The 51,828-nt window shown below is 43.0% G+C and overlaps 1 protein-coding gene across 1 annotated transcript; it reads right to left on the bottom strand.

Moving 5' to 3' along the window:
* Positions 1 to 14,293: 14,293 nt before the first annotated feature.
* Positions 14,294 to 44,924, bottom strand: LOC147417335 (uncharacterized). The gene is made up of 7 exons (XM_086507707.1): positions 44,744 to 44,924; positions 19,319 to 19,433; positions 18,051 to 18,648; positions 17,577 to 17,660; positions 16,304 to 16,474; positions 15,956 to 16,221; positions 14,294 to 14,933 (listed from the first exon to the last, which is right to left on the bottom strand). Exons 1-7 carry the CDS (start codon positions 44,787 to 44,789, stop codon positions 14,714 to 14,716), a joined length of 1,500 nt encoding a protein of 499 aa, XP_086363833.1. The 5' UTR covers positions 44,790 to 44,924; the 3' UTR covers positions 14,294 to 14,713.
* Positions 44,925 to 51,828: the final 6,904 nt, after the last annotated feature.

Genomic DNA, 51,828 nt, shown 5'->3' with positions numbered 1-51,828 from the left:
AAAGCTAACTTATAGAGCATATTACTTCTCTCTACTTTAGGAAATAGTGGAGGCTACTATGGCTTAAGTCAAAGTGGGTAGTAGTTATAACATTTGGGATCCTCGATGGCCTAGCATAATGAAGTTCTTCCTTTCAAAGTTGCTATGGGGGAACAAATACCACCAGAGGGATAGTCATAGACCTATGTTCGGGATGTAAAGGCGATTGAAAACCCCCTACATCAATTTAAAGACTACCCGCCTACCCACTCGGCATGAACCAACCATACACCCAACATGATCAAGAACTCAGCTAGACAGGGAGCCACCCACAACAAAGAGGGAAACGTAAGTCCACAAAAGGGGAGAGTCAAACACTATCACCCACTTGAGGCACAAGGCGTGCTATTGTCGAGAGAGAATCGGCAAGGGGATTCCACCATGTGGGGTAAGCTGCCACCTCCACTCCGCATGTCCACTGTATTGTTGTCGAATAAGGCCGAAGATAGCCAAGAAACAATCCATCAAAAGATCCATTTACCCAACAAACGCACATGACAAGCATCAACACCACCACCAGACGACACCAATCTCTACAACTCTTAATTGAGAGTTTGGGAAAAAAGAAAGAATGCAAGTGAGACTCTTCAACCCTAGGGCCTTCACGAGTGCTTGAAAAAAATATTTTTCCAAAACTTGGCAAACCTACTTATAAGAAATTATAGAGGTAAATTGACTAAATTTAAGGTTTTTACACCAAAATACACAAAAAAAACTCTAATTTTTTAGTTTTCTCACCTTCAAATTTAAAATTGAGAGGTAGATCTCCAAAGTTGTAGGTGGGATTACACTAAACCTAGGTTTTTTTCGAGCATTGAGCTGCGCATGCCAGATATAGATGACTAGCATCTTGCTTAGGAACTTTGTGTTGTAGGAATCTTTGTGTATGACATACTGAAGTGGAAGAACGATGATGATTTAGTAAGGCACCCACATTTGGCTATCAGCCAAAGCTATCGAGATAGGAGCAAAGACAAAGTCTTCTCATTTACAAGTTGAAAAATACAATGGATAGTGCAGTCCATGAGTACCAGCTTTTTAGTTTGTGATTGGAGAAACTAGTTTAGGGAAAACAGCATAGGTTACACAATATCTAGCAGACACATGGTTCACAACAGAAGGAAAGATTAACTACCCACAACCATGAAGAGTGGTAGCAATATTTGTAGCCAAGAGGGTTGCTAATTGAATTTGGTTGTAGGCTTGGTGAAAAGGTTGGTCAAGCAATTAGGTTTGAGGATTTCACAGGCCACAGATAGTAGCCAAGTATATGAAAAGTGGAATGCTTTTCAGAGAATTGTGGATAGCCAATTCTCAACGTATTCTGTTATCACGCTTGATGAAGCACATGGAAAAAAACACTCGATGAACTTATTGGGCTGCTGAAGGACCTAGGAAGGTGGAAAAAAGATTTGTGCCTTATAATAGTCACCTCGGCTACACTTGATGTTCAAAGTTTTATGTCAGAGCAATGGTCGTGATGAGAGACAAAGGCCTCATGGACAAATGGTTGCCTGGGCACGTGGCCTAGGGGATGACCCTGTCATGCAGACGACATGCATAGTTAAGGGGGACTTGGAGAGAAGACTACAGTTGGATGGGTGGAGTTTAGCATGTCTTGTACCAGGCCCTCACATGGGTATATAGCTTTGGCGTGGACACCGAGAATAGCATGTTTGCATGCATGCAATTGAGGCTCATGAGGCTGTGGTGAAGGAGCAAGGGTAGCCCCCTTACATGTACTTGGAGGCAAGGGGATCACTTGCACAAGGAGGGCAACAAGTGAGTTGCCGGGTTTTGAGGGAACGAGAAGGAAAACCCGCTCCTAAAATATCTACAAAGGACGACCATAGACGACACCATCTCAAAATTCCTCCCTCGATTTTCTTATGCTCTATGTCTGCCATGGAGGAGCTTGATTTCATATTGACTCAAGTTGTGGGCGTCAAAATTGATTGATTAAGAGGCTCTTCCCTTGTAGAAAACCCTTATTTGATCCTCGAGGCATACAATGCCAAAGTTTGCGAGAACCAAGGCTTGCAACATTTCAAACGCAAATAATTGACGTGTTTTGCAACTTGGTAAAAAATAGAAAAAATTGTAACTTGAGGGTTCCACATCAAAATTGGACACATAGTAGTAATATATGACTCAATCAATAGTAGGAAACGTTCAATTAATGGCTTGTTAGCAGGCAAAGTTGAGCAAAAGTTGGTACCAAAGTAGAGTTCAAATTAATGCATTGGTCGCATTGACTAACAAAGTGGAGTTTATTCAATGGATTGGTAGCTTCAAATCATACCAAAGGGGGCTACATTGCCAATTCATGCAACACATGTAACCAACCTAAATGCTGAATTTCTCGACGACGACTCCAATGACACTTTTTCTCTACATACATACTTTGTTCAAGGGTATTCGGCTAGACTAAAGGTATTTTCTTGCTTCTACTACTTTGTACATGTCCAATATGTCACATGATCTTCTTGTAGAACATGCTTTTGATGTCAAACATCACGCGCTGGATCACCCACCATCATCCCATGATCCTCCAGATGTTTCTATCATCATGCGTCGGATCACCTGCCCCACCAGCCCATGATCCTTTAGACGTTTCTATGGGGCACGTTGAGGAGGAGTTGGCTAGTGATCATGGGCTTGTTGATCAACACAAATTCAATCACCTCCATGCTTGCCAGATTGCGCTAGAAAATAATTTTGCAATGTTAAATGCCAACGTCACTGTATTATCTACATAATTAAATCAATTTATAGCTAGTATGGTGGCATAAGGTGCACCTAGACATGGGGGGTTAGGGGTCTAGGGCCAAGGGCTAGAGTTCTCATGGTATGCCTTTTGCTCTTACGGGTGATACACAATGTGATGGCATACTTCCCTCTTCTCAATTGGATGCTCGCAACTTAAAAATATGATGCCACCTGTAACCACAGGGGAAGAGCAAGAGCGAAACAAGGATTTTGTGGATACCTTTCTACGTAAATAGAGTAATATCCATAGGCTCAAACTAATAATATTTATAGGCTCAAACACACACCAAATGAAGAGAAAGGGGTAGAGACTAGTCTATTGCTAAAGAGCAAGGCCTATAAGTTGTGAATGAGTCTCATGCCACCCCATAAGCCCACCACGTGGGTAGCCTTTGAAACCACCTTCCACAAGGAGTTTCTTCCACAAAATAAACATGATATAAATTGGGATTTATGGGATGAGTGTGTGATGGACAATCTCACACTCACTCACTATATTGCCAATTATAGGGAAATCATTTTGAAATTGGAGGGTACAAATGAGTTTCATAAAGTGCATGGGTTTATCCGTGGGCTAGACCCTGATTATTAAGCCAAAATGAAAACCCATCACCCAAAGTTGTTAATTGAAGCTATATGTGGGCTAGACCCTGAGTATCAAGCCAAAGTGAAAACCCATCACCCAAATCTATTCATCATGTACAAATACATGATGATATTGTGCATAAGAAATGTGCAAAAAATAAGAATAAAGCACCTTTATTTGTATTTGCACATGAGCATATCATATATGCATTGAGTAAGAAAGGAAATTTATTTAGTGCACCAACCAAGTCCTCGAAAAAAGGTCAAAGGGACCTAGGTGACCACTGTCCCAACGAAGATTTTAAGAGAGGCAAGAAAGAGTAGCTCTGCTTCAATTATCTTGGAAAACATGAAAAGAAATATTTTCCGCAAGGGAAATCCCAAGACATCAAAGACAAAGAGAAGGGAAAAAACAAGGCCTTGAATATGGTGCAACTACTACCCTTAGACGCCTCTTCTAAGTAATCACAAGTGGAGGTTTCTCCTTTGAAAGACCTCCATGAAAGAGTGTTGCTTAACTACTACTTTGTGGCACCCGTCTTTTGGACCTCCCAAGCTTGTGCGCATGCATGGAACTATTTAGGGCATTCGTATATGCATTTTGATTGATGATGAATCCACACAAACTTTCTTGAATTATAAGTTGGTTAAAAATCTTAACCTACCACATGCACCAAGTTCACACCACTATGTAGTGTCTCTTATGAATGGACCTAATAAACAGGGGTGGGATATAGAGGTTAAGATTTCTCTGTGGATATTCAAGGACATCTCATGCAATCAAAGTTCCAAGTAATGAATATGAGTCGTGTTGATGTGGTCCTCACAGTAGAGCATGGTTACATAGTTTAGGTCCTTCTTTATGTAGGAGCCATAAACATAATTCTCTGCAATTATTTGCCAATAGAAGACATGTTATTGCTAGGAAAAAGGATGTGTCTCATTCTTTGCTGATTTGTTATGTAGAATTTTCACAGTTGTACAATAACGATGAAATAAAATAAGTCTTCTTGTGTTATTTGTTGCCTCGTGTTTTGTTTCTTTCTGTATTAATGACAACATGGTTATTAATGAAGTAAATTCCTCAACCCAACATCCTTATTCTTTTTTTATGGCTAATCTTGATCACACTAAGAATATTGTCTCTGAGCACATCACATAGTAACTCCAGCAATTGTTACATGAATAGTATGGATGTGTTGCCTCCAGGCCTACCACCAGAATGGTCAATGCAACATTGCATTGATCGGGTCCCTGGTAGCAAACCTATAAGTAAACTACCTTATAGGCTTAGTCATGATGAAGACATGGAAGTAGAGCGGTAATTACCTGACTACTTAAGCCATGGTTTCATTCGGCAAAGCGCCTCACCATGGACAACACCAATTTTATTGGTGTTAAGCAAAAGGACAAGTCTATGCATATGTGCGTAGATTATTGTGCCTTGAATAATGTTATCGTTAAAAAAAAGTCTCTCCCCCAAGCTATTTTCACAAACTTGAGAAAACCATCTATACAAATATCCAAGAGTAATAAAACAAAGGAGAAAAGCCTATTTTACCAAATCTATGGGATACAATTTTTTGTGTATCTTTGTCACTTTGAGTCTCTTACACTTCTCATTGCCTTTTGAATTTTCTCATCTCTATGCCACTTGATAGACATGAAAAAGATAAAGATTGGCATCTATGCAAAATAACAAAATAGATTGAAAGGGTTATCTAGCTAGTTGTGATGACTATTGTGGTCACAAAAGGCATAGTTATTAGTTACTTTATTAATAACTATACATCATCTAGGGTCACATAGGCACTAGTTAACACCATATGTAGCTATGTAGAAAGATTTTACAACTATGCCAATCTAACAGATTAAACCAAATCTTTAATGGCCTTGTTGTAAACATACCTACTCATTGGATTCCTTGACATTGCCTATGCTACTATAGCACTATTACAAAATTATTTTTAAAAGGTAAAAAAAGCAATGTAGAACATAGATTTAAAAGATTGAAGTTATATGCTCCCTACATTGCTTGCCAAATTAGCTGACAAAAGCAATTAGATGACAAAGCTTGTAAGGGTATATGCATGAATAGGTGGACTTACTACCTATGTCCCAAACATCAATATCAAGGTCTTAGCTACCTCCTAGATCTAAAGTTGGAGGGAAACAAAGGTAAAAAAGTGATGTAGAACATAGATTTAAAAGATTAAAATTATATTCTCCCTACATTGCTTGCCAAATTAGCTAACAAAATCAATTAGATGACAAAGCTTGTAAGGGTATATGCATGAATAGGTGGACTTACTACCTATGTCCCAAACATCAATAGAACTACCTCCTACATCTAAAGCTGGAGGGAAACTTTTGTGTGAACTCAATAATAGAATTTTCAAAAAAGAGAGAGAGGTGCCGACCACGATCCAAGGTTATTAGAAGCCCTTTTGGTTCTCTCTCTCTCTCTCTCTCTCTCTCTCTCTCTCTCTCTCTCTCTCTCTCTCACACACACACACACACACACATTCACGTGCACGTGATCTCTCTCCTTTTTGTTGAAGCATGTGTCTATACACCATGCCTCCACAGCTACCCCCTCTCTCTACAATTACTATCTTGAAGCTATACTGGTTTTCTCTCTCTCTCTCTCTCTCTCTCTCTCTCTCTCTCTCTCTCTCTCTCTCTCTCTCTCTCTCTCTCTCACACACACACACACACACACACACACACACACACACACACAAATCACTAGGTGTTTCTAGGAAACTTTGTGGCCCTCTTTCTATTTATTAAAGACTCTCAAGATGTTGGCAATAAGTTGCAGACGAGGATGTTATAAATTCAAACGTTAGCTCATGTAAACAAAGTTTAATCAAGGAGTATGAAGCAAACAAAAAGCATGCACATCATGGGAGTCAAAGAAAGAGGAGATAAAATTAAACGGGATAGTTTTAATGATTTTAAGTGCTACAAAAGTACTATATAGGTGATCAAGTGTTTCATGTATTGCACAGAGGGTCTTGACAGCAAGTCAAATGGGAAAAGCATCAATAGCATTTTGAAGCATTGAGAGGCCTAAAGGTTCAATCTACGGGAGATGAGGTTTTCAATGATGTGCATAAGATTTTGATAAGTGGAATGTGCACACTCTCAAGGCAATGAAGACACCAAAAATCTTGAAAGAGGTTGTTTATTAAATGGGTAAGTATCATGATGGTTATGAATTTCACAAGCATGGAACCAAATATAGCAGCTGCATCAAGGCTTCTTGGTATGCATTGATGAAGGAACCTCTATGTGGCTAGATCTCAATTGAAACATAATCAAACACAATTGCCATATCATTTTTGTGAGTGACAATCATACACAAACAATGTAATTACAGAGTAAGTGAGGCCATAGTGGTGACCTTTTGGACTCACGATATCACCCAACAAAAAGGATACATGTCAAAAATGTATCACAGGGAAAGTGAGAAACATCCAATACATCTTCTTGAGCAATCTCAAGTTTGTTTTGACTTCTTGAGCAACAAAAAGTATATTTTCTTTGTTATGGAATCACTTTGGTTGTCCTTCAATTGACTCTGGTAGCTAAATAATACTTTGCTGCACATTGCTTCAGACTTGGTAACTACCACTACAAGATAGGTATCTAACTCTACATGCTCCCTCTCTTAGGGATTTGTACCAAGATTGGTAGCTACCATTGTGATCCTTATAATTACCATTTTAAAACATTGGTAGCTTCCATGCTATCCTTGGTAAAGGTAGCCACTAGTCTAATAGTACTTGATACTATTTTTCCATGGTGTTCCTGGTAGATTAGTGGCTACCACTATCAACCTATTAGTTACTAGTCTCATAGTGCTAGCTACCATGGTAGTCTTGGTAAAGGTAGCTACCACTATGATAGTGGTAGCTAGCAGTATAATATTCTTATAATGGTAGCTACAAGTCTTCCATGGTAGTGCTAGTAGACTAGTAGCTAACATTGTCAGCCTGGTACCAACCACTAGTGTTCAAGAAGCCATCAATCTTCTCGTACTAGTCTTGGTAGCTACCAATCTGATAGTGGTAGCTACCAATTTGATAGTGACAGCTACCAATCTGCCATGGTGGCCTTAGTGGATTGGTAGCTACCACTATCAACATCCTGCTTGCCATGCTAGCCTTGATAAAGGTATCCATCACTTTGATATTTGTAGCTACCAATTTTCCATAGTAGTCTTGGTGGACTGGTAGCTACCACTGTCAACCTAGTAGCTATTAGTCTCATAGTTCTAGCTACCATGCTAGTCCTAGGAAAGGTAGCTACCACTCTAAGAGTGGTATCTACTAGTATAATAGTGGTATAATGGTAGCTATCAGTCTTCCATGGTAGTACTAGTAGGTACCACTAGTATTTTGGAAGGCATCAGTCTTACAGTAGTCTTGGTAGCTACCAATTTGACAATGGTAGCTACCTATCTAGAACGGAGATAACACTATCAACCTAGTAGCTACCTAGCCTCACATTACTAGTTTTGGTAGCCACTAGTCTTACAGTGCTTGTTACTATTAGACTCTAGTTCTTGTTATTTTTCTCCTTTCGTCAAACGCAAAAGTGTTACTAGCCTTATATTAATTCCAACTAGATCGATCTCAGCTTTGCATGTTGACAATATTTTTAGATTTTGCCAATAAATGTATTGATTATCATTATTAAATGCAAGTAGAATTATTTCTTGCTTTCAAACAGTCACCTACAGTTACAAATTCACTAGAGGACATTTGAATAGTTGAAGCCTTATTTTGTATGCAAGCTTCAAGATTAACACAACTGTTGTTGCATCACACACGTTCAAATGTCATTCTTGAGGAATACCTTGAACCATATAAGGCAAGTTTCTTATGGTGTGCATGGGAAAGTGTAAGGGTCTTTTCCTACCCCTTACACAACGCCAACACATCTAAGCCACCAAATTAAAAAGATGAAAAAGAAAAAGAAAATAATGGAAAGAAAAAGTGTTCGAGAAAATTCGGGCTCAATTTAAGTACCAGAGTATACTCTTGAGACACTTCCGAATTATGCCATGGGAACATGGACATAACTAATGCATAGGAAATTAGCTTTTCATTTTGAGGAAAATTAGCATAAAGAAAAAGATAAGATAAGGGAAAAAGAAAAAGTAAAAGATAAAGAAGGAAGAGAGAAGATAAGGATAAGGTGAGTAAGTAACTTGTTGAGAAAGTTTTGATAAGTATGATAAGTTATCAAGATAAGGACGACAAGCTATCAAGATAAGTGAAAGAACTTATAACAAATGTGCATAAAAAGAGGGATTCCTCTTCTCATTTTTCACTTTCCTCCTCCATTTTTAGGATGCAACTAGAGAGTAAGTTGTAGAGAAGCTTGAGGAATCCATAGCCAAAGCCTCTTGAAACACACACACACACCCACACCTCCTACACACACCTCCTCTCCAAGAGAAGCCATGGCCAAAAACCATAACCATGCTTCCTATGACTTGATCTTCTTCTTCCCATTACACTCTCTCATAACCCCTACGCTTTCCATAGCTTGAATCTCTCTTGCCTCTCTCCATTCTCTCCTTCCATTAGTGCAATTGGTGGTCTTGAAGAGGAGGAGAGTCGACTACATCAACAAGCTTCTTCAATCACCCAAAGCAAGGAGAAGACTTTTCCCATACACACACCAAGGTAATGTTTTCTTGTCATCTTCATGCCATTGCACACCTTAAACATTGGGTTACTCTTCATTCTACATTAATTTATGCTTAAGCTCTCACGTTTACATAAGCAAACTTTCTTTTTTCTTAGGAGGACTAATTACTAATTTTCTCATGTTAACTAACAATGTTGTAACCACTAACTATGATGTTATTTCAAGTTCCATTATTTCAAGTTCCTTTATTTCAAGTTCTTTAGAGTGCCAAGCTAATGTGGCCTAGAGAGAGTAGAAAGCACTCTCTTTATCCATAGGTGCCTGGAGATCATACTTAACTCAATAGTATGCATGATGAATGGTGATCAATATGTATAATTACCCCTCAAACATTTTTTTGGTCGACTTTTAAGTTATTCTCTTACTCTTGTTCTTTAAATTTACTATTATTTAAATGACTTAATAGAGATAAAATGCCATAAATCAAAGGAAACTAAATAAAATGCCATAAATCAAAGGAAATTAAATATTGGAATTTATTTTTGGGGCTAACTTTAGTTTCACAAAAGAGGAATTATAATTTCTCCAAAAAAATGCTCTCATAAAAAGGCTCACCACTTTTCCTTTATGCATTCAATTTAAATTAAGAAAGAATCTTTTTTTTCTCTTTATAAAATATGTGTGTAAGCTTTTTTGTGACATAATTAAGCTAATAACTAATTATCTCAAGAAGAAGCTGAGTCTAGAAGGATAATTCTATCATAAACAAGGGAGTTTCTTTCGTAAGAGGATTCTCATTCCAAGTAAGGTTATCCCCCTCTTGCCAATTGGAAAACCCCAAACCCTTAAACCTCTCCTAGAGCTACATAATTAATCCTCTCCACGGTAGCAAAGGTATGCCTAAATCCCTTCTTAAAGAAGAGTTTATTAATCATCCATACAATATTACATGAGTATTTTTCACTACGCTAGCATATCCACTCTTAGGAACTTCACAATTTTTTAACAAGGGTTTCACTCTTGCATAGGCACTCAAACGCAGTTTCTTGATTATTGTCTCAAGCTTGCAAGTTGGTGCATTTTGAAGTTGTGTGTTTACCACGCATATATCACACCAGAGTAAAACTCACAGTAGAAAACATATGCATTGTTAATTTCAAGTTTGTCTACTTCCAAGTTTGTTTTGCAAATTTGAAGGGGGGAGTAAGGGGAGAGCTTCATGGAAGTGATGTCCGTGTTGCTTGAACATAAAATTCTCATCGCTTTCATGGAGATGCAAGTGATGCAAAGAAAACATATGGGATTTGTTTATGACGGGGTTAACTTGAAACTTATGTCGAGACAAAACCTTAAACTTCCAAGAGACTCGTTATTTTCTTAAGTTCTTGTTTGAGTAGACATTAAAAAAGAAATAGGAACTAAAGGATGATAACTCAGGGAGCTCACTCTAAATCTCAACTAGAATTAAAACTTTACCGAGAATATTTGACGTGGATAGCCCTAGCATAACATAGAATATTTAAGTGTGAACTTTGTATGTTTGGAAAAAGGCCAGTGCAAATGTTTTCCTGTGGGATGCAGTGGGAGATGGTCTTTTTTGGCTAGGATTGATAACCGTTGGATTATGTTTTGAGTTCATACATCGTTTCCACGCCGTGTGTTGGGTTCATACAAGAGATTGACAACCTCTTGGTGTGCCTCCATGCCTTAGTCGAGTCACTTGCTCCCTTGGATTGACATTTTAGTCTTGGGACCATCTCTTTGTGAGATATGACAAAGCTGTACAAATCCCCCCTCAGACAGTGACAATTTTCTACAAGGATTTGTAAGCCTTGAATCTTATTCCTATACTATCACGTACCTCCATCATCTGCTGAGGTGACATAATGTTCTTCAATTCATTGAAATACTTCTGACACAAAATTTTGGCAATGCAAGCATTGGATGGATCATCCAATAGCTCCACCGTCTCCTTTGGCTTGATGATATCTGCAGTAGATTATGTCATGTTGCTTGAGTATAGAAATTAATTTCCATCATCATTCAAGTCAAATTCCTATAGATTGAAAGAATGTTACAATAGCTTCTGGAAAATGTAGCAAATCAAAAGCATGCATGCTTGCCCTTACCTAGTTTGATGGAATTTTTTTTTTTTCAAGCTCCACCACTTGAAGATTGCATAGACGTTGATTCTCTTGCATTTGCAAATGTAGAAGCCAAGGGGAATGTATGTGAGATAATCAATTTGATGGTGCATATTACATGCAATGTGTTGTAGTTGAGCGTAATTGTCCAACTGATGCCTTTGCTCGTGCTTTTGCTACTCTAAGTTTTGTTTGAGCGTCTTCATTTCATTGTTGAGCTGCTAGGTCTTCACCTTCAATTACTCTTTGACTTGATAAATGTCCTTAATATACTTCTCTTGCAACAAAGAATATGCATCAAAGAGTTTCTTTCTTGCTTCCATTTCATTGAAGAAAGCTGAATACAATCTCCTACAATTTGCCAAATAAGCCGTCTCTTCCATCACCTACAAAATGCAGCAGCTCAACGACATTCCAAAATGGTGGTGATCCATTGGTTAGAGGATCGCTCGGATAAATATGACCATCAACCCATAAATTGATTTCTTTGCACCCAATGATCTGTAACGGATGTGCAACGTTGGGATTGGATTCTCAATGGCCTAGCATAATGAAGTTCTTCCTTTCAAAGTTTCTATGGGGAAACAAATACCAACTGAGATCAAGGTAGAAACCAGAGGGATAGTCATAGACCTATGTTCGGGATGTAAAGGCAATTGAAAACCCCCTACATCAATTTAAAGACTACACGCCAACCACGGGAGGTCTTGCGAGTAAAATATGGGAATGTGTGTAAAAAACTTGAAAGATCCTCTTTTTTAAAAATGATATGATTCTAGGAGGAAAGGTTTTAAAAACCAAGCCATTTTGGTTTGCATAGAATTTGTCCACTTTTGCTATCTCAAATAATCTTGGAAATAAGAAAACTTTTGAGTATTCAAAAGAAACCCTCCAACTACCAAAATTGAAGAAATCATTCAAGAAAGTAGGAAATGGATTCTCTCTGCTGGAAAAACAAGGACTTTGGTGAGTGGAAACAAACACTCTTCGACATCAGATACTCAAAAAGTGTTAATTGTGGGCTACCAGTTACCAATCAAAACACATCTTGAATTAGTACTATGTAAATGTCTATGAAAAGGAAAAGGTATACATCCTTTTGTATCTTTTGTCTCCTCAAGGTAGAGACTATGCTTGAGGCTTACTGTACATTCATTTTAGAGATCATTTAACCCCACAACTCTTCTTTTTTTTTCAAAACTCACAATAGTGAGCGGTATTATATTAATCCTAAAAAAGAATACAAAGAGATCCTGCACAAACCGTGCCAGGGCACCAAGGGATCACATCAACCTACCATGTGACGAGAGACAAAGGCATCATGGACGCATGGTTGCCTGGGCACGTGGCCTAGGGGACGACCCTCTCATGCATACGACGTGCATAATTAAGGGGGCTTGGATAGAAGACTATATTTGGCTGGGTGGAGTTTAGCATGTCTCTCACCAGGCCCTCACATGGGTATATAGCTTTGGCGTGGACAACGAGAATAGCATGTTTGCATGCATGTAATTGAGGCTCATGAGGCTGTGGTGAAGGAGCAAGGGGAGCCACCTTACATGCACTTGGAGGCAAGGGGAGCACTTGCACAAGAAGGGCAACACGTGAGTTGCCGGGTTTTGAGGGGACGAGAAGGAAAACCCGCTCCTAAAATGTCTACAAAGGACGACCATAGACGACACCATCTCAAAATTCCTCCCTCCCTTTCTTGTGCTCTATGTCTGCCATGGAGGAGCTTGATTTCATATTGCATCAAGTTGTAGAAAACCCTTATTTGATCCTCGAGGCATACAATGCCAATGTTTGCGAGAACCAAGGCTTGCAACATTTCAAACGCGGATAAATGATGTGTTTTGCAACTTGTAAAAAAATAGAAAAAATTGTCACTTGAGGGTTCCACATCAAAATTGGACACCTAGCAATAATTTATGACTCAATCAACCTCAGGCAATGTTCAATTAATGGCTTGTTAGCAGGCAAAGTTGAGCAAAAGTTGCTACCAAAGTAGAGTTCAAATTAATGCATAGATCACATTGTCTAACAAAGTGGAGTTTATTCAATGGATTGGTAGCTTCAAATCATACCAAAGGGGGCTACATTGCCAATTCATGCAACACATGTAACCAACCTAAATGCTAAATCTCTCGACGAGGACTGCAATGACACTTTTGCTCTACATACATACTTTGTTCAAGGGTATTCGGCTAGACTAAAGGTATTTTCTTGCTTCTAGTACTTTGTACATGTCCAATATGGCACGTGATCTTCTTGCAGAACATGCTTTTGATGTCAAACATCACTCGCCGGATTACCCGCCATCAGCCCATGATCCTCTAGATGTTTCTATCATAACTCGTCGGATCACCTGCCACCAGCCCATGATCCTTCAGAAGTTTCTATGGGGCACGTTGAGGAGGAGTTGGCTAGTGATCATGAGCTTGTTGATCAGCACAAATTCAATCACCTTTGTGCTTGCCGGATTGCTCTAGAAAACAATTTTGCAATGTTAAATGCCAACGTCACTGTATTGTCTACATTATTAAATCAATTTTTAGCTAGTATGGTGGCACAAGGTGCACCTAGACATGGGGGGCCAAGGGCTAGATTCTCATGGTATGCCTTCTGCTCCTTCGGGTGATACACAATGTGATGGCATACTTCCCTCTTCTCAATTGGATGCTTGCAACTTAAAAATATGATGCCACCTATAGCCACACGGGAAGAGAAAGAGAGGAACAAGGATTTTGTGGATACCTTTCTACATAAATAGAGTAATATCCATAGGCTCAAACACATAATACCCATAGGCTCAAACACACACCAGATGAAGAGAAAGGGGTAAAGACTAGTCTATTGCTAAAGAGCAAGGCCTATAAGTTGTGAATGAGTCTCGGCCACCCCATAAGCCCACCACGTGGGTAGCCTTTGAAATCACCTTCCGCAAGGAGTTTCTTCCACAAAATAAACATGGTATAAATTGGGATTTAAAAAATTCATGGGTTTACCCGTGGGCTAGACCTCGAGTATCAAGCCAAAATGAAAACCCATCACCCAAAGCTGTTAATTGAAGCTATCCGTGGGCTAGACCCTGAGTATCAAGCCAAAGTGAAATGATAGCCAAAAATGTACATAACTCAAGCCTAACAAATGTTTTTCGAACCATTAATTATCACTTTGTTCCCTCAAAGATACCAGTTCCCTCAAGGAGCCAATTCGACGCTTCGATCACATTACAAATCGTTTAAAAGGATCAGCATGGCCCACCACCAAATACAAGGCCGAAAAACAAAGAAAAGCAAACGGCTCTTACATGCTAAGCTTCATTGAATTGCCCTGATAATTTGGAACAGAAAGAGAGTTGATCAAAAACTGAGCTTGTACCTAAGCCTAACACTTGGAAGTCTTGTATAAAACTTCCACAAAATTTTCTGTGCTGTTGAAGAGCTATTTTGTTCGATACAGATGTGGATGCTTGAGCTATTTTGTTTGGTACAGAAGTATGTGGATGCTCACTTTTCCACCTTCAAATTATGCAGTTCACGGAAGTCTTGAACTTGGAAGCAGAGAAACTTAAAGCGTTGCTCGAATGCATTGATAAGGCCATTCCGCACATATTTGAACTGCTGAATATCCCGAGGTTTGAAGCGACTGCTCGTACCGCTTTCACAGGAGAACCTCAGTGCAGGGAAAACTTTCAAGGTGGTAACTCCGATTGTCACTTTCCTCAACCTGCAACATTCAAAAAAGGTAGGCAGAATCACCAACATACCCCTGTAATTTGTGGAAACTCCCAAAATACCCCTGAAAATTTTAAAATTCCCAAAATACCCAATACCCCTAAGAATTCCCAAAACCCTACAAAATACCCTTCATAGTTCCCGAGATACCCTCATTTTTTCCAAAAATTCCCAAAATACCCCTTCTTAATCTTGCAAACATCTCAACATTTGACTTTCCAACTATACATAGGAGATTCATTCTCTTTCTCTAGAAATTGATAGAACTAGGATTTCCGATGGTATTGCGGGCGCTCAAGATAAAATGGTTCACTAGACACAAATATCTCTATTTGTGAGCTCAATTGAGAAAAGTTTGAAGTGAGATATTTGTTTTCCAAAAGTTGAGCAAATTGAACGAAAAATTGGTACCAGGGTCTTTCAAAATTTTAAAAATTTGAGTAGTATTTTAGGAATCTCCACAAACCAATTTGGTACGAAGGAAGAAGGTCAAGAGTGTTATGGTGCCAGCCTGTAGCCTTACTAAAGGGCGGTAAACTTTAGCTTTCACCCATAAATAAATTGTCCAACTTTCCCTGCACTTTATGACACGAAGAAACTTCACAAATGAACCTGCAATTGGAATTCACCACATCAAAACAATTCACAACTTGGTAGCTAGAGAGCTCCCAAATAGCCAGGGTAGACGTTCCTTACATATAGGATGCAGGAAGCATGGACTCCTAGCACTTTTGAGTGACAGCAATGGTTTTGAGTGATAGCAATGGTAATGTGGGGGTCAAAGTCTTTCTTCATGCTAAGTATGTAATGAATGGATAGATAAGAAGTGGCTCAGGTGTGCACTTTGGTATGTGTGCTTTGTATGTATAGAGATGGTAGGTGCATGGTGGGTCCAAATCAAATTTCAAACCGTTGTAGTATATTGTATAGATTAACTTTTAAGTATGCCATATGAAAAATCTTCTTAATGCATACTGATCTGTGGAGAAACTAACAAGAAAGGATAAAACCAACCTGTCAAGAACATTGTTCATCTCTCTGAGGTCCACATCAAAGTGAACATCTGCAATGCGTCCTCTTCGCAAATTCACGCCATGCACTTTCGCAACAGATTCACATACCGACCTGAGCTGTTGTGCTGAGGTATGTGTAGGCAGGTTCACTATCCTAAGTACTGTTGTCGGAGGCCTGTTTGCAGGGGCAGAACTCCAATCAGGGGATGGTTGCTGTGCCTGCATCGGAATGGGGTGAGCTTGTCTTGAATGGGATGGCTGCTGTGCCTGCATCACAATGGGGTGAGCTTGTATTGAATATATGTATAGTTCATATCATTGACTGAATACAGTCCAATAATTCACATACCATTGACTGAAGGACAGTGTTGACAGCACCTAAACCTTTCTGCATTTCCTTGATCTTGGCATTCTTATCCTTCAGAGGCAACCCTGATCTGATGGCTTGATCATCCTTGCTATGAACGACAGAACCCACCTTCAGGTTACTTGCCCTTGCTTGTGGAAGATCCTCTTTTATCTGCCCAAGTACCATAATTTAGCATATACAGAGGCACAGAAATGCCAAAGTCATTCATCATACATGTAAAGAAAAGTCACAATTTTACAAAAGTCTCAGCATCAAGAATACATGAACGGGCCAGCAATAAGGGGGTGCCCTGCTTTTCGAGAGGCCCAAAATAGGGCAGCAGGGCAATCTGAGGACAGAGAAGGCATCAAGAGAGATTGCAACTCAAGAGGAGAGAGGGCAGATTTTGCGCATCAAAGGTTATTCCAATGCAATGCAAGCTTACACACACTAGTCCAGGAGTCCCCAAACACAATTGTCCACATAGATGCAATGCACTGTGAACGCAACTCCTTTTCCAAAAACCTTCTAGAAACCCATCTTCAGTCATGTGCTTGTCCTTAGCACAAAACTCTCAGTTCAGTATATGCTATTTGCTCTACCTGTAAGGTGTTCCCACCTCATGCCCACTCACCCACCGAGTGACACACCAAAAATACCCATGTTGTGGTCTCAACTGCTAGAACTTTCATATCATGTCCCTATCGATGCTTTAAGTCGCCCACCCTATGACGCATCAAAAATGTCTTCTCGATGGTCAGAAACCCCACTTGACGCTCTTAAGTCACCGTCTCTTGTGACACATCAGGACACCACAAAACGAGGAAAACCTTACATGAGGTAAATCAGAAATAGTCAAAGTAGAGCTCATAATGAAGGCAGAAGAGCTCATCCACATCACGAGAAAATTTAAGAGACTGTCGAAGAGAGGTTTTGAAGAGGATACATAATCCACATGAGCTTGCTGAAACGTGAGAAAAGCATGTGCTCTCCAAGCGCGCGCGCGCACGCATGCACGCACACGTGTGCACTATGAACGCCCCCCCCCCCAAACAACACACACACACACACACACCACGGACGCACATGCGCACGCGAACACATGCACAATTCTTAGGGTGAAAAATCTGGCCTTATAGATCAGCAAGTGTGACTGAAAAACAGAGCATATGAAACTACTCACCAACTCAAAAAATTAAAATAAAAGGCAGGCTGAGGAAAAAAATAATACGGGTTAGTACTAAAAGCAAGCAGTATTTAAAACATTATACACCTGCGTCGTTAAAGACTGCTGATACTCCGGAGCAGCAACATCAGAGTCGTCATCGTCATTGTCTTCATCTGTAGTTAATGTATCCTGTCAAACAAAAATGCATGCAATACAATAGACAATATAAGGCTCATGGATGTCATGCAAAAAACTAAGCACGAGATGAACTGATTTGATAAATTCTATCGTGCTTTTGGCCCCTTTATCCATGTACGTGTGTATGCCTGCACAGAGCATATCAAATGACCTACCACATAGCTTAAGGGAGAGAGAGTGATAAGTGTCTTTGTTTGTGTGCATGTGCCTGTGTTCATGTGTCTGGCCAAAAGAGTGGGGAAATACTTGCAAATGGAGGATCTTTAGCACCAATTCGCATCTTTAAAATTTATTAAAAACAAATGCATGTAGTATTGGTGTTAATGCATGCTTGTATATGTGAAGGCATTGCCAATGCCAGGTGCATGCGAGAAAAAATACCATCAAAGATTCTAAGGTATCTGCAGTTAGCATGGAAGAACGTTTTTGCTTCTTCATGCCATCCGCTGTCAACTTGGCATCTGGTTGTTTGACTGATTGCATCTCCTCTAAGCTCTTTAAACCCTGCAGAGTCGACTTTCTATCCTGTCCAGATTCCTTTTCTTTCAAGGATAAGGATTGCTTTTTCTGCCCATCTTTCGTTTTTCCTGCAGACTCTTTTGCCACATCTTCTTTATCATGCTGACCTCTTCGGGAAAGAGCCTTTTTTGCGTCTTCTTTATCATCCTGGTCTAGCATGGTTGCAGCTTGTTCTGTGCTTTCATTCCTCTCCTTTGATGAAGACTTTTTCTTACGCTCATCTTTTGCAACCGCACTAGAATTTTGTGTTGCAACTTCCACAGCTTGCAACTCCTCCTTAGTACCAGCAGGTTTCTGTCTCTTACTTTTCTTCAGGTCAACAGTCTTTTCAGTAGCAACCTTGTCATTCGAATGCTTTGCAAACTCTTGCATAACCTCTTTAAGAGTATCATAACTGCCACCAACTTCTTTTCTCAACAGAGTCATCGGAGGCAAGTGCCCATCATTTGAAGCTTTGTACCTGAATATGGCACAACGTTGTCAAATAGTACTGTGAGTAGCAACCAGCAGTATGATTTGTCAATGTCAAGGGTTTCCAAAATAGTATTCTACAGCTATCTTCAGTTCTATCTGTCGGAACTAAAAGAAATAAAAATGCTTTAATCAGCAGCAGTCCAGCTTTCCTTGGAGACCCCGATTATCAAATTCAAGGAAGCAAGGAGAGCTTTTTAAGATTATTGGGTATCTCCATAGTCTCTCCGCCGTTTTGGACAATTCAAAATTTATCCTAGTAAAAAGAATTTCAGAAGGTGCACAAACATTCTCATTTAACAAAGTCGACCCCACAAATTTAACCATCATAAAACATTTCTGAAAAGACTTGAATTCCCGTAAAGCAAATGAGATTGAACTAATCATTCTAATAACTGCTCAATTTCGTTCCACACTCAAAGCTAAAAAACCCCATGCAATGGAAGCCTATGATTACTTCCAAATCCTTTTTCAAATTGTAAGGACTTGGATCTCTAAGCAAGGAATCGGCAGTCTTGACCAGGCTTTCAAGAGCACACTACAACCAAGCCAGATACTTGATATTCTCAGTTTCAATACTGATAATGAAGGGGGTAAAATAGACATTGATGGATAGAAATGTTCAGAATTTTTTGCAATAACTGAGAAAACTAGCATACTTCTCAACATATCCAAATGCAAGATCGTATCTCTCTTTTTTGCTTAAGCGCACCGTTGGCGCTGCTTCAGTACTCCATGCTCTTGCAGACGCCATGCAAGGCTCCCGAATGACCGCTGCATGATAAAACAACCCACTTTTATCATCATCTAAAAACTTGTGTGTCCAAACTACAAATCTGACGCACAAATACGATTATAAAAGCTTAGATCTCTAGGCTTAATACATCAATCTTGTGATCAAATATACCAATGCCTTGAAAATAAGCCCTGCAGGAAATTTTGAGTTTTTGTGCAAGATTTGAGCAATTAAAAAACATGAAGCTCTTTGAACAAAAGGAATTAGATTTGTTAACCTTCAGCTTGTACGCTCTACGTGATCCTCCTTCTGGTGTTATGTATGCATTGGGCAGCACAGGGGGCACCCTTTATGTCATGGCATTCAGGCAAGGTAGAAACACAAGAGACCGATGAGACGCTACTCTTAGAGTCGAAACTCTCGTGATGGAGCTGCTAATGTCCCCATATCTCCTCCGAGCAGACCTTAGGAGCTGACAGCTGTTCTGGTATTGTGCTTCGCCTATATAAGGTAGTTTCTCTCCCATCAAGTCATGTGTGCCTAGCCTATATTGCTGGGATGGTGCATTTCTTCCTTGAGTTCCCCAGTTTTTGTCCGGTTAGACCAGATCTGGTCTCGCTGATGATGGCGCCTCAGATTGGTCCAAGTGACAATTCATATTCCACGGCATGTGAGAGGTTTTTTGGGTTAGGGTTCTTGCGTTGAGGCCAAAGGCGCAACTGACTTGTCACGTGCACATCTAACCCTATGTGCATGTGGACAAGATGTCCTACTTCTAGGGTTCAGGTAGCCTAGGAAGTGTCTTGGCACCCTTGTGAGCCTGTACGTAGGCCGTGCATGTCCAAGCACTTGGAGTAGCTACATACTCTCTGATTGCACATACCATGATCATTAGCATCAGTACCCAATACCCAACATGAGCATTTTCCACCACATGAGCCCATTCTTACGACTGCATCTGAAACACCTCTTATAAGTCATTTTACGAATAAATGACTTACTATTTTCCCAAATCGTGGAGACTTCCTGATGGGTGCTCGACCCACACTTAGTCACCTATGTATGAAGCCCATTGGGTGCTAGAAGGAGCAAAAGACCCACTGGGAGCAAGAGCACCCACAGGCCGACGGTACTCACATACACCCTAGTGTTTTCTCAAGAAGCAGAAGACCAGCGTTTTCAGCCTTGAGGACGAGCGTTTCTTTAGCCTCGCCGAACCGCCCTGGTAGTAGAGCCTCACTGTTTTCCACCTATCACAACAGATAAGGCAATGCTTAGTTTTCAGCCTCAAGAACAGCCATCATTTTGCAGTCCTCAGCCCTTGCATGCATCACCGTTGCAGATCAGCCCTGTGGTATCCTAGCGTTTTCAGATTTCAGCCCATTGACAACCTCCTCCTCCTCGTCGACACAGACCTCGTCAAGCATCATAGCATCTAGACCCATCGTACCAGACTTGTGCAATCTAAAGCAAATGCCTTTCTAGCTATAGAGAGGGGGGCCCTTGAAGGGGGGTTTGGGACATTGTAACAGGGAACGGGGGGAACACAGCCCAAACGTTCCGAAACGGCGTTCTGGACGAGTCCCGTTCCCGAAACGGAGATGGGAACAGAATGCCGTTCCGGAATGGGGTGTACCCGAAACGGTGTTCCGGAATGGGCGGAACATGAGGCAGAATGGCGAAATGCAAGGCGGAACAGGCAAAAGTAGGCATTTGGGGGAAAAAAGTGGGCTTTTGGGGGCAGATTTGGGGTTGTTCGGGGAACATATTTGGTGCAGTTTGAGGGAACGTTAGGGGGGCAGATTTGGGGGCAGTTTTGGGGTTGATTAGGAGTTTATTTTTGGACTAAGCTGAATGGAGGTAATTCAATCCTTACTTTAGGTGGACCGTTCCAGCCCCGTTCCCGTTCCGGCCCCCCCTCCTCCTCCCCATTCCCGTCCCGTTCCGGACCCTCCCGTTCCCGTTCCGGGTAACTATGGTTTGGGACCCCATCTCGTGGCGTCTCTCTCTCTCTCTCTCTCTCTCTCTCTCTCACGAGGACGTGGCAATTGCTAACCTTAGTTGTTGGTTTCTTTCCAATGATTTTTGTTTTATTTCTGAGACCCTCTTTTTGAAGTTGCAAATGGTCGGACATTGCATGGCCAATGTGAATGGTAGTTTCACCCGCAGATTGGTAGTGGTCGGCACTGGAATTCGTATGGTAAGAGGATGTCTAGGCTCAGAGCAAGATCATATAGGTCCCCCCGTCGCACTTAGTAAGTTGGTGGATACTAGGAAGTGAACTCAATAAAGGCATAAAGTCAAGGTGGGATCACCAACAGAAAGTATCCGACAGTTGGGCCACATTGCACTTTTGGATGCGGTCCCAATGAGGATAGATGGTCAGATGACCAGTGAGAGCCCAACGGAAGCATCTCCTAAAAATTAGGGAACTGCTATTTTGGGCCGTGAAATGTGTTCGCGTCATTACCTTCGGTATGACCAAGGGAACATTTTATTATGCTACCGAAATTTGGCCAAAAAAAGTGGTATCTAGCTGGATACAGGTAAAGGATTCCCAGGACTCTACTTTGTAAATTTACCCTCTCAAAGTATAAAGAAATACCGAAAGGGGCGCCAATTTTGGGGCCTACAGGTTGTCGGCGTCTGCTCGGGGCATTCTAGCTTACGAGCCGTGTGTGTGATTAAGTGTTAATTCCCGTTACAAGCACTGTGTGTGTGTTTAAAGTAAAGAATTTCGGGTGAAAGCCAACGCCTACCGCCCCACGGGCCGGTTTCATGGTTCCGTCGCCGGGATATCAATCACTTTTTCCTCAAGAAGTGAGCCTCGGTTGTTTTGGGTAAAGACACAGAGTATAGGGAGGCGGGATTACACTATGGCCGACAAAGCGAAGGGCATTATGGAAGAGGGTTCCTCTTCACAGGACAGTCAGGAAATTCCGCATGTACACCCTGCTCAAAAGTGGTCAAATTAGGGCTGATTTTCTGCTGCGTTTTAGGGTTTGCAAGTATGAACCAAGATGAGATAGGGACAGGTCTCACGGTGGTAGATTGGCCACTAGATCTCCTGCGGGAGTGATGTGGATCTGCTAGGTGACACGCTGCTTGCTGATTCTCTGAGGCGATTTCTTGGATTCTATGACGCATTGGTAAATCATCTTGAAATTTGAGCTTGCTTGGTTGTGGGTGGTACCTCAGTGTTGTGGAATTATGCTCGTTTGCAGAAACAAGAGCCTTTTGCAACACGTAAAAGTAAAGGGACAGGTTGCAAGATGCTATGTGGTGAAGTTCAAGAACTATCCACCTATGGATACAAAGTGGATGGAAGACCATGAACTGTTAGAGTCACCAAATGTATTGCAGCTTTACCTTGAGGCCTTGGGGTTACAGCCTACGTATGCCCCAACTCAATGTCTGCAAAGGAAGGGTAATGATAGAGCTAGCACATCAAATGTACTCCTGGATTCAGTGCAACAGTTTGACAAAAGTATTAAGGTCTCATCAAGTCATTTGTACACATGTTTTGACAGTCTTTCTTGCAGATACATGGGATGATAACAGGGTGCTTACAACACAAGATCATCAGTGGCATGTATTTATGGTATGCAATCGAGGACGTTTGCGATTTCAAGAGGGGGGTATGTCACGAGGACGTGGCAATTGCTAACCTTAGTTGTTGGTTTCTTTCCAATGATTTTTGTTTTATTTCTGAGACCCTCTTTTTGAAGTTGCAAATGGTCGAACATTGCATGGCCAATGTGAATGGTAGTTTCACCCGCAGATTGGTAGTGGTCGGCACTGGAATTCGTATGGTAAGAGGATGTCTAGGCTCAGAGCAAGATCATATAGGTCCCCTCATCGCACTTAGTAAGTTGGTGGATACTAGGAAGTGAACTCAATAAAGGCATAAAGTCAAGGTGGGATCACCAACAGAAAGTATCCAACAGTTGGGCCACATTGCACTTTTGGATGCAGTCCCAATGAGGATAGATGGTCAGATGACCAGTGGGAGCCCAACGGAAGCATCTCCTAAAAAATAGGGAACTGCTATTTTGGGCCGTGAAATGTGTTCGCGTCATTACCTTCGGTATGACCAAGGGAACATTTTATTACTTTGCTGCAAAGTCAACTGATGCACCAGTTGAGAGATTTTTAAGCAAGAAGCCCAATGCGGGGTAATTGCATGTATGAGTGCCAAGTGGCACTTTTTGGTCAATTTACCAAGTCTGGGAGAACAGAACCCGTAACTGACTTTTTGGAGCAGTTTTGGAGGCTGTTATCTCTGATTTTCAGCCATTTCTCTCCATTTTTGAGCTTCCCATGACTTTACCTAGGTCCAAGGAGCTCATTTTCAGTATTGGAAGGCATCAGATGCGTGTTTACAGGGCTGTTTTGCTGCGTTTTCAGCGATACGCAGGTTTTGGCAGCCATGGAAATCTTCCCCTTGTTGCATCTATTTTGTTCACAGATGCATTACAGGTCAAGGGCAGCAGAGGGGGACGCTTGATTTATGTTGGGGGGATGCTTCATTGAGAACCTGTCACAGGTTAAGAGCTATGGAGTGCTTGCTTTCCTCTCTATGTACAGTGTGGTGCTAGGAGTGATGCCCTGCACGCTACACACTGCTCTCTCTCTCCCCTACGTGCAGTGATGTGATGCCCCACAAGAGGGCTCTTCATTTGACTGATGTACAGCTGTGTGGTTTCATGCTTTTGTGATGAGGCAAGAGCCTCCTTGAGCAGGAACAGGGGTAGCTAACTGCTACTCCAAAGCAGGCACCCGTGAGGGTCATAACCTCACCGTACAAGTGCATTTTTCAGTGCTGTGTATCAGCTGTAAATTGACTGTTTTTCAGCCATACGGACGCCAAAACCATTGGGAATAGTGCCCCACTGGCAGAGGACAGTTAGGGGAATGTTTGGGGCTGAAAACAGGGCAAAAACCAGTAAATACAGCGTGCTGAAATTACTGTTTTTGGGCAAGAATGAGAGGGTTTATGCCGGTGGAAGAGAGTTCTAGCAAGGGAATTGGTTTCGCGCAAGTTTTGGGGCTGTTATGCTGCCGAAATTTGGCCAAAACAAGTGGTATCTAGATGGATACAGGTAAAGGATTCCCAGGACTCTACTTTGTAAATTTACCCTCTCAAAGTATAAAGAAATACCGAAAGGGGCGCCAATTTTGGGACCTACAGGTTGTCGGCGTCTGCTCGGGGCATTCTAGCTTACGAGCCGTGTGTGTGATTAAGTGTTAATTCCCGTTACACGTCTCCTTTGCAAAGTGCTCTGTGTGTGTGTCTAAAGTAAAGAATTTCGGGTGAAAGCCAACGCCTACCGCCCCACGGGCCGGTTTCTCTCTCTCTCTCTCTCTCTCTCTCTCTCTCTCTCTCTCTCTCTCTCTCTCTCTCTCTCTCTCTCTCTCTCTCTCTCTCTAGCACTCACTCATAGTTTGCATTCCCTTTTGTTTTGGTCATTACACGTTCTCTCATTAAGTCGAGGAAGGCTCTCCCTTTCTCCAAGTAAAAGGAAACTTGAGCACTCACTGTTCACTCATCCTAAGCCATACACCATCATTCACTTCTGCTGCACATTACATTGATATCAGAGCTCTTTGGCAATGTTCGGTATCATCACTCAAGGAAACGAAACACAAAGAACCACGGATAAATTTTTTGCTTCTTGTGATCACACGTGACACAAGACCACTTGGGCGTGTCGATCCCTAATCTGTGTTTTTGAAGAATGGCAGATAATCCAAAAAAGAAGGGCTTATCCAACCTCCACTCATTGAGAGCGGACCTTGCACTTAGCGGCAGGCCAATCGACGTGAGGTGGGAAAAAGCAACCTTGGTGTGAGCGCAAGGCCGCCAAGGGGTGCACCCACAGGAAGGAGTTGAGCTTGGGTAAGAGCAAAGCCTTCTTAAACGCAGATTGCAAGCCAAGAATCCAAAAAACTCAAGAACCCACGAACCTCAAGAACCTCAAGAACCCAAGAACCCCAGAGCTCAGTGCCTGGTCATCACAAGAACCGGAATGGATACTTTGCGTGAAGGTGATGAGAGTGGAATTGGAGAAACAAAAGTCCCTACACCACGAGGATTGTTCCCCGATCCTCCCCCATCCCCATCTACGCCATGGATTGCACCAAACCCTATGGAGACTTTGGTCAAATCGATGATGGAGATGGTGCTACAACAAGAGGCTCAACGTGCCGCCATGGATAGAGATCGTGAAGAACAAAGGGCAACCATGGAGCTTGAGCGTGAACAAGCATGCGAAGCTCAAGGCATAGCGGCCGAAGAAAGAAGGGCAACTATGGAGCTCGAGCGTGAGCAAGCACGCGAGGCTCCACGCATAGCGGCCGAAGAAAAGCGAGTAGCTATGGAGTTAGAGCGAGAGGTAGAGGGACCAGCGCATGCAAGAGTTGGTCCTACAAGGCTACAGGTACTCTCCGTGAAGAGCGAGCCACTCAAGGAGGCCAACAAGTCATCCCATAGCAAAGGTAGAGACGACAGCTCCAACAATCCAATCACTGAGAAGTTGACGTTCAATAAGTATGATGGTAAGATGGATGCTTTTGTGATTCATTCTTAGGTGCATCAATTTAATGCTTACTTTGCAACTAACAAGAAAACAAGCAACAATAAAGTTTTGACTGCTGCCATGTATCTAGCGGATGATGTCATTAATTGGTATCAAGCTTGGTAGGAGTCACAGTTGGTTGAGCATCTTGAGCATGCCGCGGGTGGCGCACCCCTCTCTCTCAGTTGGGGCGACTTCCAAGACAAGCTCCAAGCTCGCTTTATGCAACCGCAATACCTTGATCGATTAAAAGAAGATTGGCGTGGTCTTAAGCTGGCTCTCTTGTTATGTCTTTTTCTAACCGTATTTTGTAGATAGCCGTCCAATTGCGCAAATCGGATGCCGAACGAAAGGAGGCTTTCCTTTTTGGGTTAGACGAGCACATCAAGTTTGATGTGCAAGCCTTCAACCTTACTGACTACAATGACGCCGTTAGAATCGCTCTAGTGCAAGAAATGAAGCACAACAACAAGTCAAGTACCCTCAAGACCAGCATAATGGTAAGAACAGTAAAACAAATGGTAAGCATAACGGTAATTCTTCTTCTACACCTAGAGCACGGAACCTCACAATGATAATAAAGAAAAGGCTAAAACTCAGGACACCCCTAAGTTGACGCCTGATGAAAAATCTGCTCAAGGAATCTTAGAAGGTTGGTTAACTTTTGAAAAACCAGTCGAATATGCAAGAGACCGAAGATGCTTTGAATGTCACACTAAAGGTCACATTAAACGAGTTTGTCCTAAGAAAGCACCTAAAGAATCCACAAAATCCACATCATTTGTTAATGCACTCGGTGAGAACACTGATGTGTCCCAAGTTTCTCATGAACATATAGACGAGTCTCTCATGCAGTGCTATGGTCATGTGAATAGTCAACACATTGTGATCTTGTTTGACCCAAGTAGTATGCATGACGTGATTAGTATTTCTCTCGTGAAGAGCGCACATTTAGAAGCTCTTCCAATAAATCCCATTGTGATCTCTGCTTTTGCTCTTGGCATGCACTCTTCTTTCACGCATGAATGTCCTAATGTGACAGTTTTAGTTTAGAATGCCAATTTTCGCCATCTCAAAGGATGTGATTTGGTTTTTGCATCAAGTGGTTTAAAGGTTATAATCCACGCATTGATTGGAAAGACAACGCTCTCTCTCTCTCTCTCTCTCTCTCTCTCTCTCTCTCTCTCTCTCTCTCTCTCTCTCTCTCAATAGAAGCATCTCCCATGGTTCTTCGCTCTGACAACAACATTCCGTCTTTGCCTTTAATCTCTCACTCTCATGTTTTGAAAGAGAATAAAGCACGTAGTATCATAGTCTCTCTCAGTACGCAATCCCACAGTCTAGAAAGAATCAATCATTGCATGAAAAGGAATCTCTCTCAATCGTTCATTCTTCTAACCACGACACGCATTTTTTGCATGATAGAGATGTGATTGTTCGTAAGAATCATGAAGCCTTCAAGTTGCTCTAGCCTGTATCGAGTACACCTTGGGGTGGTTGTCAAACTAGATGGTTCCAGTCTTGTGAGCAATTTGGTGGTTTGGATGATTGTGTTTCTAGTAAAGCTAACCTCATTGCAGATACGATCAGTCACGCAAGACCTCTTGGCTCTCGAGTTGAGATCCAAAGAACCTATTTAGATAGTATTTTTTCTTCGCATGATTAATCAGTATGCATTGTTCGAGTCTCTCATTCGTGACGGTCTCTTGTATTTTCGTCACCGTCTTTATGTGTTACCTTTTCATAGGAATGCCATATTGCACAATGCACATAATTCACTCACGGATGAGCACAGATGCATGAAGATCACTCGAAAAGATGACCTAAGATCGTAGACGAAGTTGAAGACATGGAGCCACAACAAATTATTGTATCGCTTTCCACGCAACCCAGAGAAGCAAGCATTGCATACCCTCCTGAAGTTCAAGTATCACGCGACCCATGCAGCAGAGTGGGCCGGCGAAGAGTTCTTCACAAACTCCCAAGAGTTATTGGCGAACAATATGGAAGCCATACAGCTCGGTACCAATACCTCACCTAAAAAAGGGGGGATGTTACGTGCACATCTAACCCTATGTGCATGTGGACAAGTTGTCCTACTTCTAGGGTTTAGGTAGCCTAGGAAGTGTCATGGCACCCTTGTGAGCCTGTACGCACGTCGTGCATGTCCAAGCACTTAGAGTGGCTGCATACCCTCCGATTGCACATACCATGATCATTAGCATCGGTACCCAGTACCCAGCATGAGCATTTTCCACCACGAGCCAATTTTTACAACTGCATGTGAAACACCTTGTCACAAACTGGTGACGTGGCTGTTCAATACACACACACACCTTCCCCTTGGCATGGACAGTCTCGAGAAAATGCTAACGTGGCAGGTTTGGAGGAAAATGCTGACGTGGCACGTTCGGTGGAATGCTGACGTGGCATGGTTGTACGGCAACCCCCCGCGTTTTTTGGCGCCTTTTGTGGAAGCAGTGTACGGACATTCAGCTCAAAAGTCTACGCGAGAGAGAGAGAGAGAGAGAGAGAGAGAGAGAGAGAGAGAGAGAGAGCTTTTAATTTTTAAAGCTTTGCTTTATTCTTACCAAGCAAGTGAGAGGAGTTGCTTGTTTTTAATGGGCAGCTTTTGGGTTAGCTTCTGGGGCTCTGCTTTTGGCATCCCTTGTAAACCTTTATAAGTGTGGCTTGGCCTCTCACTTCTGAGAGCATCTGGACGCACAGTCTTGAGAGCGAGAGCCTCCCACTCCTTTATACTTTGAGTTGCAGATTAATACAAAAAGAAATATCGTAAGGGGCGCCAGTCTTTGAGGCCAATATCTCTAGGCACGGAACTCCGTCGAGCCGTGTCGAAACAATTATGAATTGTGAACTGTTTTGAAGTGAATTCTTGTTGTGTCGCGGTAGAACCTTGACTTGGAGTGTCCAAGTCTGTTACAGTGGTATCAGAGCACGGCCGATTTCTCTTCTACCAGGAAATTCGATCCTTTTTACGCGGCACTTATGGATTCAGACAGAGATCGGTCGACTTTCTTTGCATCCGGAGATGCGGAAAGGGATCACGAAGAAGATTCACGCAGAGAGTACGGCCTGCCTCGGCCTACTCAGGCGGAGCTTGAAGAGATGGAGCGTCAACGATTGATCGACGATGCAACAAAGATGATGCTAAATTTTGTAAAGGACCTGAACTTTGCAAAATTTATGAGCCAGACCTCCTTCGACGAGGTGCACTCACAGTGGCGGCAAACCACAGAACCACCCCTCAAACCGACACTCAAGAAACCTCCTACTCCAAGGATGTTCACAGAGTAAGAATTAGAAGAGGTGGTTGATACACGGATTTCTCAGCTTTTTGACGCGCAGAACAAAGCCCAAAAGCACAACAAAAAGCAGAAGAAAGGAACTGACTTTCCGAGTTATTTGGGTCGTCAGTCTACATTTGCCTCAACAAGAAAGCAGAAGAAGCATGAGCGATTTGAAGGAGTACCCAATTCTTCTTCTTCTTCTTCTTCTGATAGTTCTTCTAGCTCCTCTGACTCGAGCGAAAAAGACAGAAAAAGAAAAAGCGAAGCAAAAAGCAAAGCTTTGTAAAGGGCAAAAAAAAGGCAAAGAAGTCTAAATCTCGCCCAGTCGTTCACAGTTCTACAGAGGACTCGTCTTTGGATAGTTCGGACTCTGACGACAGTAGCTTTTATGCAAAGAAGAAGAATTTTTATAAAGCCAACCAGTATGACTTTCTGGAGGATAAAAGCAAGAAAGTCTGAGAGTTCAAAGAAGGTGGGGCATTGGAATTCGTATAGCAAGAGGAAGTCTAGGCTCAGTGCAAGGTCATGTAGGTCCCTCCGTCGCATTTAGCAAGTTGGTGGATACTAGGAAGTGAACTCAATAAAGACATAAAGTCAAGGTGGGATCACCAACAGAAAGTATCCGATAATTGGGCCACATTGCACTTTTGGATGCGGTCCCAACGAGGATAGATGGTCAGATGACCAGTGTCACAAAGTGATGACGTGGCGGACAGCAAAAACCCTAATTTCTGCCAGAAACCCTAAAATTCCTGCAAACCCTAATTTCTGCCAAAAACCCTAATTTCCGGAAATCGCGGAGGCTAAAAAAAAAAAGGAAAATGATGCGCTACGCGAATTTTGCTTTTGCTTTTTTTTTAAAAAAAAGAGAAAAGACTCTCTAAGAGAGAGAGAGAACTGATGCTTTTGATTTTAAAAGCTTTTGGGGCTCTGCTTTTGGGCATCCCTTGTAATCTTTAAATTAGTGGTGAGGGCCTCACTTCTCAGAGCATCTGGACGCAGAGTCCGAGAGTGAAACCCTAACCACTCTCTTGTACTTTGATCTGATTAATATAAAAAGAAACAGACTTGGACACTCCAAGTCAAGAATCAACCGCGACAGCACCAAATAACCACTTCAAAACAATTCACAGATCACAATAGATTTGCACTGGCCCGGCGGAGTTCCGTGCCTAGAGATATTGGCCCCAAAGACTGGCGCCCCTTTCGGTATTTCTTTTTATATTAATCAATCATCAAAGTACAAGAGAGCGGTTAGGGTTTCACTCTCAGACTCTGTGTCCAGATGCTCTGAGAAGTGAGGCCCTCACCACTTATTTAAAGGTTACAAGGAATGCCCAAAAGCAGAGCCCCAAAACCTTTTAAAATCAAAAGCATCAGTTCTCTCTCTCTCTTTAGAGAGTCTTTTCTTTTTTTATATAAAAAAAAGCAAAATTTGCATCGCTCATCATTTCAAAAAAAAAAAGCCTCCGCGATTTCCGAAAATTAGGGTTTCTGGCAGAAATTAGGGTCTGCAAGAATTTTAGGATTTCTGACAGAAATTAGGGTTTCTGCTCTCCACCACGTCATCACTTTGTGACATACCCCCCTCTTGAAATCATTGTAATCGACCGCGATTACGTCTGCAAAACCGACAAAAGCCATAAACCGTCTTAGCAAACACTGACTGTTAGTACCTACGTACTAGGAACACACATCTAGCACATGTACAAAATCGACAGTCACATCACACGACATCACAGGACATCACATGACATTCAACATTCATTCAGATCTTAGACCATGATTTATCGGTAATGTAGCTAGCAATCACATCTAGGTCCAATCGGGACCTTATCGATGTCCGATTGACTAACCCCTGTTGCAACCATGTCTATTCGAGATCAATCAGACCAAAATGCTACAGTCATTTCGTCTATCAGTTCCTGCACTTACAAAAAGTCAAGAACAAATTAGTATCATAATCAGGAATTCCATTTCATAAAGTCATCCAGCAGAATACTGTCAGCTCTCAGTATCCCTGAAGCTCAAAGAGACATCAGTGACTTTAGTATCAAAATCGAGGCATCTGTTGACAAAGGAGCGGAGTAACTCCCCTCTTGTGCATCCCACTGCACCAGATCTTCGGCCAAGCTGAGTTTCTGGGTTCCGTTTGGAGTAGACTATGCTAAACCAAAACATCGAGGTAAAGTTTCACAATCCGAGGAGTATCTGCTAGGTCCTCCTCCTCCATCCACTTCGCATCAAATGCAGGAAAGTTCTTGAACTAAACCAAGAACCGCCTTCGCACTTTACCTTTCTTCGTATAGTTATGTGCCAAAATCTGTTCAGGAACAAGGATCTCCTCGTTTTCTTCCACTTTGGGTTGCTCATCAGGCTCCCCATCATCAGGCACATCACCCTTAACAGGGTTCAAGAGACTCACATGCAATGCATTGTGAATCCTCCAAGTATCTGGCAGTTCCAATCGGAAGGAGACATCATTTATCTTGTCAGTAATCTGGAAAGGTCCATAGTATCACATACTAAGCTTTGGAAAAAGCCTCTCCTTTCCCTTTTTCTTTCTTAGGCGTGCCTTCTCAAAAGTAAGAGCACCCAATCATCCTCCTTCAGTTTCCAGTCGCGACGATGGCGATCCGTTGCCTTTTTCTGTCGTTCTTGAGACTCCTGCAAAGTCTCGCGAACCTTGGCAAAAGCCGTATCCAAATCTCGCGAATATTCATCCGCTTCAAATTTCTAATCTTTCGTGCGCAGGAAGGATGGAACCTTCGCAGCAGTTTCAACAATCTCTCATAGCGTCTTCCCCGTCGAAGAGTGTATCGTGTTATTGTAGGCAAATTCCACCAAAGGTAAGTTCTTTTCCCATTGAGTCTTCTGATCTGAGATACAAGACTTCAATAAATCTAAAATCACTGAATTGGCAATCTCAAATTGCCCGTCAGTCTGCAAGTGGAACGATGACGAGAACTGCAACCGCGTGCCAATGTTCTCCCAAATTGCCTTCCAAAACAAACTCATAAATCTGGGGTCTCTGTCGGAGAGAATCGTCTCAGACGTGCCATGTAATCGGAAAATCATCGTGATCATTCTGTGTTCTTGGGAGATCAAAAATGAAATCCATTTCAATATTTTCCTAGGGGCGGGTGGGTATGGGTAAAGGCTGTAACAATCCCTGTGCCTTATGCCTGTCAAACTTGACCTTCTGGCATACCAAGCAACTGCGCACAAATTCTTCCACATCCTTCTTCAGTCTCCGCCAAAAGAAATCTCTCTACCCCTTTCATGGTGGTAGCAATGCCGCGGTGACCCGTAAAAGGTGGACAGTGGCAATCAATCATAACCTTTTTCCCTCAACGGCTGTGTAACGCACAACATAGTCTTTTTCATCAAGTAGCCTTCCCCGAAGGGAGTATCCCGCTACTGTCTCCCCATCCCGTATCCGTGTAAAAATATCTGCAAAATCTGTATCTGTGGCATACTGATCGACCATATCCTCGAAGCTCCTATGATGTATCGCAGAAATAGCCAGAACCAACGGTTTCCGAGACAAAGCATCTGCCACCACATTCTTCTGTCCCTGCACATGGACAATCTGGAAGTGAAACTGTGACAAGATGTTCGCCCACCGCATCTACTTTTCCGAAAGCTGCTTCTGTGACAAGAAGTAGCGCAAACTCTGATGGTCTGTAAAGACAGTAAAATCCGCTCCGAGTAGATAATGCCGCCACTGAGTAAGAGCGTGGATAACCGCCAAAAGCTCTTTCCCATAGATCTGTGCTGTCATCTCCGGCCTAGAGAACAAACGGCTCTCGTAAGCTATGACATGGCCTTCTTGCATCAAGACCGTACCCAGACTACGACCACAAGCATCACAATATACTTCAAATGACTTCTGCAAGTCCGGCAAAGTCAAAATATGGTCCTGTAGTCAATTTCTCTTTCATGTCTGAAAGGCAGTCACCTCTGTGGGTCCCCACGAAAAAGGTACTCCTTTCTGTGTCAAGGTATGCAAAGGGGAAGCAACCGCTGCAAACTTTCGTATGAACCGCCTGTAGTACGAACACAGTCCCAAGAAGCTTCTAACTTCATGGACATTCCTCAAATCGGGGCAATCACGGATAGTCTCTATCTTGGCCGGGTTCATTTTCACTCCTGTTGTGCTGTTGACACAATGTGTCCCAAATAGTGTATCTCTGGTAGGAAAAAATCACTTTTCTTAGCATTAATCACTAATGTGTGATCTCGTAATGCCTGAAAGACTTGAAGCAGACGATCTCTGTGTTCTGCCTCATTCTTGGAGAAAACAATGATGTCGTCAAAGAAAGTGCCAACAAATAGCCTGTACTCTCGAAAAATCCTGTCCATCATCCGGTTAAATGTCGCAGGAGCATTGGTTAAGCCAAAAGGCATCACCAAAAACTCAAATAACCCAAAAGTCGTCCGAAAAGCTGTCTTGTAGACATCTCCTGGCGCTATCTTGATCTGATGATATCCACTCTTCAAGTCAATCCTGCTAAAGCACGAGGATCCCTGTAACCTGTCGAGTATATAATCGATCCTAGGAATCGGAAATCTGTTCTTGATGGTGATTTCGTTGAGAGTGCTATAATCGATGCACATTCTCCAAGATCCGTCTTTCTTCAAAACCAACAACACTGGAGAGCAATACGGTGAAGTACTAGGCTGGACAAGACCCTTTTCCAAGAGGTCTTTCACTGAGTTCATAATCTTTTCATTCTGTACTCGGCTCACACGATAAGGTGGCCGATTCGGTGGCGTGCTTCCAGATATCAGATCAATGGTATTATCTTCAGGCCCTCTCAAAAGCAATCAGCATGAGCGTGGAGAAAAAAAAATCTTGGCGTTCTTTTCTTCAGGTCAAAACATATTCAACCTTTATCCATCGTTCAGTTCTCCCAAAAGAATGAGTAAGAAAACTGAAGTTCATCGAGTACAATCTCTAAGCCCTTCATTTATCAAAGTCGCTTTCTCGGCCCGGTAGTCAACCACGGCGTAGTTCTTGTGGTACCAAGGGATCCCGAGTAGAACGTCACTCGTGTGCCCTGAACACCCGTCATTGCAAACGAAGTTTGCTAATGCTCGGTGTAATGGCAACATCCCATCCGAGTGCCAGTCGAACTACCTCCGCCTGTGGCGTCAGTCTGTTGGGCGTAGTTCCAAATCGAGCCGCCAATTCCAAGTGAAAAGAAGTTGGCCTTGGCTCCTTCAGAAGGGCTTCCTGATCCTTCACTTTGCCCCAAAAGCGGTAAAGTTTGTACTTTCATTCATTAGATTCGGCGCAGGTCTCACGCCATGTGGTACCAGTTCTGCTTTTCTATCTGCCTTTTCTGCCACATTCCTCAGCTGCTCTCGAACTCTCAGACCTGTCGTCGTCTTTATCGTCCTGTTCTTTCTGTGCCTTACTAGGGCACTTCGCAGAGATATGTCCATGTTCCCCGCATCCAAAGCACTTCCCCTCTCTGATGAAGCGAGCTCTCTCCTCAGGAGTAAGCTTGGGTCGTGCATCCTTTTTCTCTGGGTTGCTCTTTTTCTTTCTACTTTCATTCCAAGAAGTCTATTCGGCTCGTTGTGTCATGGCCTTATCTGTGGGGTAGGTCAGATTGCCAGAGTGAATGGCAAAGCCCCGCTTCGCATGACTCATCAACTCCTGAATAGTAGCTGACTTCTGTTCCAAGCAGTGATCTTGGATCTCTGTAGGTAGACCCAAGGTAAACCGCTCAATCTTCTTTCTGAACGAGATCTTCTTGAATGAAGAGGCGGGTAGAAAAGAGCTCCAGAATCTTTCACAATAAGCATTGATTGTGTCTTTCTTGGTCATCCGAAGATGGTTCCAAGGAGCTCGTATATCTCGTTCATATTCTTGCGTCAACCAAGAAGAAATAAAAAGCTTTTCAAATTTCAGCCATTTAACTGGCGCACTCTTGTTTAAAAGAAGCGTGGACCACCAAGTACGAGCATTCCCTTAAGGTAAGAGGTAGCTCTCCGAATCTTGGAGTGCTCTGAATAGCGTCCTCCCGCGAAAGCGATGTCAAACTGTTGTATAAAAGACAAAGCCTTCGAAGCATCTGAGTATCCTGAAAAGTATCAAACTTGATCGAGTGGCCATCTTCCTTAAACTCTCGGACTTTCTTGCTTTTATCTTCGAGAAAGTCATACTGGTTGGCTTTGTAAAAATTCTTCTTGTTCGCATAAAACCTTCCATCATCGGAATCTGAGTTGTTTGTAGACGAGTCCTCAGTAGAACTCTTAGTCTCTGGGCGAGATGTAGCCTTCTTTTCCTTTTTCTTGCCCTTTCCGAAGCTTTGTTGCTTGCTTCGCTTTTTACCTTTTCTGTCTTCTTCGCTCGAATCCGAGGAGCTAGAAGAACTATCAAAAGAAGAAGAAGAAGAACTGGGTACTCCTTCAAATCGAACACGCTTCTTCTGTTTCTTTGCCTTGTCAAATGTCGACCGATGACCCAAATAACTTGGAAAGTCAGTGCTTTTCTTCTGCTTTTTGCCGTGCTTTTTGGCTTTCTTTTGCGCGTCAAAAAGCTGAGCAATCCGTGCATCAACCACATTCTCCAGTTCCTTCTCCGTATATTTTCTTGGAGGCAGAAGGTTTCTTGAGAGTGGGTTTCGGGAGTGGTGTTGTGGTTCTCTGCCACTCCGTCTGTACCTCTTCCAAAGAGGTCTGGTTCATATATTTTGCCATCTTGGGGTCCTTGGCAAAATTGAGCATCATCTTTGTTGCATCGCCGATCAATTGACGACGCTCCATCTCTCTTTGCTCCGCCTAAGTAGGCCGAGACGGGCCATACTCTCTGCCTGAATCTTCATTGTGATCCCAGCCCGCATCTCCAGATGCAGAGGGAGTCGACTGATCATTGCCTGAAGCCATAGGTGCCGCGGAAAAAAAAATCGGGGATTGGATTTCCCGTAGAAGAGAAATCGGCCATACTCTGATACCACTGTAACAGACTTGGACACTCCAAGTCAAGAATCGACCACGACAGCACCAAATAACTACTTCAAAACAATTCACAGATCACAATAGATTTGCACTGGCCCGGCGGAGTTCCGTGCCTAGAAATATTGGCCCCAAAGACTGGCGCCCCTTTCGATATTTCTTTTTATATTAATCAATCATCAAAGTACAAGAGAGCGGTTAGGGTTTCACTCTCAGACTCTGCGTCCAAATGCTCTGAGAAGTGAGGCCCTCACCACTTATTTAAAGCTTACAAGGGATGCCCAAAAGCAGAGCCCCAAAAGCTTTTAAAATCAAAAGCAGTAGTCCTCTCTCTCTCTTTAGAGAGTCTTTTCTTTTTTTATATAAAAAAAAGCAAAATTCGCGTCGCTCATCATTTCAAAAAAAAGCCTCCGCGATTTCTGGAAATTAGGGTTTCTGTTGTCCGCCACGTCATCACTTTGTGACAAAGTCTGTTACAGTGGTATCAAAGCACGGCCGATTTCTCTTCTACGGGAAATCCGATCCCCGAAAAATTTTTTCCGCGGCACCTATGGCTTCAGGCAATGATCAGTCAACTCCCTCTGCATCTGGAGATGCGAGCTGGGATCACAACGAAGATTCAGGCAGAGAGTATGGGCCGCCTTGGCCTACTCAAGCGGAGCAAAGAGAGATGGAGCGTCGTCAATTGATTGGCGATGCAACAAAGATGATGCTCAATTTTGCCAAGGACCCCAAGATGGCAAAATATGTGACCCAGACCTCTTTGGAAGAGGTACAGATGGAGTGGCAGAGAACCACAACACCATTCCCGAAACCCACTCTCAAGAAACCTTCTGCCTCCAAGAAAATATACGGAGAAGGAACTGGAGAACGTGGTTGATGCACGGATTGCTCAGCTTTTCGACGTGCAAAAGAAGGACAAAAAGCACGGCAAAAAGCAGAAGAAAGGCACTGACTTCCCGGGATATTTGGGTTGTCGGTCGACATTCGACAAGGCAAAGAAACTGAAGAAGCGCGTCAAGTTTGAAGGCCTACCCAATTCTTCTTCTTCTTCTTCTTCTTCTGACAGTTTTTCTAGCTCTTCAGACTCGAGCGAAGAAGACAGGAAAAGCAAAAAGCGAAGCAAGAAACAAAGCTTCGGAAAGGGCAAGAAAAAGGCAAAGAAGGCTACATCTCGCCCAAAGACTGACAGTTCTACTGAGGACTCGTCTACAGACAGCTCAGATTCCGATGACGGAAAGTTTTATGCGAACAAGAAGAATTTTTACAAAGCTAACCAGTATGACTTTGATAAAAGCAAGAAAGTCCGAGAGTTTAAGGAAGGTGGCCGCTCGATCAAGTTTGATACTTTTTCAGGATACTCAGATGCTTCGAAGGCTTTGTCTTTTATACAACAGTTTGACATCACTTTCGCAGGAGGACGCTATTCAAAGCACTCCAAGATTCGGAGAGCTGCCTCTTACTTTAAGGGGAATGCTCATACGTGGTGGTCCACGCTTCTTTTAAACAAGAGTGCGCCAGTTAAATGGCTGAAATTTGAAAAGCTTTTTATTTCTTCTTGGTTGACGCAAGAATATGAACGAGATATACGAGCTGCTTGGAACCATCTTTGGATGACCAAGAAAGACATAATCAATGCTTATTGTGAAAGATTCTGGAGCTCTTTTCTACCCGCCTCTTCATTCAAGAAGATCTCGTTCAGAGAACAGATTGAGCGGTTTACCTTGGGTCTACCTACAGAGATCCGAGATCACTGCTTGGAACAGAAGTCAGCTTCTATTCAGGAGTTGATGAGTCATGCGAAGCGGGGCTTTGCCATTCACTCTGGCAGTCTGACCTACCCCACAGATGAGGCCATGACACAACGAGCCGAACAGACTTTTGGGAATGAAAGTAGAAAGAAAAAAGAGCAACCCAGAGGAAAAAAGGATGCACAACCCAAGCTTACTCCTGAGGAGAGAGCTCGCTTCATCAGAGAGGGGAAGTGCTTTGGATGGGGGGAACAGGGACATATCTCCGCGAAGTGCCCTAATAAGGCACAGGAAGAACAGAATGATAAAGACGACGACAGGCCTGAGAGTTCGAGAGCAGCTGAGAAATGTGGCAGAAAAGGCAAATAGAAAAGCAGAACTGGTACCACATGGTGTGGGACTTGCACCGAATCAAATGAATGAAAGTACAAACTTTGCCGCTTTTTGGGGCAAAGTGAAGGATCAGGAAGCTCTTTTGAAGGAGCCAAGGCCAACTTCTTTTCACTTGGAATTGGCGGCTCGATTTGGAATTACGCCCAATAGACTGACGCCATAGGCGGAGGTAGTTCGACTGGCACCCGGATGGGATGTTGCCATTACACCGAGCATTGGCAAACTTCGTTTGCAATGACAGGGGTGTTCAGGGCACGCGAGTGACGTTCTACTCAGGATCCCTTGGTACCACAAGAACTACGCCGTGGTTGACTACCGAGCCGAGAAAGCGGCTTTGATAAATGAAGGGCTTAGAGATTCTACTTGATGAACTTCAGTTTCTTACTCATTCTTTTGGGAGAACTGAACGTTGGATAAAGGTTGAATATGTTTTGACCTGATCAAAAGAACGCCAATATTTTTCTCCACACTCATGCCGATTGCTTTTCAGAGGGCCTGAAGATCAAACCATTGATCTGATACCTGGAAGCACGCCACCGAATCGGCCACCTTACCGTGTGAGCCGAGTACAGAATGAAAAGATTACGAACCCAGTGAAAGACCTCTTGGAAAAGGGTCTTGTCCAGCCTAGTACTTCACCGTATTGCTCTCCAGTGTTGTTGGTTTTGAAGAAAGACGGATCTTGGAGAATGTGCATCGATTATAGCACTCTCAACGAAATCACCATCAAGAACAGATTTCCGATTCCTAGGATCGATGATATACTCGACAGGTTACAGGGATCCTCGTGCTTTAGCAGGATTCACTTGAAGAGTGGATATCATCAGATCAGGATAGCGCAAAGAGATGTCTACAAGACAGCTTTTCGGACGACTTTTGGGTTATTTGAGTTTCTGGTGATGCCTTTTGGCTTAACCAATGCTCCTGCGACATTTAACCGGATGATGGATAGGATTTTTCGAGAGTACAGGCTATTTGTTGGCACTTTCTTTGACGACATCATTGTTTTCTCCAAGAATGAGGCAGAACACAGAGATCATCTGCTTCAAGTCTTTCAGGCATTACGAGATCACACGTTAGTAATTAATGCAAAGAAAAATGAATTTTTCCTACCAAAGATACACTTTTTGGGACACATTGTGTCAGCAGCAGGAGTGCAAATGGAGCAGGCCAAGATAGAGACTATCCGTGATTGGCCCGATTTGAGGAATGTCCATGAAGTTAGAAGCTTCTTGGGACTGTGTTTGTACTACAAGCAGTTCATACGAAGTTTGCAAAGGTTGCTTCCCCTTTTGCATACCTTGACACAGAAAGGAGTACCTTTTTCGTGGGGACCACAGAGGTGACTGCCTTTCAGACATTGAAAGAGAAATTGACTACGGGACCTATTTTGACTTTGCCGGACTTGCAGAAGTCATTTGAAGTATATTGTGATGCTTGTGGTCGTAGTCTGGGTGCGGTCTTGATGTAAGAAGGCCATGTCATAGCTTACGAGAGCCGTTTGTTCTCTAGGCCGGAGATGACAGCACAGATCTATGAGAAAGAGCTTTTGGCGGTTATCCACACTCTTACTCAGTGGCGGCATTACCTACTCGGAGCGGATTTTACTGTCTTTACAGACCATCAGAGTTTGCGCTACTTCTTGTCACAGAAGCAGCTTTCGGAAAAGCAGATGCGGTGGGCGAACATCTTGTCACAGTTCCACTTCCAAATTGTCCATGTGCAGGGACAGAAGAATGTGGTGGTAGATGCTTTGCCTCGGAAACCGTTGGTTCTGGCTATTTCCGCGATACATTATAGGAGCTTCGAGGATATGGTCGATCAGTATGCCACAGATACAGATTTTGCAGATATTTTCACACGGATACGGGATGGGGAGACAGTAGCGGGATACTCCCTTTGGGAAGGCTACTTGATGAGAAAGACTATGTTGTGCGTTACACAGCCGTTGAGGGATAAGGTTATGACTGAATGCCACTGTCCACCTTTTACGGGTCACCGCGGCATTGCTACCACCATGAAAGGGGTAGAGAGATATTTCTTTTGGCGGAGACTCAGGAGGATGTGGAAGAGTTTGTGGGTAGTTGCTTGGTATGCCAGAAGGTCAAGTTTGACAGGCATAAGGGACAGGGATTGTTACAGCCTTTACCCATACCCACCCGCCCCTGGGAAAATATTGAAATGGATTTCATTTTTTGAAATCCCGAGAACACAGAATGATCATGATGATTTTCCAATTACATGGCACGTTTGAGACGATTGTCTTCGACAGAGACCCCAGATTTATGAGTTTGTTTTGGAAGGCAATTTGGGAGAACATTGGCACGCGGTTGCAGTTCTCGTCATCGTTCCACTTGCAGACTGACGGGCAATTTGAGATTGCCAATTCAGTGATTTTAGATTTATTGAAGTCTTATATCTCAGATCAGAAGACTCAATGGGAAAGATATTTACCTTTGGTGGAATTTGCCTACAATAACACGATACACTCGTCGACGTGGAAGGCGCCATTTGAGATTGTTGAAGGTGCTACGAAGGTTCCACCCTTCCTGAGCACGAAAGATAAGATCTTGGAAGCGAATGAATATTCGCGAGGTTTGGATACGGCTTTTGCCAAGGTTCGCGAGACTTTACAGGAGTCTCAAGAACGACAGAAAAAGGCAGCGGATCGCCATCGTTGCGACTTGAAATTGAAGGAGGATGATTAGGTGCTCTTACGTTTTGAGAAGACACGCCTACGAAAGAAAAAGGGAAAGGAGAGGCTTTTTCCAAAGCTTAGTATGTGATACTACGGACCTTTCCAGATCACTGAAAAGATAAATGATGTCACCTTCCGATTGGAACTGCCAGATACTTGGAGGATTCATAATGCATTGCATGTGAGTCTCTTGAACCCTGTTAAGGGTGATGTGCCTGATGATGGGGAGCCTGATGAGCAACCCGCAGTGGGAGAAAACGAGGAGATCATTGTTCCTGAACAGATTTTGGCACATAATGATACGAAGAAAGGTAAAGTCCGAAGGCGGTTCTTGGTTTAGTTCAAGAACTTTCCTGCATTTGATGCCAAGTGGATGGAGGAGGAGGACCTAGCAGATACTCCTCGGATTGTGAAACTTTACCTCGATGTTTTGGATTAGCATAGTCTACTCCAAATGGAACCCAGAAACTCAGCTTGGCCGAAGATCTGGTGCAGTGGGATGCACAAGAGGGGAGTTACTCCGCTCCTTTGTCAACGGATGCCTCGATTTTGATACTAAAGTCACTGATGTCTCTTTGAGCTTCAGGGATACTGAGAGCTGACAGTATTCTGCTAGATGACTTTATGAAATGGAATTCCTGATAATGATACTAATTTGTTCTTGACTTCTTGTGAGTGCAGAAACTGATAGATGAAATGACTGCAGTATTTTGGTCTGATTGATCTCGAATAGACATGGTTGCAATAGGGGTTAGTCAATCGCACATCGATGAGGTCCCGATTGGACCTAGATGTGATTGCTAGCTACATTGCCGATAAATCATGGTCTAAGATCCGAATGAATGTTGAAAATGTCATGTGATATCCTGTGATGTCTAGTGATGTCCTGTGACGTCGTGTGATGTGACTATCGATTTTGTATTTGTGCTAGATGTGTGTTCCTAGTACGTAGGTACTAATAGTCAGTGTCTGCTAAGACGGTTTATGGCTTTTGTCGGTTTTGCAGGCGTAATCATGGTCGATTACAATGCTTTCAAGAGGGGGGTATGTCACAAAGTGATGACGTGGCGGACAGCAAAAACCCTAATTTTTGCCAAAAACCCTAATTTCTGGACGCAGAGTCTGAGAGTGAAACCCTAACCGCTCTCTTGTACTTTGATTTGATTAATATAAAAAGAAATACCGAGAGGAGCGCCAGTCTTTGGGGCCAATATCTCTAGGCACGGAACTCCGCCGGGCCAGTGCAAATCTATTGTGATCTATGAATTGTTTTGAAGTGGTTATTTGGTGCTGTCGCGGTTGATTCTTGACTTGGAGTGTCCAAGTTTGTTACAACCAGTGGGAGCCCAACGGAAGCATCTCCTAAAAATTAGGGAACTCTATTTTGGGCCATGAAATGTGTTCGCGTCATTGCCTTCGGAATGACAAGGGGAACATTTTACAACTCTGCCGCGAAGTCAACTGGGCAACCAGTCAAGAGATTTTTAGGCGGCAACCCCGAAACGGGCAAATGCTTGTAAATGTGCCAAGTGGTACTTTCCTGTGTACTTGCCTCATGCAGAAAAATGGACGCTGAATTTTTAGCTGGGAGAGGCCTCACTTTGCATTTTGTCACAGATTAAGAGCTATGGAGTGCTTTCTTTCCACTCTATGTATAGTGTGGTGCTAGGAGTGATGCCCTGCACACTACACACTGCTCTCTCTCCCCCCTACATGCAGTTATGTGATGCCCCACAAGAGGCCTGTTCATTTGACTGATGTATTGGTTTCATGCTTTTGTGCTGAGGCAAGAGCCTCCTTGAGCAGGAACAAGGGTAGCTAACTGCTACAGCCTACTCCAAAGCAGGCACCGGTGAGGGTCATAACCTCACTGTACAGTTGCGTTTTCAGCGTTGTGTATGCGCTGTAAATTGACTGCTTTTCAACCATACGGACGCCAGAATCATTGGGAATAGTGCCCCACTGGCAGAGGACAGTTAGGGGACTGTTTGGGGCTGAAAACCGGGCAAAACCAATAAATACAACGTGCTAAATTTACTGTTTTTAGGCAGGAATCAAAGGGTTTATGCCAATGGAATTGAGTTCCAGCAGGGGAATTGGTTTCGCACAAGTTTTGGGGCTGTTATGCTGCCGAAATTTGGCCAAAACAGTTGGTATCTAGCTGGATACAGATAAAGGTTTTCCAGGACTCTACTTTGTAACTTACCCTCTCAAATATAAAGAAATACCGAAAGAGGCGCCAATTTTGGGACCTACAGGTTGTCGGGGTCTGCTCCGAGCATTCTAGCTTCCGAGCCGTGTGTGTGCTTAAGTGTTAATTCCCGTCGCAGGTTTCCTTTGTACGTTCTCTCTGTGTGTCTAAAGTAAAGAATTTCGGGTAAAAGCCAAAGCCTAACGCCCCACGGGCCGGTTTTGTCACGTGACACATCTAACCCTATGTATACGTGGACAAGCTACTTCATGACAAGGGTTCAGTTCCATTAGATTAGGAAGTGGTCTTGCACTTTTGCGAGTCTGTTCGCAGACCGTGCATGTCTAGACACTTAGAGTAGATGCATATCCTCTGATTACACACCCACAGCATGACATGTCCCGTTTAGTCCTCATGCATAGCATTCAGTAGCAAATAATGACCAACAGTAGTCTTCCAGAGCTAATTGACTCTAATTAACTCTGGAGTGTGGGAACCACCTCTAAAACCCTTTAGTGACTTTAAGTTATTTAAATAACTTATAAACTAATGGGATCGTGGAAATCACCTTACATAAAGCTGCTCGACCTGAACTTAAGGCAGCGTAAAAGGAAGACAGCCCTTGACAGCCCTTGAATTGAAGGCCAGATCGCAGAAGAGAGAAATCAGTCTTCTAGCGTTTCTCATTAGCTGGTGTTTGCAGATTGTGCAGCAGCCAGCGATTCAGAATCAGCCAGCATTGGAAATCAGCCATCGCCAGCAATTCAGCAAGACGCAATCCAGCCAGCGTTGGTTCCAGCCCGTCTCGCCGGCTTAGCAGAATTCATATAGCAGCACCGTACAATCAATAGAAAATATAAATAAAAATAAGAGAATGCCTTGAGTCTCGACATAGGTGTGCATTGTGTCACTCTTCCACAAATCTGGGTTCCCAAGTCCAGGGACACACCAGACTATTCCATGCTCTCCCATCATAGCCTGTACTTTCTAGGTGCTTCTCTAAAACCCAATACTAGTGCGAATATTGGCTACATGTGTACAGCATGTGGGTTCAGCCTCCATACCATGTCCCATATGTCATCCGCTATTCTGCTTTGTGTTATGGAAAGTCACGAGATAAATGCACATAAAATTTTACTATCCACAATTTTGAGCAGCGAACGTCCCAACATCGCGGGTTGCCCATCAGTTTGTCCAATAACCCAGCTTGCCAATATGCCTGTTTCTGGTTGTAGGTACCTCTAGTCTCCACGAAAATAGACCCATTTATGCCTTAGTCTGTACGGCAATTCTAAGTGCACATGGCAATGTTTCAGCAAACCTTATACCTCTTCGTACAAGAAAGCTGACCACTGTCAAAGAAAGCTATCCGAATCTAAGGGAACACGGGCTCTCTCTCTCTCTCTCTCTCTCTCTCTCTCTCTCTCTCACACACACACACACACACACACACAGCGTACCTGAAGCGCGCAGAGCGTGGCGGCTGGCATGTCTCAACCCTTGCATTTTGCTGCGGTCAGCGGGGGTTTTGGGTTTTGGCTCTATATCGAATGTGCTCACTGCTCATAGGCTGCTTACACACTGCTGCGGGGGTTTTGGGTTTTGGCTCTATATCGAATGTGCTCACTGCGAGTCATTATAAACTTAGGCGGCTTACACACTGTTGTCATGCCTGCCCGTTATTTTTGGGGGTGGGCAGGCATGAGCAAGTGTTCAAGTTATTTTAAAAAAGTGATAGCGATTCCAGCTCCTCCGCTTGCCTTATTGGTTTGATGCTTTTGCCCCACTGAGCTGTCAGCAGCTCGATGTCTGCTCAGGTTGTCTAAGTGTATGTCCAGCGTCACTTTTTCACAGCCAACAATTCTTTGTCGGTTGGCTTCCACGTCTGCATGCCCAAGGTTGGGCATGTGGCGTGCAAGTAGCCTTAGGCTAGTGGTGCCCGTTTATTGGCTATGCCATTCGACAAAAAGGGAGGGAGTTTCAGTCCGTGTACCCTTCAAATTTTCAAAAGGTATGTCTTATTTTTCTCTTTTTTAATCCATAGTCTCTCTTCTCCTTCTTCTTCTTCCCCCCCTCTCTCTCTCTCTCTCTCTCTCTCAAGTTGAAAGGCAGTGCCAACGTCTATCTCCAAAAGCCTTGTTTGGAACTGCCCGCTTGCAGTTGGTGGTATAGACATGGGGCTTGCCACGGTCACACACGGGCATGGAGGAGATGGGATCTAGATTGGGATGATTCACCATCATAGATCTAGGACAAAGTAAACTCGAAAAAAAGGTAAACTCAAGAATCCGAGTTTACGTCGCCGCCCTTGCCCCTCCCTCACACATAAAAGGATTGAGCCCACCACGTGGGGGATAAGAGCCATGAGCCTTAGCTGCGTCACCCACGCATGTTGCTCGTAAAATGTAGACGTCCCACTCTCATTTTGATGCACAAACACATCGCAAACAAGGAAAAGTAAACTTGGGTATCCAAGTTTACTCTTTACCCAAGTTTACTTTTGTGACAAGATCTATGGCACCGGATTACCGTCAAGGCCCTAAATTGATTGGGGCCTTAGATCCCATCTCCCCGTGCCTATGTTGATATAGTTGAGGTGGACCTTGGTGCAATTTGTGTCTCAAATTTTAAGGGGGTAACGTTCTTTCAGCTATTTTTACATTTAGCATTCTTTCAGCGTTAAAAGTAAACTCAAGTACCCTAGTTTACTTTTGCGACAAGATCTACAGCACTAGATTGATGTTGGGGCCCTAAATTGATTAGGGCGTTAGATCCCAATTCACATGCACGTGTTAGATATAGCTGAGGTGGAGCTTGGTGCATTTTGTGTCTCAAGAGGCAACAACCTTCTACAATTTTTGTAGCTGCCATGTGTGAGTTTGCACGGGTGTTTGAGGACTGCTTCACACAGATTGGGTGTTTGTGCTTTGCTATAATTAATGCTTGGATCAAGAAAAAATGGAAGATGGCTTCCCATGAAAGCCCTCGCATGTGATGGTGTGAGCTTCGCAAATGTCTCTATAAGGCGAGTCATTGACCTTGGCCTCCATTGTCATAATAATCAATATCTAATTCTCCTAAATGATTTTCTCATATTAAACTGATCATTTAATGTGGGGAAGTGCCAAGGGAGAAAAAGCTAGAATATTGGTTAAGTTAGCAGACCGGCCACAGTAGGGATCCAAAGGAGGGAAAATAGGGATCCAAAGGGGGGGCCATCTGCAAAAGAGCCATGTGAAACAACGGGCTAAAAAGACCCTAAGGTTCAGCCCATTAAGACTTCCAAAATGCTAAGGTTCCAAAATTCAAAGGTTGTGTCCAAAGGTCAACCTTAGGGAAAATTGGATGCTTAGTGTGTGCCCAAAAAGTCTTTCTACATCCCTACATGGGAGGGGGCGAGCCCCAAAGCTAGGGGATGAGAGAGAAAGCCACACACACACACACACAGGCTCCCTTTACACAAAGGGAATGAGGGACACATGTCAGCTCCCTAGGCCAGATGCCCACAAGGTATGCCCAATTCCTATTGGAAGACCCTTGAAGTGGACCAATGAGAATTAGGCTAGAGTAAATCTAGTTTAATTAATTTAAAAACATTTAATAAAAGAAACCAATAAGAATTAAGTGTCCTAGAAGACTATTGGGCAGTCTCCCAAGGGGTCCAATGAGCATTCAGGAGCCCCATGGCTTGCCTGATTCCTATTGGCCAGGAGGCAAAGGGGTCCAATGAGAGTTTAGTTTAATTATTTAATTATCTAAAGCTCTCACAAAAGGGGAAAGGGGGACACATGTCAGAAGGCTATCACTTATGCTGCTTAATCCCTATTGGCTTGACCTGGGGAGGTCCAATGAGGCAAAAGCCAGACTAACTTAGCAGCTAGGGCTCGCCCAAGAGAGAGAGGGGGCTGATTTTTGCTTGGCATGGACACACACACTCTCACACTTGACCATGTGTGAAGGGAAAATACTCTATCTCCTCCCAAGCTTTAATGGAGAGCTCATCACCTACTCCAAGCTTGTGAGATAGAAGCCTACATCAACACTCTCTTGGCATGTGGATGCAAATCCAACCAAGAGCCAAGCTTCAATGCATGCTCATCTTCTCTACCAAGCTAATTACTAAGCTAAGCTATGCTAATATGAGTGATTATGTGAGGAGATGTACTTCTTTCTCGTAAGATACTTCTTTTTCCTCTCAATCTACTCTCATACCCTGCTAGCTCTCACCATTTTCGAAGGTGTGTGAGGTCTTGGGTCTGAGAACGGGGATAATTCAAGTTGTGTTTGATTAAGTGTTTTGCTTGGTGTATGAAGCTTCCATCTTCATTGCACTAGCTCGTCTTGAAGGAACACAAAGAATTGTATTGTACAATGTCTCTCTTGATGGGAGAAACCATAATACAAAGCCTTTTGGAGGGGGGACCGGCTCCATGCAAATCCGGTCCTCAACTGTTGTCAATAGCTTAATTGCTCTCTCTTTTGAAAGTATTGTCGATGCTATCTAACTAGGTGTTATGCTTTTTGTTGCTCTCTCCACCCAAGCACTCTTGTAATTCTCATTAGGAATCAACTCTAATGAAATGCTCACTATGTTCATGCTAATTTCCGCTACACATAAGATTTTAGGCCATTAAATGTTACATTGGTATCAGAGCTCAAGGTTTCTCTTTTCTTGCTCAAGAAGGGAGGTCCTCAAGCTAGCTACAAATGGTTGGTATTATTAATTGCCTGTGAGTAAGTAGAATAGGGATTTTTCAGCCTTGCAGTGCGCCTGCCTTTGTGCAGTTAACGGGGCATCACCGTCGAGAGCTATGGTCTTAATAGTGGAGTCCTACGGGGCTTGCCTACGGCTTAACCACTATTGAGCTATTAGAAGCTTGACAGGAGCCGGTGCTGTTTTGGTGTCGAAAGACCCTCTCTTCTATTCCTTGCAATTAATGGTATTCGAGCCGCGGGTACAGTAGCTTGAGTGCTTTTTCTAAAGGGGTAAAGAGGAGTAGCAACTAGGGCTTGAAGTGCCAAAGTACACCTAAAAAGTTTACACCTAAAAGTTGTTAGAATGGCTGACAATATTAAAGAGAGTGAAATTAATGTTGATAACTTTGATTTTGCTCATGAGCAAGCTACTAATGATGCTTCAATGCTTGTTAATTATCTTGTTTCTAGGCTTCAACAAGCCATGGGCAATCCATCTCTCCAAAGTGAAGTGCAACGGCAGCTCCGTGCTCACGGGATTCTCCAAGCTCATCACCATGACGAGAGAACACCTAGGAAGCCTCCTTGTGAGACTACCAAAAGAGGTCTCTCTCCGATTCGGGAAGAAGAAGAGAATCCATATGAAGGGCTCAAGAACTTACTTCTTGATGATGCATCTCCTTCCCAAAGGAGAACTCAAGAGCCTCCACCGAAGGAACGAGAAAGAAGCGAGTCTCCCGCCACCTCGGCGGAGATGGCTCCACGAAGACGGCGGGCTAAACGCTCTCCATCACCACCAAAGCGGAGAAGACCATCACACTCTTCTCCACGCCATAATTCAAAGAGGGATGATAAAAAGCAAGAGAAGAAAAAGGCGAGAAAGAGGACACCCTCTTCTCCATCTTCTTTATCCTCTTCCTCTTATGAAAGCTATGGTGAAGACGACAAAGATCAAGACAAGAAAAAGGCGAGAAAGAGGTCACCCTCTTCTCCACCTTCTTCAAATTCTTCATCTTCTGAAGAAAGTGATGGTGGAACTTTTGAACCATCAAAAAGAAGAGGCCATAGGAAATCCTATGCCGCATGGAAGAGGTCGTCCAAGCTGAAGAAATTCAAAGAGGGAGGGAAGAGCATCTCTTTCCTTACCTATGATGGCACCTTCGGTGCTACAGACAAAGTTTGGGCCTTTATCCAGCAATTCGATGCGGCGTTTGGAGATGAGGGCTTCACGGAGTCCTCTAAGCTACGCCATGTAGCTATGCACTTTCAAAAGTCCGCCAGACAATGGTGGTCTAGCCTACGAGCCAACGGTGAAGCTCCACGAACATGGAAGGCTTTAAGAGCTTCCATTATGAAGCAGTTTTTGGCCACCGATGCCAAAGACAAAGTACTCACCGAATGGCGAAGCTTAAAGCTCTCTCCCAATGAATCCATCCACAAATATGTAGACAAGTTTTGGGACCTACAACTCAAAGCCACTGTCTTCAAAAGTTGGATTTTGGAGAGCAAAAGCAACAATTTTGTGCGGGCTTAACCGAAGAAATGGCGGAGTATGTCAACTCCCAAAGGCCACGTACCATATCGGCGGTAATACACCATACTATGGTGGCCTCGCGAATCAATTTCCAAACGGGGGGTAAAAGAAATAATAAGCCCCCGGAAAACAAAGGTTCCAATGAGCCTAAGGGGAAGGACAATGTCCAAAAGTCTCCTAAGGGCAATTCCAACAAAGCTAAAGAGAAGGGAGTTTACAAAGGAAAGAATAAACTCTCTCCTGAAGAGCTTGAGCGTTATCGTAAAGATAACCGGTGTTTCAAGTGCGGCGAACAAGGGCATGCGTACCGCGCTTGTCCCCAAAAGAACAACCGCCAAGATCCTCCTAGAGCTTCTTTGGTTGAAATCCAAGAGGAGGAGATTCACCAAACTCACCACAAAGGATCTCCTCTATGCCATGCTTGGGGAAAGGTAAGAGAACATGATGCTTTTATTCTCTTTGACCCTGGTTCTACTCACAATTTCATATCTATGGAGTTAGCCACCAAGCTAGGCATACAATCCTACGAGATGGGAGATATCCTACCCGCAGACAGTGCCTTCAAGGGGCAAGAAGCTTCAGTCACTCCCTTAATCGGGAAATTGAGGCTTCATGTCCAAGGCTATGTGGACAAAGAGGATTTCTTTATCTCTCCTCTCAAGCATGAGGATGTAATCCTAGGGGCACCATGGTTTGACCGTCTGGCTGCCCATGTTAAATTTCCTGAAAGGAGAATCTCCTTTAAGTTCAGGGAAAAGGACATGTATATAGATGCTAGGGAGATGGGTAACACCATCCCCATTGTACATACACCAGCTTTCAACAAGTCAATAAAGAGCTCTATTTCCGTGTACATGATTTTTGTTAAAGATTCTCAAAATGAACCTAATGCTTTAGCAAAAGAAAATAAAAGCAACCAAAAGGAATTAGAGTTATCCAATTTTCTCAAGGGGTTTCAAGATGTCTTTATTGACGACATCCCTTCTGAGCTACCTCCTAAACGAGGTAATGACGACCATGCAATTGAACTTCTTCCAGGAAGTTCACCGCCTAACAAACCTCCTTATAGAGTTTCTCAAGCTCAACAAGAGGAGATTATGCGGCAAGTGCATGAGTTAATTGAGAAGGGCATGGTTAGGCCTAGCTCATCTCCATTTTGCTCACCTGTGCTATTAGTGCAAAAGAAAGACGGCACATATCGTATGTGTGTCGACTATAGAGCACTAAATAGGATCACTATCAAGAATAGGTTTCCCGTTCCACGGGTAGAAGACCTATTTGATAAGCTACAAGGATCGACCTACTTCAGTAGGATTGACCTAAAAAGTGGCTATCATCAAATAAGGATAGTTGATCAAGACATTGTAAAGACCGCATTTCGTACTACATTTGGTCTTTACGAATACATTGTCATGCCTTTTGGCTTGACTAATGCACCAGCCACATTTAACCGCTTGATGGAGAAGCTGTTCAGACCTCATCGAACCTTCACTGGAGTGTTCTTTGATGATATTATCATCTACTCTAATTCATTAGAGAACATAAGCAACACCTCCAGGTAATATTTCAAGTTTTAAGAGAGAATAAACTTTATGTTAATCGAAAGAAAAGTGAATTTTTCTTGCAAGAGATTCAATATTTAGGTCACATTATCTCTCAAGATGGAATCCAAATGGATCCATCCAAGTTAGAGGTAATAAAAGGATGGCCTAAACCAAGGAATCTTCATGAACTAAGAAGCTTTATAGGTATGTGTGCATACTATAGACGCTTCATAGAAAAGTTCTCACAAATTGCGGGACCATTACATGACCTAACAAAGAAAAAAATGTTAGGTATATGTGGTCTGCTAAGGAGAACAATGCTTTCGAAAAGCTTAAAGAAAAGCTTATCTCTCAACCTGTGCTTACACTACCGGATCTCTCAAAACCATTTGAGGTCCAATGTGATGCTTGTGGTGATTGCCTTGGGGCTGTTTTGCTCCAAGAAGGGCACGCCATAGGCTATGAGAGTCGAAGGCTCGACCCTGTTGAGCAAGCTCTAGGCATATACGAAAAAGAACTCCTTGCAGTTCTACATGCTTAGACTCATGGAAGCACTATTTATTGGGGACTCCTTTCATTCTGCGAACGGATCACCAAAGTCTTAAGTACTTCATGACGCAGACCAAGCTCTCCGACAAACAAATGAGGTGGGCAAATTTCCTTTCGCAATTTCATTTTCATATTGCTCACATTGCTGGCAAGCATAATCAAGTAGCCGATGCACTCAAGACGACCGAGAGTGAATGCGGTTTCCATAGCAACTCACAATGAT

This window comes from Adiantum capillus-veneris, unplaced genomic scaffold (genome assembly GCF_014529385.1).
Source record: "Adiantum capillus-veneris isolate H3 unplaced genomic scaffold, ASM1452938v2 Hic_scaffold_274, whole genome shotgun sequence".
In the NCBI taxonomy this organism is placed as follows: Eukaryota; Viridiplantae; Streptophyta; class Polypodiopsida; order Polypodiales; family Pteridaceae; genus Adiantum; species Adiantum capillus-veneris.
Note: the sequence above shows the minus strand (reverse complement) of the source record. Positions and strands in the feature narration are given on the sequence as shown.

Coding starts and splice junctions, on each gene's coding strand:
- LOC147417335 (XM_086507707.1), bottom strand. CDS start 44,789: ATGCAAGGGTTGAGACATGCCAGCCGCCACGCTCTGCGCGCTTCAG. Junction 18,649..19,318: donor GCATTTGGATATGTTGAGAA/GTATGCTAGTTT, acceptor TGCCATATTCAG/GTACAAAGCTTCAAATGATG. Junction 17,661..18,050: donor ATACCTTAGAATCTTTGATG/GTATTTTTTCTC, acceptor TTTGTTTGACAG/GATACATTAACTACAGATGA.